The sequence below is a fragment of the Hordeum vulgare genome, chromosome 6H (genome assembly GCF_904849725.1).
Source record: "Hordeum vulgare subsp. vulgare chromosome 6H, MorexV3_pseudomolecules_assembly, whole genome shotgun sequence".
Classification (NCBI taxonomy): Eukaryota; Viridiplantae; Streptophyta; class Magnoliopsida; order Poales; family Poaceae; genus Hordeum; species Hordeum vulgare.
Window position 1 is genome coordinate 145,219,585 of NC_058523.1, and position 72,089 is coordinate 145,291,673.

The following is a 72,089-nucleotide window of genomic DNA, read 5'->3' on the forward strand; positions in this document are numbered from 1 at the left end:
CGATCCCCTCCTCTAGGCCTAGTTCCATCGGAGCCCGACGAGATCTGCCGCGGGAGCTCGTCGCCGGTAGCCCTCCGGTGATCAGCTCGTACTTCTGAGGCCACCAGCAGCTTCAGGCCGTCGCGTAGATGTCGTAGGAGCTAAGTACCATGCGTAACTCCCTCTGTATCGAAGACCCCGATGATGCCCGAACCTTGGCCGCCGCCAAGCTCGTCGCCGGCGTCATCTCCGGCCAGATCAGCCCCAGCCAAGTGCAAAAATGAACCCGCGGGAGAAGTGTCGTTCCTCTGGTGCTCTCCGCGCCGAGTTTGTCCCCCTGTGCGCCGTTTCCGAGCCCCTCCGACGTACTGGTGCTCGCCGGAGGCTCCCCGCCGGCGAGGACGACCTCGCCGCCGGTGGATCTCAGCTGGCCTGAGCCACTGACGTGTGGGGCCAGCTTCTGGGAGTTTAGGATTAAAGAAAATAAATTTAATTAATTTGATAAGTCACTGACATGTGGGTCCAGTGAGATTAATTAGCTAATTAAGTTTAATTTTAATCTAAAAATGACCAGAGACACTGACCAGTGGGTCCCACTGGTCAGGTTTGACTTTCAACGGCCAGTTGGACCTGCTGATGTCATGGTGATGCAGTAAAGGGATTTTCCAGTATAAGAATAATTCCAGAAATGTTTAAAACTTCAAAAATTCATAGAAATTAATCTGTAACTCCAATGAAAATAATTTATATATGAAAAAGTATAAGAAAAATCCAAGGAATATGAATATGCCATTTTCAAACATGTTTTAAAATGTTACAGAACCCAAACATGTAGATTAATGAATAAGTCAATTCTTATAAATACTTTATAAATGGAATATGGAAAATATTTAAATTTGACTATGATTGACATGATCAAATACTGTCCTAATTACCAACCAGCAACCTAACATGTCATTCCATGCATGTTAACATCAAGTTGATCTGAGCATCAGGTCGAATCAATTAAAATGGTATCCGAGAATACCTCGTTTGAAGTGATATTTGAATTGATTCAAATCAACTTCAAACCTAATACATGTTAGTTATAATAGTATATCACCTTGCATTCTCATGCCATGCTCATGCATCATCTTGATGGAATATGCTTGATATTGATTGATGTCATTCCTATCGGTAGGCTCCGCTCCCCCGGATTCCACCGAATATCCGTCTGACGGATATTGTCACTCCTCTGAGCAACAAGGCAAGCAACCATTTTGATCATTCCGATAAATCCCATGTTCTTGCTCCTCCACTTACTTATTGCATTAGGATCAAATGCTTCAAATGCTTTTGCCACGTTAGTTGAACCCACTTCCTTTGCATGACCTATCCTTGTCACAGTAAATAGCTGAACCTTGCAACCTAGCATACCTGGTAGTTGATTGAGCCGTGATGTGCCTTATCCTTCTATGCATGCTATGCTTAGAGTTGTGTATGGTCTGTCATCTGGGAGATGAACAGAATTGTGAGAATGTGTTCGGTAAGCAAAGGTTGTGTGTTGAACCTGATTTTTTAAAGGTACCGGTGAAAGGCTGTGTAGGAGTACATGGCGGGTTGTTTCATTGGAACCGTCCTTAGGAACTGAGTTCCGTGTATGTAATCCAAGACGATATACTACCACACGTTGGGATACTTAATTGACCCTCTCGACTTATTAATCGCTTAGTGCTCGGTCCAGGAGTTGCAAGTAGTTTCTGGTGTTTATAGTCATGCTGGAGGTCGTGCATAGCGCTGATCTGAGAGGTGGGCTGTGATGCGGTAGGCAGTGGCACGGTGTACCAAGTGGCACCCGGATGGTGGGCCTGGGAACCCTGCGCACATCATTTGGGGCCGTGGCGGAAACCTCGGCTGGACTTCCGTGCGGGTTACCCTCAGATAGGCGATAAACCTGGACTAGGTACTAGTGTGGTTAACGGTCGTGGCCGACTCCCTCGCTAGGCTTCCGCTTGAAGGTTGCCGAGGTGCATGACTTGCACATGGCGATAAGTGGCGAGAGCGTGTGTGACGAAGTACACCCCTGCAGGGTTATGATCTATTCGAATAGCCGCGTCCGCGGATATGGACTACTTGGAGACAGATGTCGTTCATAGATAACTTCAATGGCTACTCATAAAATTGTCAAGATAAGCGTGAGTGTCGTGGACGGCAATTCCGTATGGAGACGGAATGATTCCACGATGGTGTATTGATTGTGGTGTAAATGGACTCGTGTGCGAGAAATCAAGTTGTCAAAATTATTTTTAAAATGCAATTTGTCTAGCCACGAGTCAAATGCTGGCTTTCCGCATGAAACCCCACCATACCTTGTTGATACATTGCATGAGCAGTTAGTTATCCTAAAGTCTTGCTGAGTACCTCCGTACTCATGTTTGTTTAATAAATGTTGCAGAGGTTGCTAAGGACCCTAACGGAGGGTTCTTCATAGACATCGACGACGACGAGTAGCTGGCGTCCCGGCTACGATCTGGCCCTATGTTGGGTCTGTAGTATAGTCAGGCCATGTGCCTTCTAGTTGCACCTGTCTGTACTCAGACAGTTTTGAACTCTTCCGCTGGCTTGTAACTGAATGACTGCTATTATGGGTCGTGAGACCCTTACTGTGTAATATTATGTGTGTGGCTCTTTTGAGCCTCTTAAATAAAGCTTGTATGTTTATGGTTATGTTGTGATGCCATCGATGTATCTATATATATCGGTGTGCCATGCGTACGTGTGTCATACTTGATATGTATGGGGTTCGATTACCTAGTCGTGAATTTTAGTAGCACTCCATACAGGGAAATGCCCCTTTGTGATCCAACGAGCCATGGTAGCTCGCTACTGCTCCGGACACATTGGTTGACTGGCATGTGTCCTTCTTAGCTGCTGTGTCTGTCCCCTTTGGGGAAATGTCACGCGATGTAATGGAGTCCTTGTAGCTTGCTACGACTCGTCTACACTCGCTGGTGACCGACACCTGATTTGTTGGGTCATGTATGTCTGTCCTTGTGCGGTACTGCCACTTTGGTTTATGACTAGACTTGTCGATCCGGGTTCTTTGACATTGGAATGCTAGCGGCACTATTGCATACGTGAGTCAAAAGACGCAAACGGTCCCGGCTAAGGTAAGGCTGCAGCCGTGGAGTTAACCGTGCGTGAGACCGCAAAGGAATGCGATATGTTACAGGCTGGATTCCTATGGCTTAGGATCGGGGTCCCGACACTAGGAAGGCCAGAAAATTGTTCTTTCATAACAATATTTAGCAAAGCGACATTAATTTCACAAGATTCCGCACTAGCGGCAGGAGCAATCGTAGTACTAATAAAATCATTATTATTAGTAGTGGAAAATCACATAACTTGGTATTCTCTTGAGCCATCATGACAAAGCAAGCAATCTAGCACACAAGCAAGCAATCAAAAAGGTGAATGGAAAAATGGCGAATAAAAAAACAAATCTTTTTGGTATTATGTGAAAATATTTTTAGAAGTGGGGAGAGGAATACGAGAGGCAAATGGCAAATAAGTAAATGCAAGAGATGAGTTTGTGATGGGCACTTGGTAAGCGTGATCTTGCTATGTATCCTCCCCGGCAACGGTGCGAGACATCCTTCTTGCTACCTCTTGAGCTTGCGTTGGTTTTCCCTTGAAGAGGAAAGGGTGATGCATCGAAGTAGATAAGTATTTCCCTCAGTTTGTTGAGAACCAATGTATCAACCCAGTAGGAGGAACAAGCAAGGTTCCAATAGTAGTACCTACACAAATAATCAAACACTTGCAGCCAACGCTATAAAGGGGTTGTTAATCCGTTCAGAGTTATTTGCAAGGATGAGATGTGATAGAGATAGATATAAAATATTGCGGAAACAAAAGTAAATAAATTGCAGGAGTATATTTTCTGTATTTTTGATTTATAGATATGAAAATATGATATGGAAAATAGACCCGGGGGGCATAGGTTTCACTAGAGGCTTCTCTCATGAAGGAAAATAATACGGTGGGTGAAGAAATTACTGTCGAGCAATTGATAGAAAAGAAAATAATTATGAAAATATCTAAGGCAATGATTATGCATATAGGCATCACATCCATATCAAGTAGACCGAAACGATACTACATCTACTCTATTACTCCACACATCGGCCGAGTCGTGCGTGCATCTTGAGTATTAAGTTCATGAAGAATAGAGTAACACATTAAGTAATATGACATGATGTATAGGGATAAACTAAACCAATATGATGAAAACCCCATCTTTTTACCCTTGATGGAAACAATACAATACGTGCCTCGCTACGCCTACTGTCACTGGGTGAGGGCACCGCAAGATTGAACCCAAAACTAAGCACTTCTCCCATTGCAAGAATTACCAATCTAGTTGGCCAAACCAAACCAATAATTCAAAGAGACTTGCAAAGATATGAAATCATGCATATAAGAATTCAGGAAAGGCTCAAATAATATTCATAGATAATCTGAACATAAACTCACAAGTCATCGGATCTCGACAAACACACCGCAAAAGAGTATTACATCGGATAGAGCTCCATCAAGATCATGAAGAACATGGTATTGAAGATCAAAGAGAGAGAAGAAGGCATCTAGCTAATAGGTATGGACATGTAGGTCTGTGGTGAACTACTCACACATCATCGGAGGGGCAATGGAGTTGATGTAGATGCCCTCCGTGATCAATTCCCTCTCTGGCAGATTAACGGAAAAGGCTCCCATATTGGATCTCCCGGGAACAGAGGCTCCCGACGGCGTAAAAGTATTTTCGTGGCTCCTTTTTGGCGATAAGGGAATATTTGAGAATTTATAGGCCAAGAATTAGCGTTAGGAGACCTGCAGGGGGCCCACAAACCAGGGGTGCGACCACCCCCCAGGGCGCGCCCTGCAGGCTTGTGGCCTCCCGGAAGTGCCTTGCCCCTACTCCAAGTCTAGTGTGTGTCTTCTGGTCCAAGAAAAATCTTTCCGGAGATTTTGTTTCGTTTGGATTCCGTTTAATATTCCTTATGTGCAATATTCAAAAACATGGAAAAACAGAAACTGGCACTAGGCTCTAGATTAATAGGTTAGTCCCAAAAATAATATAAAACAAAATATAAATGCATATAAAACATCCAAATCATATAATATAATAGCATGGAACAATAAAAAAGTATAGATACGTTGGATATGTATCACCCACCTACTGCTGTTCAGCTCACTTCCGCGTGCACATTTCCCGCCTGACTCCACCCCGCTGCCGGTCGAATCCGTCGCAAATCGACACCGCCTTCTCCCGCCTAACGCCCGCCAGTCCTGCTACGACTTCACCGCCCTGTCCCCCTCTGTGTGCCTCATCGTCCCTCCGCCCGCAACCGGCAATTCATTTGCACTCGCTCTGAATTGATTCATTTTCGGCAGTTGCGGTTGTCCTAAATGGCTTCTCCATCAAGGACTACGATGTGGTAGGATCCGTCATTGTCCAATGACCCCTGCCAGAGTTGGGGAGGAGTGTCAAGCTACCCGATGGCCACTAGGCTCGGCCGTTCTTCCGGTCGTCCGAAGCCGCGTGCCGACCATGCCAAACTCCCGTCTTCTTCTCTGCTAACGTGAGGCCATCCCCTCTATCTACCAGTCACTGCCACTCGCACTCCTTGCTACCGAACGGCTCGCCAACCTGCCGCCAAATGATTTCGTCCACCCCGCAAGCAATTTGTTCGTTGAAATTCCCAAATCTAAGAAAGGATGATTTAATTGTTCGGTTTGGGCAGCTAGTTTGACGGTGATTTTCCACATTGTAGATGAGCTCGTGTGGCTTCTCGTTTGTGGATCATTCCTCGTGTGATGAGGAATTTGATTTGAACGAAGAGAGGACATTGCTATACTAGTGGCGATGCACAAGGGGAAGAAGTCGAAGCTTGGTGGTTCTTTGTATGGTCGTGTGTTCATTTAGAGAGAACGGGTTGATGCCCACAAGAGGTTGATGCGCAACTATTTCTGTTCACATCCCGTTTTTCCGAAGAGGTACTTCAGATGTCGGTTCAGGATGTCTAAAGAGTTGTTCATACACATTTGCAATTTTTTGAAGCGGCATGAACGAACCTTTGAGCAGAGGAGGAGTTGTGCAGAGTTGCTTGGACACAACACCGAACAAAAGGTCAGTACCGCATTGCGCATGATGGCCTATGGTGTTCTGGTAGGCTATATTGATGACAACTTGGCAATGGTAGAGTGCACTTATGCCTTCTATGTCAAACAATTTGCAAAGACTATGGTAGAAGTGTTTAGTGCAGAGTACTTGAGATCTCCCAATGCTCAAGACACTCACAGCCTGTTGGAGATGAACAAAGCTCGTGGGTTTTAAAGTATGCTAGGGTCCGTCGATTGCATGCATTTGGAAGTGGAAAAAATTCCCAAGAGCATGGCATGGGCAGTTCAAGGGTCATGGGAAGGATGCCACTATCATTCTTGAGGCTGTTGCAGATCAAGAAACCTGGTTTTGGCATACATATTTTGGGATGTCTCGATCTTGAAATGACATCAATGTGCTCCACCGGTCACCTCTTTTTTCCAAATTAGCAAATGGAGAAGCACCACCGGTGACCATCTAAGAAAATGGTCGCACATATAACCACGTGTCCTATCTTGCGGATGACATCTACTCGAGGTGGAGTACTTTTGTAAAGCCAATTGCAAAACCCCAAGGTAAAAATAAATCACCTTTCACAATGCACAAGCGGCGGCTAGGAAAGATATTGGGAGGGCTTTGGGGATTTTGCAAACGCAATTTGTTATTGTGCGAGGTCCATCTAATTTCCGGGATCAAAAAACACTTTAGTATATATCATGACTGCTTGCCTAATTATGCATAATATGATCATTGAGAATGAGCATGGGTAGGGTTTACATTACACCTTTTATCAGTTGATGGGCATACATGTTATGCCGATGCAAAGAGAGTAGTGAATCAAATGCTTCACGAAGGTATACAGTGAAATTAGAGACTTCGATGCACACGATCAACTTCAGAAGGATTTGGTGGAGGAGTACTTGAAATGGCATGGTGAAAGAGCCGCCTAGTTTCATCATTTCTTTGTTGTATTGTGTAAGAACTTTGTTGTATTTGTGTTGCATTTCATGTGGTGTATTTGATGAATTATGTAATAGTTTGATATCATGGACATGTTAATTTTTAAATTTTAGTTCATAATGTTTTTATGTGAAATTGTGTAGCTGTACAATGGTTGTACAACTGTCGGTAGCAAAATTTACATCCACATTTGCATCACCTACCGGAGTTGCCCTTTTATATCTCCGTTTTGCATCATGTGTTGGAGTTGACATTTTTTTGGAGATGTAAAAAGCACTTTCTGGAGATGTAAATTTTACATCTCCTGCTTTTATATCTCCAAATTTACATCTTCTATTGGAGATGCTCTTATGTTTCCCTCTTGTGGTACACTCCCGGGCTAGCGGAGAAGGGGGCACCTATGTCGTAGGACGAGTTTGGCGTTCCTATTGATGATGACGTTGAACGGAGTGGCTCCAGCGCGGGAGGCGATGCCAAGGACCCATCGGCACGTGAGTCGGACACCAGGGCGACGCCGTCACTGGCCATGGAGACACAGGCACCTACGCCGACCCAGCCAATGAGCGAGACGGGGACCAGCGAGCCTACGAGCTCGGTGACACACGTCCGTCGCTTAGGGATCTCTCTTCCTATTTATAATGATTTGCCTCTTGCACGGACTTTGGTTTGTTAGTACGCAAGTCCACCCACTAGAGGTATAGTCAGTGTAATGAACTTATGGCCTCGAGCCATTATCTTTTTTATGCCAATTAGTGATTGCAAATCACCTCACTTTTTCCCATTGTCCTTGGTCCTTTTTTCCTATCCTCCCCCTCTCTCGGACTCCGCCCTGTCAGTCGGACAACCGGATGTCGGACCAGTAGCTGGGATTGGGAGTAGTCCTCAAAATGGGAAGAACAATACTTAGAATTTTTAGACTTGGGCTTGAGCGAGCTAGCTATGGGACAGCTAGACCATAGATGGTGTGGTCGACTGTGGTGCAGCCGAAGGGCGCTTGGGTGGAAAGCCTGGCGCGGTCGCACTACTAGGGAAAACCCTAGTAGTAGCGCTTGAAATATGCATAGCAGTAGCGCTGGGCCAAGCGCTACTGCTATCGCGCTACAGCTAAACCCTAGTAGTAGCGCTGGTATGGGCAGCGCTACTGGTAAGTAGTGTTAGCAGTAGTGCTTCCCTGTCTAGCGCTACTGATAACTATCTATACCGCTTGTTCATATGGCGCGTTGCTGCTAAGCCCCGCTAGTGGTAAGTATTATCAAGCGTTACTTCTAATATTTCTGCTTTCACAGATTTGCACCCTCTACGTATTTTTGATGTATTTATACACGCTCTATACAATAGTTCCATCACATCATATTAAACATACACTATTCTCACATATCATAGACATACGGTAGTTTCGTCATACCATCATCATCGTCGTCATCATCATCATTCAACACAAATATCATCACATCATCTCGAAAATAGCGATACATAAGTGCGATCATGTCATGTCTCGAATAAGTGCAACTGCATGGTCATGGCACACCAACAAGTTTCATCATCTCTATCTACAACATGATGTAGAAGAGAAGAGCGATCAGCATGAGGAAGAGCGCGACTATGTAGTACCGGTGGTCCCGCCCCTGCTCATGCTGGAGTGTCCACCTCAAGTAATTACTTTCCGCGTCGGCTCTCGTGTCGAACCCTCTATGGCTAGCACCCGAGTACCTGTGCACCTAGGCCTAAGTGGCTAGCCGGTGGTCGTAGACTCCTGGAACCCTCCCAACGTACACGGCGTAGTAGTCCTTCGCCATCTCTGATCTAGGTACCTACATCGTTAGTTGTTGATTTGAACGATAATATGCAACATAATGTACTTAAGAAAACAAAGAGGCATGATTAGCAAAATAAAAACAACCAATAGTAAACATAAATGACGAAGTTCCTCATACCCAAACTAATTAACTAGAGCGATCTACGCTAGTTCAGGACCACGGTTTAGTTACATCACATAGTTTCGCCGTGCATAATTTCAAAGTTTTGCCATAGAAAGACAGTAGTGATAAGGCATGCTAGTTCAGGACCACGATTTAGTTACATCACATTGTCATTGACAATCAGTCCTCCATGTCGGCGTTCCAATCTTCATAGTTAGGGAGGAAGCACCCGAGCTTCGTGAAAGGCTTCAGGTCGAGACGCTAAGCGACTAGTAGTGCTCGGACATCAACCCGCGTGATTGGCCGATGGTAGAACATCCCCGTTGGTTCATGTACTTGCTTCATGATGAATTGGGCTACTTCACACTATACGTGATAAAAATTAGCTCGGATTCGATGATCTGGTGTCTTTCCTATGCTTGTAGCCCAGCTGACAATCTCAGCATCTTCGGTAGTAGCTGACATGCGAAGGCATTGATTATCCCTCCTGTACTCCATCAGGCGATGCATGAGGTAGAATCCATCAGCCGTACTGTTGTGCGGTTGCTGGATGCAGCAGAAGTCGTTCTTATGGCGGAAAACCGGCCCGGTCTTCATCCTGTGCCTTTTCACCTTGATATATCCACCAGTCAGGCTGAAGGTTAACAGGGCACAGTCGAGAACACTCTTCACGTACGTGTAATCCTTTTTCTTGAGGTTCTTCGACGAGTCCAAGTACATAGCATGGGAGTATTCCGGGTACAGAATGGTGAGGACGGCGCCGCCCCCGCTGCGCAAATTAAGTACACCTCAAATTAGCCTCCATGATTGCAAAGGAATGATTAACATGTAAGGAAGGATATGCGCGGATGACTTACAGGCGATGATAAGGCAGGAGAATCGCTTCCTTGTCCTTATTAGCGATCATGAATTCGCTGAGGTACTTGCTCGCATAGTCACGGTGCTCTTTGCAAACTGCCAAGAAGGTCTCGTGCATATAGTATGGGTCCGTGACGCGGATATATTTGATGCTCTCCATCCTAATGAAGTAGCTGAGATACAACGCATACATGCGGATGAACTGGAAGTCCAGCTTGGTCATGTGGAACATGTCATAGATTCAGTCAAATCGCAAGAGGAACTGATTCGCGAGCCAGGTATCGACGTACAACTTCCCACCCGGCACCTGAGCCGCGTAAAGCGGGTATCCTGGATCTTTCACGACCAGAAGGCTTTTCTCTCTAGCCAGCACATCTTCATGGAGTGTCTTTAGATCATTCTTCAGTATGTGATCTAGCGCTTTGGCAGGTAGGATCGGCTCACCAGCGACATGGAAACGCTCCTTACCTTCGACAGGTATTCTGTCTACCACCCGGGGTTTCAGAGGCGGCTGGCTGCTTGAAGCACCTATGGTGCCTTTAGGGCCTTTCCTAGCCGGCCTTTTCCTTTGCTTCTTGGCGGGTGGCGGTAGTGAGCTAAACAGTGGACGGGCCTCGGGGGGTTGCTGGGTAGAGGCGGCATCCGGAGGCGTCTCTTGCGAGGATAGCTTGAAGAGAGACTTTTTGCATTCCGCCTTAGGAAGTTCCGGCTCCGGCAAATCTGTAAGTGCATCTAGTGCCCTTAGTGATTCTGGTGGATTGAAGACTTATAGGTTAAGTATCTAATGTGTTCATGAGTGTACACATGATCTATAAGTCGCTGAGGAGTTTGAGTTATACGATGAATATCGACCCCTAAAAATGTATATCTTCGGCTGAAGAAATTGGTCTGATGTTAAAGATTTGGATCACGAAGAAATTGCGATGAAATTGATATTCCTCATGAAGTTATTGAAGATGAGGAATTCGGTGTGTCCTGAAGAAAATCAGTTCGAAGACTTTGAAGCGTGAAGATTTATTCTCTCTGTTTTAGTTTCTTCACTCTTGAGTCATAGGAATACCGTACTGTTAAAGGGGGTCGAGGTAACACTTCGGAATAAATTTCTTCATGATGCTCAACCCAAGCCTAATCCTACCAAAAGCCTCAAGTGAGGAATATGAGAGACATGAGGACTCTCACAGTTGAGGGTCCCGACCGTTACCGCAATTTGCGCCACATCACTGATCTTATCCACACCAATGGTCATAATATTTAAGGGCATTTATGTCAAGTCATGTCGGGATGCTCCCAGGCTATAAATAGCCGCCCCCCACAACCATTAGCTGGTTGGCTGCTCCGAGAAAAACTTACACTTGTCATTGAGAGCAACCCAAATTCCTCAAAGTCTTCGAGAGTAAATCATCAGTGAAGAAATACCCCAAACACCAAACCACAAACCAATACCAAGTGATTGAGCATCACTGAAGAATTTGTTCTTGTGTGGAACTGAGGCCTTTTACCTTTAAGGACTATGCATCCTCCAGACGGTTAGGCGTCATGGTATAGAGCAATCCAACAGTCAATTGTGGATCGCCGAGTGACGAAGTTTGTGAGGGTTTGAAAGTCTGCCCTGAAGACTTACCACGAGTGTTGGGCGAGGACTGTGTGTCCTTAGCTCAAGGAGAATACGGTAGGGATTGTGTGTCCCGGGACTGTGTGTCCTTTGGTTTCAATACCAAGCCGCTCCAAACCAGACGTACAACTATCACAACAGTTGGAACTGGGTCATCAATCACTGTCTTCACTGTGATACGTGTTATATTTCTTCAACTCTTTAAATTCCTCAATAATGTATGTTGAAGATTTTCATTGTCACTATTTGAAGAATTTGCTGAAGACTTTCTCTGAATTTCCTCAACCTCAAATTCTTCACACGAGTTAATCCTCACCTGCTTACTCTGTGTCTGCGTACTGTGCAATCTATTTTTCATATTCCTCATCTCGAAAACTGTTGTAGTGATACTTTGCACCCTTGATCCTTTGTTGTTTCCACTGCAAGTTACTCATTAGTGAGGAAACTCCTCAAAAGGAATTTCCTCAGCGATGAAATTCTAAAAATCTCCTATTCACCCCCCTCTAGTCGATATAACGCACTTTCCATTGGTATCAGAGCAAGATACTCCCTTGTTCTGTGTGATTTTTGTTTAACCACCTGGAGTTTTAGTTATGTCAACTGCAGGCATGATCAAGGTTACTGCAGGATGTCCTACTTTCGAAGGGAAGGACTAGTTGGAAATATGCCCTAGAGGCAATAATAAATTAGTTATTATTATATTTCTTAGTTCAAGATCGTTTATTTTCCATGCTATAATTGTACTGATTGGAAACACAATACTTGTGTGGATACATAGACAAAACACTGTCCCTAGTAAGCCTCTAGTTGACTAGCTCGTTGATCAAAGATGGTCAAGGTTTCCTGGCCATAGGCAAGTGTTGTCACTTGATAACGGGATCACATCATTAGGAGAATCATGTGATGGACTAGACCCAAACTAATAGACGTAGCATGTTGATCGTGTCATTTTGTTGCTACTGTTTTCTGCGTGTCAAGTATTTATTCCTATGACCATGAGATCATATAACTCACTGACACCGGAGGAATGCTTTGTGTGTATCAAACGTCGCAACGTAACTAGGTGACTATAAAGATGCTCTACAGGTATCTCCGAAGGTGTTAGTTGAGTTAGTATGGATCAAGACTGGGATTTGTCACTCCGTGTGAACGGAGAGGTATCTCGGGGCCCACTCGGTAATACAACATCACACACAAGCCTTGAAAGCAATGTAACTTAGTGTAAGTTGCGGGATCTTGTATTTCGGAACGAGTAAAGAGACTTGCCAGTAAACGAGATTGAAATAGGTATACGGATACTGACGATCGAATCTCGGGCAAGTAACATACCGAAGGACAAAGGGAATGACATACGGGATTATATGAATCCTTGGCACAGAGGTTCAAATGATAAGATCTTCGTAGAATATGTAGGATCCAATATGGGCATCCAGGTCCCGCTATTGGATATTGACCGAGGAGTCTCTCGGGTCATGTCTACATAGTTCTCGAACCCGCAGGGTCTGCACACTTAAGGTTCGACGTAGTTTTATGCGTATTAGAGTTATATGGTTGGTTACCGAATGTTGTTCGGAGTCCCGGATGAGATCACGGACGTCACGAGGGTTTCCGGAATGGTCCGGAAACGAAGATTGATATATAGGATGACCTCATTTGATTACCGGAAGGTTTTCGGAGTTACCGGGAATGTACCGGGAATGACGAATGGGTTCCGGGAGTTCACCGGGGGGGGGCAACCCACCCCGCGGAAGCCCATAGGCCTTTGGGGAGACACAACAGCCCTTAGTGGGCTGGTGGGACAGCCCACAAGTGCCCTATGCGCCAAGGAGAAGAAAAACAAGAGAGAAAGAAAAAAAAAGGAGGAGGTGCGAAGGAAGGGGGACTCCCTCCCACCAAACCTAGTCCAACTCGGTTTGGGGGGCGGGGAGAGTCCTCCCCCTTGGACTCGGCCGACCCCCTTGGGGCTCCTTGAGCCCCAAGGCAAGTCCCCCTCCCTCCCACCTATATATACGGAGGTTTTAGGGCTGATTTGAGACGGCTTTTCCACGGCAGCCCGACCACATACCTCCACGGTTTTTCCTCTAGATCGCGTTTCTGCGGAGCTCGCGCGAAGCCCTGCTGAGACAAGGTCATCACCAACCTCCGGAGCGCCGTCACGCTGCCGGAGAACTCTTCTACCTCTCCGTCTCTCTTGCTGGATCAAGAAGGCCGAGATCATTGTCGAGCTGTACGCTTACGAGAGACTGGTTTCATCGTTACGAGTAACCCCCTTTGCTCAAAGATGACTGGCAAGTGACGGTTTCTCCAACTTTAGTTGAATCGGATTTGACCGAGGAGGTCCTTGGATGAGGTTAAATAGCAACTCATATATCTCCGTTGTGGTGTTTGCGTAAGTAAGATGCGATCCTACTAGATGCCCTTGGTCACCACGTAAAACATGCAACAACAAAATTAGAGGACGTCTAACTTGTTTTTGCAGGGTATGCTTGTGATGTGATATGGCCAACGATTTTATGTGATATATTGGATGTATGAGATGATCATATTGTAATAGATAATATCGACTTGCACGTCGATGGTACGGCAACCGGCAGGAGCCATAGGGTTGTCTTTATAACTAACGTTTGTGCTTGCAGATGCGTTTACTATTTTGCTAGGACGTAGCTTTAGTAGTAATAGCATGAGTAGCACGACAACCCCGATGGCGACACGTTGATGGAGATCATGATGATGGAGATCATGGTGTGACGCCGGTGACAAGAAGATCGTGCCGGTGCTTTGGTGATGGAGATCAAGAATCACGTGATGATGGCCATATCATGTCACTTATGAATTGCATGTGATGTTAATCCTTTTATGCACCTTATTTTGCTTAGAACGACGGTAGCATTATGAGGTGATCTCTCACTAAAATTTCAAGACGAAATTGTGTTCTCCCCGACTTTGCACCGTTGCTACAGTTCGTCGTTTCGAGACACCACGTGATGATCGGGTGTGATAGACTCAACGTTCACATACAACGGGTGCAAAACAGTTGCGCACGCGGAACACTCGGGTTAAGCTTGACGAGCCTAGCATGTGCAGACATGGCCTCGGAACACATGAGACCGAAAGGTCGAGCATGAATCGTATAGTTGATATGATTAGCATAAAGATGCTTACCACTGAAACTATTCTCGACTCACGTGATGATCGGACTTGAGATAGTGGATTTGGATCATGTACCACTCAAATGACTAGAGAGATGTACTTTTTGAGTGGGAGTTCTTAAGTAATATGATTAATTGAACTAATTGTCATGAACATAGTCTAATGGTCTTTGCGAATTATGATGTAGCTTGCGCTATAGCTCTACTGTTTTTATATGTTCCTAGAGAAAATTTAGTTAAAAGTTGATAGTAGCAAACTTTGCAGACTGAGTCTGTAAAACCGAGGATTGTCCTCGTTGCTGCACAGAAGTCTTATGTCCTTGATGCACCACTCGGCGTGCTGCACCTCGAGCGTCGTCTGTGGATGCTGTGAACATCCGACATACACGTTTCTGATGACTACACGATAGTTCAGTACAAAATTACTTAATGGCTTAGAAGCAAGGCGCCGAAAACGTTGTAAAACGTCACAGAACATAAGTGATGTTCTAAAGAGATGAAATTGTGATTTCATGCTTGTGCCCTTGTTAAGAGGTACGAGGCCTCCGACAAGATTCTTTGTCCACAAAGTAAAGGAGAAAGGCTCAATCATTGAGCATGTGCTCAGATTGTCTGAGTACGACAATCGCTTGAATCAAGTGGGAGTTAATCTTCCAGATGAGATAGTGATAGTTCTCCAAAGTCACTGCCACCAAGCTGTGAGAGCTTCGTGATGAACTATAACATATCAAGGATACATACAATGATCCTTGAGCAATTCGTGATGTTTGACACTGCGAAAGTAGAAATCAAGAAGGAGCATCAATAGTTGATGGTTTGTAAAACCACTAAGTTTCAAGAAAGGCAAGGGCTAGAAGGGATACTTCGTGAAACGGCAAAACAGTTGCTGCACTAATGAAGAGACCCAAGATTAAACCCAAACCCGAGACTAAGTGCTTCTGTAATGAGGGGAACAGTCACTGAGGCGGAGCAACTCTAGATACTTGGTAGATAAGAAGGCTGGCGAGAGTCGAAAGAAGTGTATTTGATATACATGGTGTTGATGTGTACTTTACTAGTACTCCTAGTAGCATGAGGGTATTGGATACCGGTTCGGTTGCTAAGTGATTAGTAAAACAAAATGAAAGCTACGACATAAACGGAGACTAGCTAAAGGCGAGGTGACGATACGTGTTGGAAGTGTTTCCAAGGTTGATATGATCAAACGTCGCACGCTCCCTCTACCATCGGGATTGGTGTTAAACCTAAATAATTGTTATTTGGTGCTTGCGTTAAGCATGAACATGATTGGATCGTGTTTATTGCAATATGATTATTCATTTAAAGAGAATAATGGTTACTCTATTTTCTTGAATAATCACCTTCAATGGTTTATTGAATCTCGATCGTAATGTTACACATGTTCATGATATTGGAGCCAAAAGATACGAGTTGATGATGATAGTACCACTTACTTGTGGCACTGCCGCGTGAGTCATGTTAGTATAAATTGCATGAAGAGACTCCATGCTGATGGATCTTTGTACTCACCTGATTTCGAATCACTAGTGACATGCAAATCATACCACATGAGCAAGGCCTTGTTTTCATTGAGATGAAATAAGATAGTAACTTGTTGGAAGTGATACATTTTGATGTATGTAGTCCAATGGGTGCTGAGGCACGCAGTGGATATCATTATGTTCTTACTTCACTGACGATTTGAGTAGATACAGGAGTATTTACTTAATGAATCACAAGTCTGAAATGTTGAAAAGTTCAATTCCGTTTCAGAGTGAAGTTCGTCGTAACAAGAGGATAAACTGTCTACGATATGATCATGGAAATGAATATCTGAGTTACGAGTTTTGGTACACAGTTAAGAAAATGTGAAAATTGTTTCGCAGTTCATGCCACCTGGAACATCATAGTGTGATGATGTGCTGAACGTCATAGCCACGCACTATTTGGTATGGTGCATACTATGATGTCTCTTATCGAATTACCACTATCGTTTATGGGTTATGCATTAGAGACAACCGCACTCACTTTAAATAGGGCACCGCGTATTTCCGTTGAGGTGACACAGTATAGACTGAGGTTTAGAGAAATCTAAACTGTTGTTTCTTGAAAGTTTGGGTTTTCGACACTTATGTGAAAAAGTTTCAGTCTGATAAGCTCGAACCCAAAGCGGATAAATACATCTTCATAGGATATCCAAAACAGTTGGGTACATCTCCTATCTCAGATCCGAAAGCAAAGTGTTTGTTTCTAGAAACGGATCCTTTCTCAAGGAAAGGTTTCTCTCGAAAGAATTGAGTGGGAGGGTAGTAGAACTTGATGAGGTTATTGAACCATCACTTCAACCAGTGTGTAGCAGGGCGCAGGAAGTTGTTCATGTGACGCCTACACCAAATTGAAGTGGAAGTTGATGATGATGATCATTAAGCTTCAAATCAAGTTACTACAAACCTCGTAGGTCGACAAGGTCGCGTACTGCTGCAGAGTAGTACGGTAACCCTGTCTTGGAGGTCATGTTGTTGAGCAACAGTGAACCTACGAGTTATGGAGAAAGCGATGGTGGGCCCAGATTCCGACAAATGGCTGGAAGCCATGAAATCCGAGAGAGGATCCATGTGTGAAAACAAATTGTAGACTTTGGTAGAACTACTTGATGGTCATAGGACTATTGAGTAAGATGGATCTTTAAAAGAAGACAGACGATGATGGTGATAAGTCACTATTAAGAAAAGCTCGACTTGTCGCAAAGATGTTTTCGACAAGATCAAACAGTTGACTATGATGAGACTTTCTCACTCGTAGCGATGCTAAAGGTCTGTTAGAATTATGTTAGTTGTTGATGCATTATTTATGAAATATTGCACGTAGGATGTCAAAACATTGTTTTCTCGACGGTTTCCTTGAGCAAACATTGTATGTGATACAACCAGAAGGTCTTGTCGATCCTAAAGATACTAGAAAGTATGCAAGCTCCATTGATCCTTCAATGGACTGGTGCAAGCATCTCGGAGTTGGAATATACACTTTGATGAGATGATCAAAGATTTTGGGTTTGTACAAGGTTTATGAGAAACTTGTATTTCCAAAGAAGTGAGTGGGAGCACTATAGAATTTCTGATAAGTATATGTGATTGACATATTGTGGATCAGAAGTAATGTAGAATTTCTGTAAAGCATACAAGGTTGTTTGAAAGGAGTTTTCAAAGGAATACCTGGATTGAGCTACTTGAACGTTGAGCATCAAAGATCTATGGAGATAGATAGAAAGCGCTTAATGGAAGTTTCAACAAGATGCATGCCTTGACAAGTTTTTGAAGGAGTTCAAAATAGATCAGCAAAGAAGGAGTTCTTGGTTGCGTTGTGAGGTGTGAATTTGAGTAAGACTCAAAACCCGACCCCGGAAGAATAAAGAGAATAGACGAAGGTCGTCTTCTATGCCTTAGCTGTAGAATCTAAAGTATGCCATGTTGTGTACCGCACCTGATGTGTGCCTTGACTCAAAGTATGTTGAGAGGTACAGAGAGTGATCCATGATTGAATCACTAGCAGCGGTCAAAATTTATCCTTAGTAACTAATGGACTAAGGAATTTTTCTCGATTATGGAGGTGGTTAAAGAGTTCGTCGTAAAGGGTTACGTCGATGCAAGCTTTGACACTAACCGAATAACTATGAGTAGTGAAACGGATTCGTATAGTAGAGTAGATATTTGGAGCATTTCCGAATAGCACGTAGTAGCAGCATCTATAAGATGACATAAAGATTTGTAAAGAACGCACGGATCTGAAAGTTTCAGAACCGTTGACTAAAACCTCTCTCACGAGCAAGACGTGATCAGACCCCATAACTATATGGGTGTTGGATTCGTTGAAATCACATGGTGATGTGAACTAGATTATTGACTCTAGTGCAAGTGGGAGACTGTTGGAAATATGCCCTAGAGGCAATAATAAATTAGTTATTATTATATTTCTTAGTTCAAGATAATCGTTTATTATCCATGCTATAATTGTATTGATTGGAAACACAATACTTGTGTGGATACATAGACAAAACACTTTCCCTAGTAAGCCTCTAGTTGACTAGCTCATTGATCAAAGATGGTCAAGGTTTCCTGGCCATAGGCAAGTGTTGTCACTTGATAACGGGATCACATCATTAGGAGAATCATGTGATGGACTAGACCCAAACTAATAGACGTAGCATGTTGATCGTGTCATTTTGTTGCTACTGTTTTCTGCGTGTCAAGTATTTATTCCTATGACCATGAGATCATATAACTCACTGACACCAGAGGAATGCTTTGTGTGTATCAAACGTCGCAACGTAACTGGGTGACTATAAAGATGCTCTACAGGTATCTCCGAAGGTGTTAGTTGAGTTAGTATGGATCAAGACTGGATTTGTCACTCCGTGTGAACGGAGAGGTATCTCGGGGCCCACTCGGTAATACAACATCACACACAAGCCTTGCAAGCAATGTAACTTAGTGTAAGTTGCGGGATCTTGTATTACGGAATGAGTAAAGAGACTTGCCAGTAAACGAGATTGAAATAGGTATACGGATACTGACGATCGAATCTCGGGCAAGTAACATACCGAAGGACAAAGGGAATGACATACAGGATTATATGAATCCTTGGCACTAAGGTTCAAACGATAAGATCTTCGTAGAATATGTAGGATCCAATATGGGTATCCAGGTCCCGCTATTGGATATTGACCGAGGAGTCTCTCGGGTCATGTCTACATAGTTCTCGAACCCGCAGGGTCTGCACACTTAAGGTTCGACGTTGTTTTATGCGTATTAGAGTTATATGGTTGGTTACCGAATGTTGTTCGGAGTCCCGGATGAGATCACGGACGTCACGAGGGTTTCCGGAATGGTCCGGAAACGAAGATTGATATATAGGATGACCTCATTTGATTACCGGAAGGTTTTCGGAGTTACCGGGAATGTACCGGGAATGACGAATGGGTTCCGGGAGTTCACCGGGGGGGGGGGGGGCAACCCACCCCGGGGAAGCCCATAGGCCTTTGGGGAGACACACCAGCCCTTAGTGGGCTGGTGGGACAGCCCACAAGTGCCCTATGCGCCAAGGAGAAGAAAATCAAGAGAGAAAGAAAAAAAAAAGGAGGAGGTGGGAAGGAAGGGGGACTTCCTCCCACCAAACCTAGTCCAACTCGGTTTGGGGGGGGAGAGTCCTCCCCCTTGGACTCGGCCGACCCCCTTGGGGCTCCTTGAGCCCCAAGGCAAGGCCCCCTCCCTCCCACCTATATATACGGAGGTTTTAGGGCTGATTTGAGACGACTTTTCCACGGCAGCCCGACCACATACCTCCACGGTTTTTCCTCTAGATCGCGTTTCTGCGGAGCTCGGGCGGAGCCCTGCTGAGACAAGGTCATCACCAACCTCTGGAGCGCCGTCATGCTGCCGGAGAACTCTTCTACCTCTCCGTCTCTCTTGCTGGATCAAGAAGGCCGAGATCATCGTCGAGCTGTACGTGTGCTGAACGCGGAGGTGCCGTCCGTTCGGTACTAGATCGTGGGACTGATCGCGGGATTGTTCGTGGGGCGGATCGAGGGACGTGAGGACGTTCCACTACATCAACCGCGTTCACTAATGCTTCTGCTGTACGATCTATAAGGGTACGTAGATCACTCATCCCCTCTCGTAGATGGACATCACCATGATAGGTCTTCGTGCGCGTAGGAAATTTTTTGTTTCCCATGCGACGTTCCCCAACAGGACTTACCCTTCTCGAAGACCAAGATGCAGATGCATCTACAAGCTATTGACAATGATCTCTGATATATTGTGGAACATGGTGTTCCCCTAATCACTGCTACTGTCTCTGCCGCTGATGTGAAGAAATTCAAGCAACTTGATTCTCAAGCGAAGAATATCATTTGTGGCCATCTGAGCAAAGGTAAGTATGGCAGAGTGAGTGCTTTGGGCTCAGCAAAACTAATCTGGGAAAGGCTATCCGAAGTCAATGAAGGTTATCAACTCAGCGTGACTCTCGTGTTGATGTTCTTCGCAATCTCTTCAATTGCTTCAAGAGGCTTGACAATGAAAGCTGCCAAGATACCTTTGATTGCCTCACTGACATATAAAATGAACTGCAAGCACTGGGAGCTCGAGACATTACTAACCATGATGTTGTGAAGAATCTGCTAAGATCCTTGGATTCATCATTTGATACACTGGTTCTGATGATTCAAGAAAGACCAGACTACAAGATGCTTGATCCTGCTGATATTCTCGAAAGACTCAATACTCATGAATTCCAATAGGAAGAAAAGAGAGATCTATATGGACCAAGCTATTCTAGACCTCGTGCACTCAAGGCCAAAGCAATTTCCTCATCTAAAGAAGAAGACTCGGATTGCAGCATTGGTGATCCTGAAGAACTTGGACAGGAACTTGCAATGCTCGTGAGGAAATTCCAGAAGTTTACAAAACGTGGCCAGTTTGGTAAATCTTCAAGAAGAGATATGAGGAAATCAGAATCTTCATCTGAGGACTACAGGAAAAGAACCTGCCACAAATGCAAGAAATCAGGTCACTATATTGTTGATTGTCCTCGTTGGGTGAAGGAATCAAAGAAGAAGAAATACAAGGATGAAAGTTCTGATGAATCGAAGAAAAAGAAGAAACCTTCAAAATCCCCATCCTCAAAGTCCTCATCGCACAAGAAGACTAGTTTCAGAAAGGCTCGGGCACTTATTGGCAAAGAAATGGATTCTGAGGCAAAATCAGAGGAATGTGATGACGAGGAGGGATCTGAAGAAGACTCGGAATCTAGACATGCTAGTCTTGCACTAGCTACCACATTCGTCAGCAAGTCAATCTTCAATCTTGAAGAAAACGACAACTCCATCCACACTGATGACTATGCTGATGACTTCGCTCCAACCTATTGCTTCATGGAAAAAGGTTCAAAGGTACTGAATGATACTTCCTCCTCTGATTCAAGTGACTGTGAACCTGATGATTATAAGAAACCAAGTTACAGTAAACTTGCCATCATTGCAACTAAACAACAAACTGCCCTTGAAAAGCTTCAGAAACTGCTAGACAGAAGCAATGACCAATTGAATGATGAAATGAATCTTACCCAAATCCTCACTGAAGATATGAAAAGTCTTCAGTCCAGATTTGATAATCTTCAAGATCGTCAAGGCACACTCCTTGCTGATCATGAGAAACTTACCTATGAATTCCTTCAAAGGAAACTTGATTTTGAGAAGCTGAGGATGTCTCGTGATGTTCTTCGAATGGAAAATGATTCATTACTCGCTCAACAGATCAGTGCCGCTCATGTTAAATTCATTCCTCCATGTCTTAAATGCATCGAACGTGAAACTGCCAATTCTTCACCAGAATCATCAAATGCTTCTATTTCTACAAATTCTTCAACTGCTTATGTGGTATCAAATTCCTCACTTGAGGAAACCACAAATGTTACTGATGAAAATGCAGGACTGAAGGAATTGTATGTGACAGGCATGTCCAAAAGTCTCAAAGGGCACCAAACCCTTTGCGATGTGCTCAAAAAGCAGATTTTGAACAGGAACCCAAGGAAAGAAGGAATTGCCTTTGAAAGGAAACTGATGCCGATGGATCATACAGGAAACCTGAGCAGTACCCCAAAACCTCATGGGTTGCTTCTAAAGGGCCTCCTGTTGATCCATCCAATCTAACAGGCTTTGCATGTGAATTATCATATTCCTCAGATGAGTCATTTGACTCCAACTATAAACTGTTCAAAAATCAATCTGGTGAAGTATTTGCTTGATATGTTGGAACTAACTACGGGAATGGACCACCCCTGAGGAAAATCTGGGTCCCCAAAAGTTGCCTTGAAAATCTTCAGGTGAATGTCCTCATGACACCACCTCTGAAGAATCTGAACCCCAAATCAAATTCCTCAGGAGGACCAATGTCTTCAAGAGGATCAAAATCCTCAACTGGTCAAAACTATGCTCGTACCCGTGCTAATGCTTCAAGGGATATTAATATGAGCATTACGCCTCAAATCATTATATTCAAAAGTCCTCAAAGAACTTCTCTGCCTATTCATTTGAGTACTCTAACCCCCTACTGTAAAGAGAAGTGCATTAGCTTCAATGCCCCCTTTCTCATATCGTGCTCGCACGATGATGAATTCTTTACCACCCCTTCAAATGTGGGTGATGAAGAAATTGAACTAATCACTTCTGCAGGTCAGGTCTCCAAATGAAAATCATCATCTAAATAATTTTCTAGAGACCTGAGGAAAATGCTTTATAGGACGCAAGCTAACATTAATGAAATGAAAACATTTCACATGTCCTCAAAATTACTGTTTATGATGAAATTCCTAGCTGATGAAATTGATATCATATTCTTCAAGTCTGAAGCATATGAGATGGTAAGCTGTACTAATTCATGTGCAGGATGACAAACCCAATAGTACTAAGTGGGTTCTTGATAGTGGCTACACCCACCACATGACTGGTGACAAAAGCTTGCTGATGTATATGCCAGTGACTCCATCACCACTCAAGCAAATCACTTATGCTGACAAAGGTAAAAGCAAGGTATTGGGACTTGGCAAAGTGGCTATTTCCAAGGACACACACATGGACAAAGTGATGCTTGTTGAATCCCTTGGTTTTAACGTCATGTCAGTCTCAATGCTTTGTGATCTTGATATGGTTGTTATCTTTGGAAAATATAGATGTGTTGTCATCATGGAATCTGACAGATCCAAAGTCTTCGAAGGTGTTAGAAGAGGGGATTTGTACGTTGTTGATTTCTCTACAGGTTCTCAACCAGCCACTTGCTTATTAGCAAAAAACCTTAGAAGGTTGGCTATGGCATCGAAGACTTGGTCATGCAGGCATGAGGAACTTGCACACATTGGCGAAGAAGAAGCATGTCATTGGCATCGAATCGGTCAAATTCCTCAAGGACCACCTCTGCGGTGCTTGTGAGTCTGGAAAAATGACGAGATCCAGACACCCCTCGAAGACTATCATGACTACTACTCATCAATTTGAATTGCTTCACATGGATTTATTTGGACCTACTCATTATGCCACTCTAACAAATTCAGCATCACTATACGGCTTTGTTATAGTAGATGATTACTCTAGATACACTTGGGTGCATATCATTCTGTACAAAACTGAAGTGCAGGAAGTCTTCAAATGATTTTCCTCAAGGGCCTCGACGAACTTCGGCGTCAAGATCAAACACATCAGGAGTGATAATGGAATAGAATTGAAAAACACTGGTCTTGATGAACTTGGTATTACTCACGAATTGTCTGCTCCCTATACTCCTTAGCATAATGGCGTCGTCGAAAGAAAGAACAGGACTATGGTTGAGATGGTATGAACCATGCTTGAAGAATATCAGACTCCTCGTCGTTTCTGGCGTGAAGCAATCAACACTGCTTGCCATATCATCAACAGGGTATATCCTCACCAATTCATCAAGAAAACTTCATATGAACTCCTCACTGACAAGAAACCCAATGTAAGTTATTTCAAAGTCTTCGGTGCAAAATGCTGGATTACAGATCCTCACCATAGCTCAAAGTTTGCACCGAAAGCACATGAGGGTTTTATGCTCGGTTATGGAAAAGACTCGCACACCTACAGAGTCTTCAACAACTATCACAACAAGGTTGTTGACACTATAGATGTGCGGTTCGATGAAACTAATGGCTTGCAAAGAGAGCAATTGCCTCCTGATCCGGATTAATTGTCTCATGAGGAAGCAATCAAGCTCAAAGCTACTGAAGACATTATTACTACCGACGAAATTATAGAAGAAATCACTCCCAGCACTAATGAAAATCAAGAAGATGCTCGTGAGGAAATTGCTGCAAAACAAATTCTTCAATCCAGACAAAATCCTCAACCAACTCATCCTAGGATTACAAATGAAGTAGAACTTGACAAAATCCTCGATCACATCAATGCGCCAGGTCCTCTCACTCGCTCAAAAGCTTCACACTTAGTTAACTTTTGCGGGCATTCTTCCTTTGTGTCTATCACAGAACCTTCAAAAGTTGTTGAGGCTTTCATGGAACCTGAGTGGATTCAAGCCATGCAAGAACTCTTCTATTCAAGCTAAATGATGTCTGGCAGCTCATCAAGCGATCAGATCCTCGCAAGCACAATATCATCGGCACCAAGTGGATTTTCCAAAACAAGCAAGATGAGGATGGTCAAGTGGTGAGGAATAAGGCATGACTAGTAGCCCACGGCTACACACATGTTGAAGGGATTGATTTCAGTGATACTTTTGCACTTGTTGCTAGACTTGAAGCTATTCGAATACTACTTGCTTATGTTAATCATCATAACATTATCTTATATCAAATGGATGTGAAAAGTGCATTCCTCAATGGTAAGCTTGAGGAAGAAGTATATGTTGCTTAGCCCCCAGGTTTTGAGGATCCAAATAATCCAGACAAAGTCTTCAGACTCAAAAAGGCAGTCTATGGCCTCAAGCAAGCCCCTCGGGCGTGGTATGATACATTGAAGGAATTCCTCATGAATAAAGGCTTCAAACCTGGTTCACTCGATCCAACTCTTTTCACAAAATCCTATGACAATTAACTATTTTTGTGTCAAATATATGTTGATGACATCATATTTGGTTGTACTGACAAACGTTACAGTGTTGAATTTGCTTACATGATGAGTGAAGAATATCATATGTCTATGATGGGGGAGCTGAAATTCTTCTTAGGTCTTCAAATTCGTCAACAACACAATGGGATCTTCATATCACAGGAGAAATACCTCAAGGATGTTCTGAGGAAATTCGACATGCATGAATGCAAAGGCGCAAAGACTCCCATGCCTACCAACGGCCACCTCTGCACTAACGAAAATGGTAAAGATTTCGATCAACAGGTATATCGCTCAATGATTGGCTATTTACTGTATTTGTGTGCATCTAGGCTAGATATAATTCTTAGTGTTTGCATGTGTGCACGTTTTCAAGAAAAACCGAAGGATCACACAATAAGGTTGTGAAGCATATTCTTCGATACTTAGCTCACACACCAACACTAGGATTATGGTATCCCAAGGGCTCAAATCTTCATCTTGTGGGATATTTTGATTCTGACTATGCTGGTGACCGTGTGGATCGCAAGTCAAGTTCTGGTACTTGTCATTCCTCGGAATATCAATAGTGTGTTGGTCCTCAAAGAAGCAGAACTGCGTCTCTCTCACCACTGTCGAAACTAAGTACATTGCTGCTGGATCATGCTGTGCTCAATTGTTATGGATGAAGCAAACCCTCAAGGACTACGACATCAACATGAAGAATGTGCCTCTCTACTGTGACAATGAGAGTGCAATCAAGATTTCATACAACCTAGTAGAACACTCGAAGACTAAGCACATCCAGATTCGTCATCATTTTCTTCGGGACCATGTCCTCAAGGGCAATATCCTCATCGACCATGTGAAGACTCACGATCAACTAGCATATATCTTCACTAAGCCCTTGGATGAGAAAAGGCTTTGCAAGTTGAGGTGTGAGCTAAATATCTTAGAATCTTCAAATGTTTTGTAAAACATGCACACATCCTAACACTTATGCAAAATTGATGACTTAGATGTGCAACACACGTAGAATCGATTTTCTTCAATCAATGAAGAATATCACTCTTAGTGTGAGGAAATTAATGAAGAATCTGGTTCTTAGGGCCCTACGACAATTGTACGCGGTGCCTGTAATCATCATTCTTATATGGTGGGTCATGCCACCACCCAACTTTGAAAATCTTCAAGCTGCTTTTTCTTCAAAGTTGAAATTCATTGACCTGATGCTTTATCACAAAATCCTCAAGTTTTCAAAATCTTCAAAACACTTGATGATTTTCATTTGCCTAGGAATATATATATATATATATATATATATATATATATATATATATATATATATATATAGACTGAGATTTCAAAGTCCTCAACAGCATTCACTTATAGCTATTTCTTCAATTAGATATTTCATCTAAGTGAATGTGATCGGACCCTACTCCCCTCTATGCTATACTTAACCCAGTCTATTCAATTCTTCATATCTGTTCTACTTGAAACTTTGTTCAAAATCCTCACTGTGTCCTTGTCAGCTGAGGACTTTGCAACGAAATCCTCAAATCTTCAACATGAATTTTTAAATCGTTACACAGTAACTGAACCCCACTTCCCACAATCACATAAGCACGATCTCCACCGCTTTAAATTCAGGCTACACGTGTCGTGCGGAGACGAATGGGCAAGGGCAGTTTGGTCCGAAAGTTTCGGCCGGACAGTTTTCACTTGAGCTATAAATACGTCCTTACACCCTCTGTCAAAACACATCGTTCTCTCGTCCTTCTCTCCGCCTCAAGCACAAACCTAGCGCCACCGCTAGCAATCTCATCGCCGGCGAGGAACAGCTTCACTGCCTGGACCTCTCCGTCGCCGAACTCACGCCGGAAGCGGAACATCTACATCTGTCGCCGCCATAGCTGTCTTTTGCCGCCAAGTTAGGGCGCAGCGGACTTGAACCGAAGAGCATCTCACGGTTACTACCTTTGTTCTTCGTGCTCTCCATATAGATGTCCCTTTAGATCTACCATTTTACCTTATATTCGAGAAATCTGTTTTTCCTAGGTGTCTATCAGCTTCGCACAGTCTATTCCTCAAACACTTGATGAATTTCACTAACCCACTAAAATTCTTCATGTGATTCCTCAATTGTGCAAATTTTCGAATTTGCACAACTGTGGAACCCAAGATCAGAGTGCTTATACAAATTCCTCAACCCACTTGTAAAATTCCTCAACTTTTAAAAATTTCAATCTCTTCAAATCTTAGAACGCATATGACCTCTTCAAATTCCTCGCACCTATACTCTGTTCACAGGTACAAAATGTCAGCTGATGAATCTCTAGGTTCTCATCAACTTAACTCATTTGCAGCGTTTCCCAAAGAAACTTTGCTACTGTCATCAGGATCCTCAAGAGTGCAAATTCCGCAGCAAAAGCCTCAGCTGAAGAAAATGGAAGATGACAGAAAGCAAAAGGGTGGAAAGAAACTGAAACAGAACGCTGCAATTGATATCCCTGAGGATATATACCTTGACTATTGTACGCGAGATGAGCAAGAACCTATGGCGAAAAGGAAAATCAGGCTTCAAAGGATAGAACACAGGTGGACTAAGGAGTGGAAGGAATATCGCTTCGTCACTCCCAAGTATGCGAAGAAATTCGCCCTCAAGCCACCTTGCAAAAGGCCTCCACTCAGTGATCATCAACTAGCACACCCTTCAAGCATCAAAACTGTTTATCATTATCCTGAGGAGAAAGACAAACACTTGTATAAACTTCAGAAGAAAGTAGAAGCTGCGCTGAGGGAATTCAATGAGGAATCTGCTACTGCCACTAGAGCCACCTCTACTGCTGATGAAGCCTCTAGTACATCTATTCCTCAAGTCAAGTCCGTGCCACAGAAACCAAAGGCTTCAAAGCCTAAAGAGCAATTGCCTCAGAAGGCTGCTCCAGCTCCAAAACCCTCAGCAACCACACAGGCTTCAAAGCTTGAACTCAAGAAGATTGTCAAGCACGAGCCTACTCACTCCAGCTCCTCTGTACCTTCTACCACAAGCTCAGAGACAAAGTCTTCTCCTACACCTCTGAAGACTAAAATGACTGCTGGAAGGGGCGTCAGGCCCAGCCCAAGCAAAGTCATCAATGTCCCTTCTGTGTCAGAAGGAAGTGATGATTTTGATGATGAAACTCTTCAAGCCATCATCAGGAACAAGCAGGAACGAGTTGCACATGCTTCAGGCAGCTCAATTCCTCTTGGCAGGGATCCAAAGGTTCTGCTGGACTACATCAATGTCTGGTATGATGACCCAAACACACCCATTGATAATTTGAAACTTCCCCCAGGTATCAGTCATATGGTGGCCACATTCATCAGTGAGGCCAAATGGAAAGAGACGCAAGCCAAGCAAGCAAAGGCTGCAAAACTGAAGAAGGAGAAATTCCTCAGGCAGAATCTCCTTAGCCTAACGCCAGAAGATCTTGTGTCCACCCATGCTGAACTGAAGATTTTGACCGATAAGTACTCAAAACTACTTGACCGTCAAAGTATCAAGTCAAATTTCATCAAGTTTGCTACTAATGTTATTGATGAATACAACAAGTAAGTTGCTCCTCCAGCAAAACAAAAGCAGCCTGAGCCCAGCTATTCTATTCAGCTCACTGAGGAAGATGAAGAACAAGAACCTCCTGCTAAGGAAATGCCTCAAGAAAGCCGTGTTGATGAACCGGTAATTGAGGAAATACCTAAGGACATTCCAGCTCATGAATCTGTGCCAGCTGATGAATCTGCTCCAGCTGAAGAAAATGCTTCAGCTGAGGAAACTGCCAGGACTAATATTGCACCAGCTCCTGAAGAGAAAATTCCTTCACCTCAATCCTCAAAGGTGAAGAAAATGGTTTCGTCTGCATGAGACGTGAAGAAAACCAAGGCTGCTGAGAAAGAAGTGAAGAAAAGAAAAGCTTCTTTAACCCCAGAATCATCAGAGGCCAAGCGCCACAAAACACTTGATGAAACTGCTCCACTGGATGTTGTGCCTCTGAAGGTAGCTCCATCATATACTATGATTCCCTTTGGAATTGACTATGTCATTCCTAAAGAAGATGAGGAGATTCCAATTGATGAGGAAATGAAAGATGTTGATTCTGAAGAAACCATGGACGAGGAAATTCAAATTGATGATATCCCTCAGTCCTTCATTCCTCTCAAGACGCCTGATGAACCTGCTCAAGGATCACCTACAATAGCTGCAGATTTTGCCTCCTCCTCTAAGCAAATTCCTCAAGCTGAGGAAAACCCAGAAGAAAATCCTCAGCCCGAGGAAAACCCTCAACCTACCTGAGGAAAATCCTCAACCAGAAGACAATCCTCAACCTCAGGTACAGGCTGAAGAAAATGCTCCTGCACCCAATACTGAAATTGCTATTGTGATGGTCAGCACTGAGACTGCAATGATAGTATCTCCTCAAGAGAAGCAGCATAATCTTCAGCCAATGCAAAATCAGCCTTTTTCAAAGAGGCCAAAGTTTCAGAAGGAAGCATTCTATGAAGAACGGATGTATTTCATCGGCGACAATCCATATGACAAGCTTCGCATCAGGCACAGGAAGTTTTGGACAAGGACTCAGCTCAACTACTATGCCTCTGTGATCTGTGGAAGAAACAAAATATTTCAGCACAGGCATATTCCTCATGTTGAGTTGGAAGAAACCCCTTGCTTTGCCCCAGTCCTCAATGTTCTTCATGAAGTCGTACTGCTGCCTCTTTGCAATGATATCTGTGTCTGGAACAGTGATATCATTCTTCAATTTTATGCTGCTTTGCACATCTCTGGAGACCCAAAGGATATCAACACTTGGGTGTTGGACTGTATGACTCAGCACACACATTACAAAGCTCCTGCTACTGAGCTGTTGTGAGTGCTTCTGGTTTCAATTCCCTCAAAACAAGCTGTGATGATGTATGATGAACGGGAGTTGCCAAACATAATGATGGGAGTCCTCATGAAGACTTTGGCCAAGGATCAACCTCCAAGAACGACTTTTCTGGTTCAAGACTTGAAGTATGAACCTAAGACTGTCTACAAGATTCTGTGCACTGTCATCGCTCCAATCAAGGGCCATGATGATGAAGAAGATGTTGTAGGCATCATGAAGAATATCCTCTTCAACATCATCCATGGCATCCCAATAAACCTTCACGACTTCTTCCTGAGGACTCTGGCTGACAATGCTATGTCACCCTTTGACCTGAAGATTTATGCTCCATGGATCATGAGATTCATCAGATGCGGGTCAGGCATCAACTATCATGCTGATTTCAACAACCACATTGGATATATGCCTCCTATCAGAGTCAAAAGAAGACTTTTGAGCCTGTTGAAGGAAACGGAAAATCTAGCATCGATGAAAGTCGGCCCCTTGATGGCCAGTTTCATGAACCAGATGCATATTCTTCATGGGATGATACTGAAACTCAGGAGCCACCTAGCCCAGTTGCCCCAAGGGTGATGACTAACAGAGAACTAATCCTCAGTCTTCATCGGAAGGTCGATCGCAATCACAAATGGGTAAAACGTCAATTCAGTGCCATTGTGAAAACCCTCAATGAGACTCAGAATGCAGTGAAGAAAAATAACTACTATCTTCATGAGGTTTTTGATCGCACCTGGGCCACTCTGGCTCATCTGAAGACTCAAGAAGAACTTGATGAATTGGAGTTTACTCAGGACTTCGACTGGTCGTGGCCTCCCAAGAGGAAATTCAAGCCAATTCCAGTTCCAGACCTTGCGGACAGTTCATTTTCTTCATTCCACACTGTAGAATCTGATGAAGAACCAGAAGGCACTGCCACTGGCCCAAGGAGGAAGCCCGTCCCCAAGAATCCTCACACGTCTTCTTCATCAGCCAAGAAGTGAAAGTCTTCACGGGGCGTTAGTCCTCAATTTTGTCCCTTTTCTTCACTTGATGACAAAGGGGGAGAAATCTGAGAGTTAGTCTTCAAGCGGGATATATTTTGGGGCTTATGAACTTTATTAAGTTACAAACTCTTGGCTCTTCTGAAGTTATTTATGTAATGAGTTGTAACTTAAGCCCGATGGTACTCTGACGCTTTTGAATGTTTTTCTTCGCATGCTTATTCCTCAAAATTTTAATGCACGCATGCTGTAATTCGTCAGATACCATTTGTCATCATGCATTCCAAAATTCCTCATGTTATATGTCAAATGTATGCATGATTTGCAAGATACAGGGGGAGATCTCCATGATGTAAATCATCAATGTGCATTTGCTGTGAAAAGCAAATTCCTCAAAGTATGCACATCTTCAGGGGGAGTCTCTGAGTATCTTTATTTCAAATTCCTCAACTGAGTATTTACACTTCATATTTTTATCCCCGTTGAAAACTTAACCTAATTGTCATCAACCACCAAAAAGGGGGAGATGTAAGTGCATCTAGTGCCCTTAGTGATTTTGGTGGTTTGAGGACTTATAGGTTAAGTATCTAATGTGTCCATGAGTGTACACATGATCTATAAGTCACTGAGGACTTTGATTTATACGATGAATATCGACTCCTAAAAATGTATATCTTCGGCTGAAGAAATTGGTCTGATGCTGAAGATTTGGATCGCGAATAAATTGCGATGAAATTTATATTCCTCATGAAGATATTGAAGATAAGGAATTCGGTGTGTCCTGAAGAAAATCAGTTCGAAGACTTTGAAGCGTGAAGATTTATTCTCTCTGTTTTAGTTTCTTCACTCTTGAGTCATAGGAACACCATAGTGTTAATGGGGGTCGAGGTAACACTTAGGAATGAATTTAATCATGATGCTCAACCCAAGACTAATCCTACCAAAAGCCTCAAGTGAGGAATATGAGAGACATGAGGACTCTCACAGTTGAGGGTCCCGACGGTTACCGCAATTTGCGCCACATCACTGATCTTATCCACACCAACGATCATAATATTTAAGGGCATTTATGTCAAGTCATGTCGGGATGCTGCGAGGCTATAAAGAGCCGCCCCCACAACCATTAGCTGGTTGGCTGCTCCGCAAAAATCTAACACTTGTCATTGAGAGCAAGCCAAATTCCTCAGAGTCTTCGAGAGTAAATCTCAGTGAGGAAATACCCCAAACACCAAACCACAAACCAATACTAAGTGATTGAGCATCACTGAAGAATTTGTTCCTGTGTGGAACTGAAGCCTTTTACCTTTAAGGACTGTGCATCCTCCACACGGTTAGGCGTCATGGTATAGAGCAATCCAACAGTCAATTGTGGATCGCCGAGTGACCAAGTTTGTGAGGGTTTGAAAGTCTGCCCTGAAGACTTACCACGAGTGTTGGGCGAGGACTGTGTGTCCTTAGCTCAAGGAGAATACGGTAGGGATTGTGTGTCCTGGGACTGTGTGTCCTTTGGTTTCAATACCAAGCCGCTCCAAACCAGACGTACAACTATCACAACAGTTGGAACTGGGTCATCAACCATTGTCTTCACTGTGATACGTGTTATATTTCTTCAACTCTTTAAATTCCTCAATAATGTATGTTGAAGATTTTCATTGTCACTATTTGAAGAATTTGCTGAAGACTTTCTCTGAATTTCCTCAACCTCAAATTCTTCACACGAGTTAATCCTCACCTGCTTACTCTGTGCCTGCGTACTATGCAAACTGTTTTTCATATTCCTCATCTTGAAAACTACTGTAGTGATACTTTGCACCTCTGATCCTTTGATGTTTCCGCTGCAAGTTACTCATTAGTGAGGAATTTCCTCAAAAGGAATTTCCTCAGTGATGAAATTCTAAAAATCTCCTATTCACCCCTAGTCGATATAACGCACTTTCAAAATCAGGCAGCATCAAGTCATCATCTCCATGCTCATAGCCTGAATCTTTAGCGTCTTGAGCCATCAATCCATCATAGGTGGTATTGAAATACTTGTTCGGGTCCTCATCGTCATACTCCATGTCATCATCAACATTTGCTTCTTCGACAGCGGGGGCGACATGATCTGGCAGTAATGGAGGCTCTCCCTCGTGCCGTACGCTACCATCGTCCGCCAAGACAGGTGCACGTAATTTGGTAGGTGGGGTGGTGTTCATACCTTCTTGAGAAGGTAGCGTTGGTGTGATACTGGGCTCCTCGAGACGAAGAAGAGACTTCGGCCAAGGCAAGAACCAATTCTTGCATGCGCCAATCATCTTAGGGGTCTCGTCGTCATCGACTCGTATCAGAGGAGGCAAATCCTCGAAGCCCGCTAAGACACTGGCCATGTTAACCTTGAAGACGCCATCGGGCATCTCTCGGTTGTGGAACATTCGGTCCTTTGGCTTCACGATGGTTGCCTTTCCCACAGCCACCTTCTTGCCCTTGATGTCGTAGAGTAGGGTGCACGGGGTGTCGTCGACCTACGAAGGAGACATTTCTGCAACATCAAACATCTGAAAGGCACCTGAAACAGAAGACTATAGACATGCTGGTGAAAAGGGTATGACGCGTAATTATCATGAGGGCGTCGAGCTTAGCTAGCGACGAAGGCCCGCCAAGCATGCCAGAGACGGAGGTCGGGCTGCTATGAACAGGAACGGGACCTTTTGCGGTTGCTTGGGCAGGTGTTAGTGCTGTGGTGTTCGCCGAGTTCCTCCCGACAAAGCTGGGAAGGGGAAAGTCCTCCGGCTGTGCATTTGGATTGCTCTTCGACCAATTGAAAATTGCCGGAATCAAGTTGGCCACCGCGTCAGTGACCAACCCACTGACTACCCCAACAAACTCTTCTTTGGTCTTAGCCTTGGTCTTATTGACCGCAATCGCGACCTTCTCGTCGATGCTCTCCTGAGTGACGACCAACCGTCTCTTCCTTATTTCCTCTGGCTCCTTGGGGTAGCACGTCTTCCACAAGGCGCCATATCCGATGCCGTGCACACATCCATTGGACGGTGGCTTGTCCATAGGGACCTTTTTTAGTATGTTCAGGGCCCGGTTGAATGGGGTGTCCCACTTGGGCCTCACCGACGACTCTGACGACTCGTCGCTTTTGGCTGCCTTTTGGTGCTGCTCTTTCTGCAAAAGGAACGTCGATGGTTTACTAATGTGACAAAACTTGCAGTCAAATTGATTGGAAGCTAATATGATAATGTGGTAATATAACAATTACCAGAAGTCTGATGAACTCCCTCGTGTTCGGGTCTGTGTAAAAGATCTTTCTGACTTTGTCCCACTTGTACCGAGCCCTGATCCAGTCATGCTCCAGGGGGTCGGCAAACTCCGCCAAGGGGTCCGGGATCCCGAGACTTTCACGTTCAGCATCCTCCTTGGCCCATATGTGCCTCTTCCCCTCGTAACCATGGCATCCGAGGCAGTGGGGAGGCGTGTTCCTCGCATCGAGCGCCTTCATTTTCTCCGACTTTGCCTTGACTTCTTCTTTATTGGAATTCTCCTAGAATTTTTCAAAGTCCTGTGCCGTTATTGTCGGATTATCAACATGAATCTTGGACCATGGTTCATTCTTCGCAATCGCTTTTTCAACCCGAACTTTCCAGGAGGACAAGCCATTGGTGAACATCACCATCGCCTTCTCGTTTATCTTTGTCATGGTGACGTCGTCCCACGGCTCTTTATATTTGCCTTCATCCTAATCGGGGAACATGAACCTATTGTGCAACTTCTTTAGGAGCATGTGCTCCATATGTGGTATCTGCTTCAACTTCTCTTCGTTGATGTTGGCGGTTTCCGTGAGGATGCATCCAAGTTGATTGCCCTGGCACTTGCGCGCTTCCTCTGGCGTCGTTGCCTCTAACTTCTTGGGGTGCATCTCCGTGACCACAATTTTTCCAATGCCAAGCTCGTTTGGTCTTCATGTCCTCTTCTTCTTCGGTGCTTTACCGGCTACGACAGCAATGTTGCCGGTCTCGGGGGTGTTGTCGGTGCCGATGCCAGTGCCGGGGTCGGGGTTGGGACCACTGCCGCCACCATACAACCCCATCTCGTGTTCGTCCAGGTAATCTAAAGAGTGATTTGCTGCCTCGATGGGGTCTATGGGGCGAGCAGAACCACCCACGACTTCAGCATCGGTAGACATGTTTCCTACGCAACAATTGTAAATAAAAGAATATAATGAAGAGAAAAAAGGGGCCTATATTTGGTCGGAATGTTGATTCATTCCCCTTCCAGCAAATCCCGGGTACTCCATATATCCTAGTTTCTAGCACAAGTCATGCCGAAAATTTTGGCACGACCTTTGCTAAAAAGTGGACATATGGAGCGCCTGAAATTTGCCGGAACATAAATGAATCAACACTCCGGCAAAACATAGGCCACTCGAACATTCCGGCAAAACATCAATGACAAGAAGGGACATTCCGACATTAGAGGATCAGCACCTACTATTCTACTATGATTCATCTTTTTTTGCTGGTACAATTATGTAAATGGAAATTCACATAGACTAGCAGAAGACTTACGAATAGTTACACTATTGAAACAATAATGAACAATGTTAATTAATCATATCCATAAATAAAAGATGCTCCCCAAAGCTATTCACTGTGATATCTAATCGATTCATCCAGTCCATTTGATTATGAAATAAGTATAACTATTTTTCATTTGAACAATTTTTTATGTCAGTTGCGCTTCTACAAACATCTTTGATGTTACTAGAGAACAAAAGGTAAGAAATCTTCTCATGGAACACTCCAAGTTCTGGTGGAAGGAACAAAATGTTTCTTTGGCAAGCATTTGAGAAATGCTCCTATAAAAGTTGTTATTTGAGAAACTTCATGAACCTTTCGGACAACATTTTCGGCACAAAGGGAGTACATAGCTATAATGTCGTAAAACTACAACACAATGCTTGACGAAGCATATGATCATACATGAAAATTGTTGGTTCACCAAATAACTAAAGATTTTCTGCAGTTCTTTCATTAGCCAAACAGACAAAGTTGTATTAAAAATCTACATAGTAGCAATGTCATCTCACTTCAACAATAGTGTTCATGTACTAGCAATGGGATGCAATGTACTAGCAAAGGGATGCAATGTACTAGCAAAGGCTCAGGTAGGGGAACTAGAGATGTATACCTGTCGACGGAGAGAAGATGGCACGGCGGCGGTGGCCCGGCGGGACCCGCTGAGGGAGGGAGGCGGCATGGGGGGAAGGGGCAGTGGGGGCGTTGGTGGAGGGGGTGGTGGGGGGCGCCGGTGGTGGGGATGGTGGGGGCGCAGGTGGAGGGGACGGTGGGGGCTGCCAGTGGAGGGCGTCGGTGGATGGGACGGTGGGGGCGTCGGTGGACGGCACCGGTGGAGGGGGCGGTGGGGGTGCCGGTGGAGGAGAGCTGCGTGCGAGATCTGCCGCGGGATGGAGACGACACGGGGTTTTGGTGAAAAAAACTTTGCACGCGCGGTGGGGGGTTAACTCAAAATAGCGGTAGCGCTAGTTTTGAACCAGTGCTATAGCTAACTTAGCTATAGCGCTTGTTTACAAACCAGCGCTACTGCTATCATTTCGAATTATTATTTTTTAAATTCTAAAATACAAGTAGCAGTAGCGTTGGTTTAGGAGCCAGCGCTATAGCTAACTTAGCTCTAGCGCTGGTTCCCTAAACCAGCGCTACTGCTATCTTTTCCATCTTATTATTATTATTTTCCTTTTCTAGTTTTTTGTTTTCTTTTTTTCATTATTTTTCTTTTATTTTCTGTTTAATTTTCTTTTTCTTTTGTACTTATTTCTCCCTTTTGTTTTTGTTTTTTTTGTTTTTCTCCCGACGACGGCGTCTCCCTCTCCCCCAATGCGCGAATATCACCGGAACCATGCATGTGGTGGTAACATATCAGTTGACCGATAATGGTTACTTAAGTGCGTACACAAAATAGATACATATATATAAATGTAGGTTTCCGATCAGCTGCATCGACGACGTCTCACATTGAGCTTCTTCCCTTTCTTTTTCGTTGTCGAGTAATTGAGCCCCTCCTTGTGACTTTTCCAGGGCCATGGAGTACGATCTTTCTTACATAACGTAGTCTTGATTCTTCTTTTCACGTATGCTTCATCGTCATCGTCATCTTCCCTCATCGGGTTGCCGTATTGGTCGTAGTCTTCCTCGTTGGCGAATCCATCCATTCCGATGATGCTCCTTTTGGATCTCCTCACGACAACACGGCTGGGATTGGTTGGGTCGGTTATGAAGAAGCATTGTGTCACGTGCTTAGCGTGTACCCATGGCTCATTTTTGGCGATGATGTTAACGTTCACGGGAGTGCTCTTCGCATCGGGTATAGACATGGTGGTGAAATACTTGTTTTCTCTTACGACGTCCTTGGCCCATCTGACACGGAACATCATTGCATCGTGCATTCCAGCATAGTCAAGCTCCCAGATCTCTTCGACCCTTCCGTATAATCTTTCAGTTGTGTCGTTGGCGTCGGTCACGCATTGAATTGTCACCCCGGAGTTCTAGTAATCACTTTCCATGTCTTTGGCCTCCATGAAGAACGTGTACCCATTGATATCGTAGGACTGATAGATCGCGAGATTGGGCGTAGGGCCATGTGCTAAGGCACGTATGAGCAATCCGTCCGAACTGCCCTCTTCCGGGGGATTTTCAAGAACTTTCTCTTTGAACCAACGCAAGAAAGTAGCGTTGTGCTCTACAGTAACTTCGTCGTCCGTCTTGAGCATCCCCTTATCACGGTACTTCTTTGTGATGATTTCTTTGTGTTGTGCCACATAATCATCTACCACATCTAGGTGTTGTAGAACTACTAAGTTAGCCCTGTCAAAGTCATTCCGGCGATCCGAGTAGTCCACGTGCAATTCCCTCTGGCCGTTGTTGTGACCATCTCCTTCAAGCTTCCCGTCATGCTTATTGATGGGCAAACCAACAACAGGGTCTTCGACGCTTATATAATTCTCGCAAAAGGAGACGCACTCATGCGTCAGATATCCCTGGACGATGCTCCCTTCGGGGCGGGACTTGTTACGACCGAATCCTTTGATGACCCCATTCATCCTCTCGAACGGCATCATGCTGTGAAGGAATGTCGGCCCGAGGTCGATGATGTTGTCCATGATGTGGACGCACAGATGCACCATGACGTCGAAGAATGCGGGCGGGAAGTACATCTCAAGCTCACATAGTATGACAACGATCTCTTCCTGTAGCCTTCGGAGCTACTTCACACTTATGGACTTTTGAGAGATAACGTTGAAGAAGTTGCAGAGACCAGTAAGCGTGTCACGGACGTGCTTGTCCATTATCCCTCTAATGGCAACCGGGAGTATCTGCGTGATCATCAAGTGACAGTCACGAGACTCATCCCGTTGAAACTTTTCTTCTTGGGGTCTAGAAATGTGCTTATCTTCTCAGAGTAACCGGAACTGACTTTGATTCCCATAAGGCACTTGATGAATTGATCGATCTCCTTCGCACTTAAGGTGAAGCAAGAAGGGGGCAAGAATTTGCCTCCTTCTTATTAACTTTTATTCCCATTCCCCTCCTCTATCTCCGTCTCCTCCATCAACTTTTTACGGTGGAGGTCTTTCCTAATCTTCAAATCTTCCAAGTCTTCCTTGCCTTCGGCCGATCCTTGGTCTTCTCCGGCATGTTCATCAGTGTGCCAAGCAAGTTCTCAAGGACATTATTCATGATATACATTTTATCAAGGCAATGAGGCGTGTCGTGATTGGGCCAGTACTCCAAGTCATAGAAAACAGACCTCATTTTCCATACCTTCAGCAGCGGCTCTGGCACCTTTTTGATCTTTCCCGATGCGGGGCATTATTCCCAGTTTCTGAACAGCTCGTCGATTTTGGTGCTGCTTGTCTTACGTGGAGGTCCTCGAAGCTCAGCCAACCCATTGAGTAGATCTCCACGCTTTCACCATGGATCATCCTTCTCGAGCCATCTACGATGCCCCATGTACATGACTTTCCCAGACCTGCCATCTTTCATTGACGTAAGCTGCTGAGACGTTGTATCATCCATGCACCTCGTGCATCCGCAGTATCCGTGGCACACCTGGCCTGAGGTGTACCCGTAACCGAGATAGTCGTGCGCCATCATCATTACCGTGGCTCTCATATGGAAATACTCTCCTTTGCTGGCGTCCCATGTCCATGCCGGTGATTTCCATAACGTGTCTAGATCCTCTTGCAGATGCCCCATATACAGGTTAATACTATTTCCCGATTGTTTCGACCCTTGAATCAGCATGCACAAGTGTATGTACTTTATCTTCATGCACTTCCATGGGGGAGGTTGTACATCCATACAAACACGGGCCATGTGTTGTGGTTGGTGTTCTGGTTTCCAAACGGATTCATGCCATCGGTACTCGGACCAAGCACGATGTTCCTTGGATCTTCTTTAGCAAATCCATATACGGTCTTGAATGCTCTCCGTTGGCTACCATCTACGAGGTGTCTCAACCTCGGATCATCTCCATCGTCGGGCTTCTTCCTCTCCACGTGCCAGCGCATGAGCTTTGCTTCCTTAGGATCTACGAAATACCGCTGCACACAGGGAGTGATCGGAAAGTACCATACAACTTTCTGAGGAGCTTTCTTTCCTGCCTTCTTGTATAGATAAGCATTGCACACCGGACAGTTGGGTTTTTCCACGTGCTCCCCCCGATAAATGATGCAATCGTTGATGCATGCGTGGTACCTAATGTGCGGCAAATCAAAAGCGCAAAAGATTTTCTTGGCCTTCTCGACACTACTAGGACACAGGTTCCTAGCGGGAAGAACTTCATTATGTAGATACTTCAAATGCTCATCGAGGCTTTTGTCTGTCCATTTGTTTTTGGCCTTCGTATTTAGAAGTTCGAGCTTGAAACTCAAGCGGGTCACCTCGGGATCGCAACCATCATACAATGGAGTCCTCGAGTCCACTTCAAGTTGAGCCAGCTTGGCCTCCTCTCTAGAAGCAGCTCTCTTACTAGTCGTACTCTTGCGGAGCTCTTGAACATGAGGGTCTTGCACGACTGCACTTAGTAGCATCAAAGACTGCAGCGTGACCACCGCCCCTTCTTCGCCATGTCTGGACTCTTCTTCGCCGTGTATGGAATCTTCTCCGCCGCCATCATTTCTGGACTCTTCCCCGCCGCCATGTCTGGCACCATCGTCTTCGTGTCGACCAGTTATCTCTTCGTCTAACCCCATGTCATTATTCCCTGCCATTTGGACGTCCTCATCATCATCATCTTCTTCACTTATCCACTGAGTATAGCCATCCATGAAACCATTCATCAGCATGTGCTCCTTCAAAGTGCCACGATCAATAGGGTCCAAAAGGACTCCTTCCTTGCATCTTGCACACAGACATCTAATCCTACTCCGATTATTTGCATACATCTCCATCACCGCGGATTGCATGTATGGCTCCACCTTCCATCCACTCACCATCATGACCGACTGCACGGTAGAACAAGCAAAAGGGTTATAAAATAAATAATGCATGCATTCTTCAAAGTCATATAAAATTTTGGCCTGACCTTGCCTAAAAATAGGACATATTGAGTTTGCTCGAAATTCACCGAAACGGAAATAAATCAACATTTCGGCAAAACATAAGCAACTCGAGGGCATGTCACACTTGCACAAATCTCTCCATATATATATCCCAAACACACATATTCTCATTCACACACATATTCCCATTCTTTAAATGAACAACTTTTTTTACTCACCTATATATCTCCCGAGAGAGACCGATCGAGAGAGATGATGAGAGAGACCAATCGAAAGAGCACGCGTTGATGGCTAAATAGCTAGCTAGATCTAGTTGTTGGGGAGGAGAGGTGAATCTAGCTATCTAAGTAATGGAGAGGGAGTTATGGTGGAGGGGGCATTAATGGGGAGAGGAAGAGAGGTAGGACAAGGAGATATGTACGAGAGGCCATTTATGAAGGAGAGTTATGGTGGAGGGGGGCATTAATGAGGAGAGAAGAGAGGTAGGAGGAAGAGAGAAGAAGAGCAACAATGGTGTGGAGAGTGGAGAGGGGAAAGGAGGGGGAGAGAGATCAAAGTGGGGGAGAGGAGGGGGAGGGGGTAAAAAGGTGGCACCAGCCGCAACTAGCAGTAGCGCTGCATACCAGAAAGCACTGCTTCTATGCTATTAGTAGTAGCGCTTGTCACATGCGAGCACTACTACTAAGTGGGGCCCACTAGCAGCAACAGTGCTGCAAAACAAAGCGCTACCGCTAAACACTTAGCAGTAGCGCTGGATTTGGGGCAACGCTGCTACTACAGCTACCGTCGGTGGCATCGTCTGGTCCCACATAGTAGTAGCGCATTTTTGATAAGCAGCGCTACTGCTAAGGTGTTAGCAGTAGCGCTTAACTGGATCAGCGCTACTGCTAATTAGCAACAGCGTTTTATTTTTTCCAGCGCTACTACTGAGGTTCTGCCTATAAGCATTTCCCTAGTAGTGATCGACGTATCCGAGCCCGATGCTTTTCTTTGGCAGTCTTTCGTGTTGGCGCCTTCGGCCTTTAGATCTTGCCAAACGGATAGCTCGGAGCCAGACTATGGCTAGAGATAAAGAGAGTGTTTCCGTGATGCAAGCACATTTGGACAGACCTCGAAAAAGAAACAACACGGGCTATCTGACAAGTCCCCAACCCGGCCGAGATGGACACAGGTGGAAACATGGATAAAGTGCTCGAGAGAGATGATAAGGTAGTCCTCGAGCGTCGCTCGAGGCACTTGCTCCTTTCATTAAACCAAAATTGGTCATACATACATACATACATACATACACTGGGTCAGCTCTAAAACAGGCGGAAGAGCTCCGCGTTCCACACGTGCTCTGTTTCCTCGCAGGAGTTGTCCGTCTTGCGCTTCTGGAGCTTTTGCGCGTCGATGAGATAGTACGCATTATTGTGCAGCACTTTGCTGATGATGAAGGGGCCCTCCCATGGGGAGGTCATCTTATGCTGGTCGGCTAGCCGCTGGACCAGCCGAAGCACCGAATCGCCCTCGTGGAAAGCAAGGGGATGAATCTTCTTGTTGTGGTACCGCCACAGGCTCTTTTGGTAGATGGCTAATCAGCTCAGGTCAGCTCGTGTGCTTCATCGAGCAGATCTATCTCTTCTTCACGCACCTCCTTACCTTCCACCTCCGTGTACATCGTGACACAAGGCGAGTCGAACTCGATGTTCGTTAGGATGATTGCCTCGGCCGCGTGCACGAGGAAGAAGGGAGTGAAGCCGGTTGAGTGGCTGGGCATGGTCTTGAGGCTCCATAGCACAGCCGGAAGCTCATCGGTCCAGCAGTCGGCCGAGCGCTCTAGTGGCTCGATGATTTGGGGTTTGATGCCGGACAGGATCACGCACTTGGCCCTCTCTGCATGGATGTTTGACTACGGGTGAGGAACCGATGCAAGGTTGAGCCGGATTCCCTGGGAAGTACAAAAATGAGCCAACGCACCCTTGGAAAAGTTGGTGATGTTATCATTGATGATGTTCTGCGGGCGCCGTGGTGAACAGTGATGTCGTTCATGAATGTGACGGTCCTCCGACCGTCCAGCTTCTTGATCGCCTTGGCCTCGATCCACTTGGTGAATTTGTTGATGGCTTCCAACACATGTGTTATGCCGCCCTGACTGGTCTTGAATGTCCCCACCATGCCGAGGCCCCACACGGCAAAGGGATACATTATGTGGATGGTCTTGGGAGCCGCAATCGGCTGGTGGCTTTTGCTACTAAAGCACTTGCAACTATTGCACTTGTCGACCAGGTCCTTGGCATCCTCCAAGGTAGTCGTCGAGTAGAAATTAAGGCGGGATGCCTTGGCCACGAGGGCAAGTGAGGCGGCACGGTGACCGCACTCGCCCTCATGGATATCCTTGAGGATCTCGCACCCTTTGTCTGGCTCAACGCATCGCTGGAACACGCCAGTCATAATGTGATTAACGAGCTCACACATGATGATGGTGTAGGCGGGAGCCTGACGTTGCACTTGTCGAAACCATGAATTCATTAGGGGGAGCTCGCTGTTTGTGACAAACGCAAGGATGGGCTGGATAAGGAAGGCGCCTCCACCACCATTAGAATTGGCGCGAGCTAGGGTCCGGCAGCCCCAGGGATGGAGTTGGCTGCCGCCGGGACGAAGCCGGTGCTACCTCTTGATCTTGCATTGGTCTTTCCCTTGAAGAGGAAAGGGTGATGCAACACAGTAGCAGTAAGTATTTCCCTGAGTTTGAGAACCAAGGTATCAATACAGTAGGAGTATCAAGGTGTGGAACACTTGTACCTGCGCAAAAACAAACAAACATGCACCCAACGCTATAAAGGGGTTGTCAATCCCTTCACGATTATTTGCAAGGTGAGATCTGAAGGTGGAAAGTGCAACAAAGTAAAAGTGTAGATCTGAAAATATGATGTGAACTAGACCCGGGGGCCATAGTGTTCACTAGAGGCTTCTCTCATGATAGCAAGTATTACGGTGGGTGAACGAATTACTGCCAAGCAATTGATAGAATTGCGCAAAGTCATGATGATATCTAAGGCAATGATCATACATATAGGCATCACGTCCGAGACAAGTAGACCGATACTATTACTCCACACATCGACCGCTATCCAGCATGCATCTAGTGTATTAAGTTCATAACAAATGGAGTAACGCCTTAAGCAGGATGACATGATGTAGAGGGATAAATTCATGCAATATGATATAAACCCCATCTTTTTACCCTTGATGGCCACAACACGATGCGTACCTTGCTACCCCTTCTGTCACTAGGTGAGGACACCACACGGTATGAACCCAAAACCAAGCACTTCTCCCATTGCAAGAATTACAGATCAAGTTGGCCAAACGAAACCCACAACTCAAAGAGAATTAAAAGGATATGAAATCATGCATATAAGAGATCAGAGGAAACTAAAATAATATTCATAGATAATTTGATCATAAATCCACAATTCATCGGATCTCGAGAAACACACCGCAAAAGCAAGTTATATCGGATAGATCTCCATGAAGATCATGCACAACTTTGTATTGAAGATCCAAGAGAGAAAAGAAGCCATCTAGCTACTAGCTATGGACCCGAAGGTCTGTGCTGAACTACTCACGCATCATCGGAGAGGCAATGGTGTTGATGAAGAAGCCCTTTGTGTCCGAATCCCCCCTCTGGCAGGGCACCAAAATGGTCCCCAGATGGGATCTTGCGGAGACAGAAGCTTGCGGCGGCGGAAAAGTTTTTTCGTTGCTCTCTCTATTCGTTTTGGATTTTTAGAAGATTTATAGGCGGAAGAAGTAGGGCAGAGGAGCCATAGGGATCCCACAAGCCTGCTAGGCCCGCCCAACCCCTAGGCCAGGCCTAGGGGGCTTGTGACCTCCCCCGAGGTCCCGTGTCTTCGTTCTAAAGTCTCCTGCGTATCTTTTGTTACGGAAAAAATCATTCCGCAGGTTTTATTCCGTTTGGACTACGTTTAATATTCTCCTCTGAAAAAGGTCAAACACACGGAAAAAACAAAAACTCGCACTTGGCACTGAGTTAATAGGTTAGCCCAAAAAAGATATAAAATAGCATATTCATGCATACAAAACATCCAAAGTTGACATGATAATAGCATGGAACCATCAAAAATTATAGATATGTTGGATACGTATCAAGCATCCCCAAGCTTAACTTTTGGTCGTCCTCGAGTAGGGAAGTGATAAAGACTGAATTTTTGATGTGCAATGCTACCTAACATATTTTTCTTTGTAACTTCTTTCTTGTGGCAAGAATGTTCAGATCTGTAAGATTCAAAACAATACTTTACTATTGATATGAAAACAGTAATACTTCAAGCAAACTAGCAAAGTAATCATGAACTTTTGAAATAACAAGGCCAAAGAAAGTTATCCCTACAAATTCTAGTCTGTCTATGTTCCATCATCCCCACACAACGAATTTAAATCATGCACAACCCCGGTATTGGACAAGTAATTGTTTTCGCACTCTTACTTTCTCAAACTTTTTCAACCCTCACGCAATACATGAGCGTGAGCCATGGATATAGCACTATAGCTGGAATAGAGTGTGGTGGAGGTTGTGAGGCAAAAAGGAGGAGATGGTCACATTGACTTAGCGTATTAATGGGCTATGGATATTACCATCAATAGATATCAATGTGAATGAGTAGGGATTACCACGCAACGGATGCACTTAGAGCTATAAGTGTGTGAAACCTCAAAAGGAGAACTAGTGGGCGTGCACCCAACTTGCTTGCTCACGAAGACCTAGGGCAATTTTGAGGAAGCCCATCATTGGAATATACAAGCCAAGTTATATAATGAAAATTCTCACTAGTATATGGAAGTGTCAAAACAAGAGACTCTCTATCATGAAGAACATGGTGCTATTTTGAAGCACAAGTGTGGAAAAAGATAGTAGCATTGTCCCTTCTCTCTTTTTCTCTCACTTTTTCTGTTTGGGCTCTTTGGCCTCTTTTCATTTTTTTGGTGGGCATCTTTGGCCTCTTTTTTTACCTCACATGGGACAATGCTCAAATAATGATGATCATCACACTTTTATTTACTCACAACTCAATAGTTAGAGCAATGATGACTCTATAGGAAATGCCTCCGGAAGTGTACCGGGATGTGCAACGATCTAGCTTAGCGTATGACGTTGAAACATCTCGCTAGCTATCTTACGATCATGCAATGGCAATATGTAAGTGACGGCACAAGTCATGAGATGGAACGGTGGGAGTTGCATGGCAATATATCTCGGAATGGCTATGAAAATTCCATAATAGGTAGGTATGGTGGCTGTTTTGAGAAAGGTATATGGTGCGTTTGTGTACCGGCGAAAGTTGCACGGCACTAGAGAGGCTAGCAATGGTGGAAGGTGAAAGTGCATCTATACCATGGACTCACATTAGTCATGAAGAACTCATATACTTATTGCGAAAGTTTTATTAGTAATCAAAACAAAGTGCTAAACGCATACTCCTAGGGGAAGGGTTGGTAGGTGTTAACCATTGTGCGATCCCGACCGCCACACAAAGGATGACAATCAATAAATCAATTATGCTCCGACTTCCTAACATAGCGGTTCACCATACGTGCATGCTACGGGAATCACTAACTTCAACACAAGTATTTCTAGATTCACAACACCCTACTAACATAACTCTAATATTACCAAATCCATATCTCAAAACTTAATTGTTAGGAATCAAAATTCTCTTACTAATCAATGCACTTGAATATGGAAGTTTTTATTATATCCTCTTTGGATGCCTATCATCTTTAGGACTACTTTCATAGCACACGCCAATTACCAAGTTACTGAGAGAGAGCACTCTCAAAAAGAAGATTGAGAGTTTTTATTTCTTCAAAATATGACACCGTCGTGCTCTAGAAAGATTTAAGTGAAGCACTAGAGCAAAATTATCTAGCTCAAAAGATATAAGTGAAGCTCAATGAGTATTCTAGAAAATTCACGATGAGTGCATGTCCCTCTCAAAAAGGTGTGCAGCAAGGATGACTGTGACAAAACAAAAAGAAAAGACTCCTATAATACACGACGCTCCAAGCAAAACACATATCATGTGGTGAATAAAAATATAGCTCCAAGTAACGTTACCGATGGATTGAAGACGAAAGAGGGGATGCCTTCCCGGGGCCTCCCCAAGCTTAGGCTTTTATGGTGTCCTTGAATTTGGCTTGGGATGCCTTGGGCATCCCCAAGCTTAAGCTCTTTCCACTCTTTATCCCATTGTCCATGATAACATCTCCCAAAACTTGAAAACTTCACAACACAAAACTTAAACAGAAACTCGTGATATCATTAGTATAAGAAAACAAACTACCAACTCTTTAGGTACTTTAGTAAACTTGATTTCTATTTAGATTGATGTTAGATTACTGTATTCTCACTTTTCCATGGCTAGTACCCCAGATACTATCCATAGTTTCATCAAAATAAGAAATCAACACAAAAAAAACAGAATCTGTCAAAAACAGACCAGTCTGTAGCAATCTGTATACTTCGTATACTTCTGGTATCCCAAAAATTCTGAACAATTATGAGAATTAGGGAAATTTGCATATCAACCAGAAGTAAAAAAGAATCAACTCAAAAGCTCTTTATGGATTGGAATTCAAAATAATTTTGTGAGCACAAAGTTTTTGTCTTTTTTCAGCATGATCAAACAATCATCACAAAAACTAATCATAAAGGTTCTACTTGGAAAAAACACAAAAAGAAACATAAAAACACAATCATAACAGAATTATGATGGTGTGGACACAACAAAACAGAAAGCAAAACGCAAAGATAAATTCATTGGGTTGCCTCCCAACAAGCGCTATTGTTTAACGCCCTTAGCTAGGCATTGATAATTCAGTGATGCTCACACAAAAGACAAGAATTGAAGCACAACGAGAGCATCATAAGGCATGTGAAAATCACATCTAAGTCAAACATACTTCCTATGCATAGGCATTATATAGGAAAACATATTATCAAGACAAGCAACAACTACCATATGCAAGGAAGAAGAAAGAGATAATATCAATCTCAACATAACGAGAGGTAATTTAGTAACATGAAAGTTTCTACCACAATATTTTCCTCTCTCATAACAATTACATGTGGGATCATAATGAAATTCAATAGTATAACTATCACATAGGATATCCTTTTCATGATCCACATGCATGCAAAGTTGACGCTCTTCAAAAATAGTGGGATTATCATCAACTAAAGTCATGACTTCTCCAAACCCACTTTCAATATTATTGCAAAGATCATTATCAATATCATATTCATCATGAGGCTTAAACAAATTTTCAAGATCATAAGGAAAATCATTACCCCAATCATGATTGTTGCAACAAGTAGTGGACAAAGCAAAACTAGCATCCCCAAGCTTAGGGTTTTGCATATTTTTAGCATGATTGACACTAATAGGATATATAGTGAAACCATTGCAATCATGCTTTTCATTCAAGGAGCCCTCGTGAATCACTTCATAAATTTCTTCATCACGATTTTCAGATTCACGCATCTCAAGCAAAACTCCATAGAGAAAGTTAAGTGCACTCAACTCACTAGCAAATTGTTCATCATAATTGGATCTCTTAAAGAGATTAGCAAGTGGATGAGGATCCATATCAATAGATTTTCAGCTAGCGAAGATGCAAGCATATTGAAGGCACATAGCACACAAGCAAAGGAAAGGCAAGCGAAAGAAAAGGGCGAACGAAAAAGGCAAATATTTTTGTAAATTTTGTTTTTTCAGAAGTGGGGAGAGGAAAACGAGAGGCAAAAGGCAAAAAAAAGTAAATGCAAGAGATGAGTTTGCGATAGTTACTTGGATATGCTTCACTTAGAATACTCCCCGGCAACGGCGCCAGAAATTGGCATGTTGACGGGAGACTATTCTTGACTTGATACTCCCCGGCAACGGCGCCAGAAATTCTTCTTGCTACCTCTTGAGCTTGCTTTTGTTTTTCACTTGAAGAGGAAAGGGTGATGCAGCACAGTAGCAGTAAGTATTTCCCTCAGTTTGAGAACCAAGGTATCAATCCAGTAGGAGTATCAAGGTGAGGCGCCAATGTACCTGCGCAAAAACAAACAAACTTGCACCCAATGCTGTAGCGACCCGACTCAAGACGAGTCAAGCCTCTGTGTTTCTGTGCCATCCCTGGATCAGTATGCTGGCACACACAGTACATCAATGTATATATCAAAGTGCAATCACATGTAAACAGCGTAAAACTGATATATACCTTAATTATCTCAGTGGAAGCGGTCAAGGGAGTGGAGTCCCAATAAACACCAACGGCAAGTTGAGTGTAGACCGTAACCCTGAATCCTACTCTTACTCGTCGAAGAAAAATATCTGCAACATAAGACATTGCAGCCGTGTAGGTCAGCATATCGAATATGCTGCCAGTCACATAAGAGAGGGGTGAAAAGTAATCATCTATACTATATGCATATATGGCAGGTGGTGTTGTAAGTTTTTAGCGTAAAGCAAATTTTCTCCTACAACAAGAGAGGGGCTAAAAGCAAAATGATTACTACGTTGTTTGTTGTTAACGAGATGGTTCCGCCAACCAATTCTCGTACCCGAGTTGTCAATAATTCCCACATCAATATTATTATTTGTGTTGAGAATTTCAGATAACTTCAGTTCCTTTGGCTCAAGTTGTCCATGACCGTGGACACGGCTAATCGATTAGGTTTGAGTACTCTGCAGAGTTTTGCACACGTTCCCCACAAGATTTGATCGCCTCCGTGTATGTCCTCGCACTTTAGGGTGTTTGAAGACCGGATGATCAAAACATGGTCTTTCAACGGGTCTCTTTGAATTCCTGACGGTGCCCATCCATTCCCACCGTTCATCTACATCTGCTAGCACCGCCTGTCCAGAGTCGCCGCGTTGTCCAACCAAGCCAGAGCCCATAATGACTTGTGGTTGTGCAGGTAAGCCTTGGGTCTTGAAAATATCTTTGAGCCTGGGTGAAGCTTTCCGCAGGATGTCATGGCCGTCCCCAGCATCCCGGGTCATCCACTGGGTTCTCCAGGGAGCCGATCAACCGTCCTTCACCCAGAGTTGCATTGCGTCAGAGGTCTTGAAAATCTTGTCTTAACCAGTCTTGATTATTTAATCAACCTCGCATCACTCGTGTTATGCACTCAACCGAAAACCCGTCTACTCAAGCATAGCAATATGAAATTTGTCGTCCCGAGGCCAAGTATCGGGGTTGTTGTGTGCCTACCACATGATACTACAATCTATACTAAAATTTCCAAGTACCTACTCAGCATGCAATTGGGCATAGGATGGTAGAACTACGATGCATAAAACATAGGTGATAGTATGATCAAAGTGACTTGCCTGGTGATGTTGACGAAGAAGAATTTCTCGAGAAAATAACTTGATAGACTACTCGTCACTCTCCGATGAAACCTATATAACAAACATATCATTCACATAAGCACTCATACTAGCAATCATTCTAGCAGTCAAAACAAAAGAGAGAGCGAATAGGAATCCGAAATAAACTTCAAATAAGACTAGGGAGTCTTCTACTACGTCAAACACTAAATGATTTTTGTCTAACTGAAAATAATAACAAGGAACTAAGATATAAGTTTAACTAAGATAAAATAACATATATTTCACAAAACCTTTTGAAAGTATTCCCAAACGGGATTCGAAACAGTGCGGAAAACAAGTGCAAGTTACTAAGGAACTAGAATTGATTTCATGAAAACAAATAAAAATAAAATAAAAACTTGTTGCAAGGCTACGGTTTAACTAACATAAAAAACAATAATGTTTCTGAAATAATAAAGAAAATATTTTAAAACAAAGATAGAAAAAGAATTAGCCGAAATCCTAAAAGAGGTGAAATAGAAATTGTTTCACATGAAACAGTGAGCTAAAATACTCAGACAATTCTGAAATTTTTACCATTGATACATAAGATCACTAGTGATCCGTACCAAAAGGAATCAAATTAAAAGCTATTTTTAAACTCCTGGAATAGGCAAAACAAGGTTTAAACTAAATCTGATCTTACTTATATTTCCAAATTTCAAACATAGACAAATTATATGTTTTTAAAAACTACAGGAAATTTGTGAGCTACTGGAAAAAGAATCACTATCATTGGACTTCGGGATCAAAAGTTGTGGCCAAAACAAAACAGAAACTTTCTGTTTTTGCAATTTAGACAGAAAAACTGAAGTTGACTAGCTAACAAATAGGGGGTAGACGTGGCGTGCTACGATAGGCTGCGGGGTGTGTTTGTTGCAAGGTTAGGAACAAACGGCCTAGCTCTAACCGAAGCTACTGGCTAAAAGATTAAGCGAATTAAAAACCGCCGGTTTTCTACTCTAAACCGAAGGATTACACTGGGATCTAATCTAGACCATCTAATAGAGATCCAAAGGCTACAAAAGAAAAAAAAAGAAACAACAAAGAAGAGGAGAGAGTCCTTACCGTGGCTGGAGCTGCTCCCGTGGCTGATGGTGGACGAGGTGGGAAGGAGGTGCTCCGGTGGGGAGGGGATCCGGCGGGAGGTGGGGAAGGGGGGGCGAAGGTGGGGGCTCCAGGGAGGGGGGTGGTGGCGAAGTGGAGGGGTGGCTGTAGGGGGGCGAGGTGGTGGAAAAGCTACTGGTTAACTGCTGCTCGCTGGTTTCCAGGGAGGGGGAGGCGAGGTGGAGGGTGCAACGAGGTGGGGCGGCAGGTGGGGCGGTGGAGGAGGTGTAGGGAGGTGGCGAGGTGGAGGTGCTGCTGGAGAAAAGCTCCTGGTCGGGGTGAGGTGGAGGAGTTCCTATGAGTTTTCCGATGACGACTCCGGCGAGGGGTGCGCGAGCTAGAGGCGAGGAGAGGCGGCGGTTTCAACGGGAATGGAATGAGGAGGACGTGGGGCTTCTTATAGAGGCGACGTGAGGCGCTGGGAAGGGATGTGCTTCGCGAATCCCGGAGGTGGGGATCTCCCTCTCCATTGATGGAAGGTTTCCTGTCACGTGAAGAAGAGATGGAGGTAGGAGATGATGTAGGTTGGGCCAAATAGGAAAGTGTCTTAATTGGGCCAGCTCCTATTTCCTAATAAAAGTGATTCTATTCCTATTTTCAAAACTAGGAAACTAAAACGTTAAAAAGGAAATCAAATCAATTCAGAATAAAGAGTTTTTATATACTAAAATTATTAGAAAAATAAAATATAGATGATGGGCATTTTTCCACGGCAAAAATAAAAACTTCAGAAAAAATTATTTTCAGAAAATTGCCTAAAAGATTTATTTTCTTTTGCAAATAATTTTCAAATGACCCTCTAAGTTTTAGGGTGCAAATAACATTCAAAATTCCCGTGGATTCGAGGGTCATGTTCCTCCGCTCTAGAATGTATTTCCCGGCATTTTGTTGCACGAAGAAAACGAATGGAAATGCAAAAGAATTCAATGCAAATATCTCCGTTCAAATTCCTTATAGTTGAAGAATTCATGTCATCTTCTCTCTTTGCTTTTAAAACATTGAATTTGAATTCACCGGAGAAGGGGAAAGTCAATTTATTCCCTCTCATTCGAAAGTTTCGAAAAGTTTAAAATTTCACACAAGTTTCAGTCACTCAGCAAACAAACAAACAATCAATCTAACAATTATATTAACATTCCAAAATTTATAATTTTGGGATGTTACAAACTACCACACTTAAAATGAATCTCGTCCTCGAGATTCGAAGAGGCTAGAAAGAAAGGTTAGGGTTTGGGGGTCTTCTAGCAATTCCAATCTCCGGCAAGGTGGGATGCTACCACACTTAAAATGAGAGATACTCGTCCCTTTAGATTTTAACAATCCTCTGGGGTTTTGGCAACTGACATCGCACAGTCTTCATATTAAATCCTTTGGTGATGCTCTCCCGTTATATTCATAACGTTTTCCATCAAAATCGAGGGTTCCTCTGTTGATATAAGCTTCTTCCTTTACTGGGTCTTCTTAACTGACAGTCTCGTGGTCAATTCTAAATAACATTTCGATGATTCTCATGGTGGTCTACCATTTGTGGTTATCCTGCAGAGAGAAGGGTCTTGGCTTCATTCTCACCGTAAAATTTCCTACGCGTGACAACAAGTGCCATGTACCCGGGCTTTTCTTATACCATTCTAAGGCTTAAACAAAAGCTTCAAAGACCGTCGTCTCTCTATATGGGTAAGTCTCTCAGATTTACCATTCCGAATAGCAAGATAAATGATAAGAGTAAGTCGTCATGGTGATCAATCCATTCCTCACCCAAATCATTTCTCGGTATAAGGTTTAGCGAATCTCGCATTCTAACACTTGGGCATCTTCAGAAGCGTTGCAGAATTTCTCTTGTCCACGAACGAAGTTCGGGTAATCCATTGGTTCTGCAAGCTGAACGAAACATCTATCGTATCTTCACAACTCTCAGGTTTTCGTATGCTCCTAAGAAAACGTTTGCTGATCCATCATAGCTTCTTCCATAAATCATATGCATTTCATAATCAATCCTTTATAACATTCCTTAATTTCTCCTCAAAAAACTCCAATTCAAAAGTACTCTATTACAAATGCTGCCATCCACATGGTTCGGTATGGTCGAGCATTTCTGCCAACTTTATTCATCTGTCTCTCTTGGAGGTACTTTAGTTCCACTCGAACTTTCCGAGGTGCTCCTTGAAATCATCCATATTTTGCTTCATCATGGTGGTCATGAGCTTCATCTCCATCATCTCCGCACGTACTTCACTCAGGTATTCCTGGGTATGACGGAGTCTTGCTTCAAGTATTTCTCCAATCTGACGTATGGCTTCCATGGCAGCTTCACGAACAACATCAAAGAAGGTTGCTCGTGGTACACGTGAAATGAAAAAGTATCGCCCCATAGTCTTTGGACAAACTCCTTCTCAAGGGATCCTGTGGGTTTACCGATTACTACCACACTTAAATGAATTATACTCATGCCTGCATAGACCATATTTTCTCATATCCTCATAATTGTTCAGAGATCTTTGCTCGTAGAGAAAACAACGCATACAGTTTCAACATAGGCAATCATGAGACAATAAATTCCATTAATTCATGATGTTATTACAATCTCGGGGACTTCTGTTACAAAATTTCACTCCATGATCTCAATGAAAAACAAGAGTGCTTCGGATCACACTTATTGCCATGGTCAAAACTCAACTACTCCATTCTAGCTTTCTTCCTTTGTGGACAATCGCTGGCAAAGTCTCCTGCTTCCTTGCAACAAAAGCAAATGAGTTCTGACAAGTCTCGAGGCGTCTTAGTGTTTGCCTTTGCTCCTTGGGTTCCCGGCTTCCTTCCTGAGCACATGTATTTGTGGTGGCCAAATTTCATACACTTGTAACATCTGACATGACTCAGGTCTATGTCTACAGAGATTTGGTTCTTCCAAGGGTACTTGTTCTTCTTTCCAGACTCCTTTATTTTGGCCAGTTCTTCTATTTCAAATGGATCAAACTCCACTTCTTCCGTCGGGAAGTTTCCCAGATACTCTTGGCTTCTCTTCGTGCAGTCCTGTGAATAATGTCCTTCTTCTCCACATGAGTAGCATGCATTGGAGAAAAATCTGGTCAGACCTTGTCCATCAGGGTCTTCAATATTTTCGTTCATCACCGGTTCCTCTAGAATCTTCTTCTTGAGTGCATCTTTCTTCTGCTTGACAACTTGTAGCACCCTGGGGTAAATGTGACACTGAGCTGGGTAGTGGGTGGTTCCTTCACACAAGAAACAAGTCACCTGACTACTTGGGCATTCCTCAGCTGGGTGATTTTCTTCACAATGAGTGCATACATCCTTGTGTTCTTCCTGGGTGTGTCCTATTTCTCCACAGATCTTGCATGCACAAGTCTTCTCCTTCGGATTGTCATAGCACTTCTGAATAAGTCGGGATCTTAACAAAGTCTTCTTGAATTCGTCCCAAGTTTCTGCTCCACTAAATCCTTGTATGGCATGATGCATTTTCCACCAGATTGCAGCACTTTGTGTAAAGTACTGAAGAGCGTGTTCCACTTCATACTTCCTTGAGATCAAGTTGCTCCTGAAGTGGTTCTCCATGTTCTGAATCCATATCTCAGCTTCCAGCCGGGTCATTGGTCCAGAGACTACAAGTCCAGCTTCATACTCCATCTGGTAGGGTTGAGGTTTTGGGGATGAGACGGGTAAGAGAGGGAGATACAAACAATATTTTTGAGAATAGGTTTTATTTGTGGCCGTCGGAAAACACATACGAATGACGGCTCACAAATCATTGTATCTAACGTGGGTACATAAAAGGGGTTTGGACTTCTAATGGTCATATAATTATTAGAACACTTCAGGGTCTTCGAGTTCTCCGGGTCTTGAGAGTCTTCAATGGGTGCAGCTTCAATGCTTCAATTGCATGATGAAATCCTCTTTACTTTGAAGTAGAACTCCGTTGATTCTTCATGAGGTCAAAGGGGTAAGGGGATTGTCTAACTATTTGAGGTGAGAGGGAACATTTGATGAAATCAGAAGAGATGAGAAGTAAAAGGTGTTGTTGAAAATAAAAAAATTTGAGAGATCCTTTCCTAAGAAATTTCCAGTTTCTAGGGTCACGTCCTATAGTCAACATGTGCTCTGATACCATCTCTGTAGCGACCCGACTCAAGACGAGTCAAGCCTCTGTGTTTCTGTGCCATCCCTGGATCAGTATGCTGGCACACACAGTACATCAATGTATATATCAAAGTGTGATCACATGTAAATAGCGTAAAACTGATATATACCTTAATTATCTCAGTGGAAGCGGTCAAGGGAGTGGAGTCCCAATAAACACCAATGGCAAGTTGAGTGTAGACCGTAACCCTGAATCCTACTCTTACTCGTCGAAGAAAAATATCTGCAACATAAGACGTTGCAGCCGTGTAGGTCAGCATATTAAATATGCCGGCCAGTCACATAAGAGAGGGGTGAAAAGTAATCATCTATACTATATGCATATATGGCAGGTGGTGTTGTAAGTTTTTAGCGTAAAGCAAATTTTCTCCTACAACAAGAGAGGGGCTAAAAGCAAAATGATTACTACGTTGTTTGTTGTTAACGAGATGGTTCCGCCAACCAATTCTCGTACCCGAGTTGTCAATAATTCCCACATCAATATTATTATTTGTGTTGAGAATTTCAGATAACTTCAGTTCCTTTGGCTCAAGTTGTCCATGACCGTGGACACGGCTAATCGATTAGGTTTGAGTACTCTGCAGAGTTTTGCACACGTTCCCCACAAGATTTGATCGCCTCCGTGTATGTCCTCGCACTTCAGGGTGTTTGAAGACCGGATGATCAAAACATGGTCGTTCAACGGGTCTCTCTGAATCCCTATCGGTGCCCATCCATTCCTACCGTTCATCTACATCTGCTAGCACCGCCTGTCCAGAGTCGCCGCGTTGTCCAACCAAGCCAGAGCCCATAATGACTTGTGGCTGTGCAGGTAAGCCTTGGGTCTTGAAAATATCCGTCCGTCTCTTTGAGCCTGGGTGAAGCTTTCCGCAGGATGTCATGGCCGTCCCCAGCATCCCGGGTCATCCACTGGGTTCTCCAGGGAGCCGATCAACCGTCCTTCACCCAGAGTTGCATTGCGTCCGAGGTCTTGAAAATCTTGTCTTAACCAGTCTTGATTATTTAATCAACCTCGCATCACTCGTGTTATGCACTCAACCGAAAACCCGTCTACTCAAGCATAGCAATATGAAATTTGTCGTCCCGAGGCCAAGTATCGGGGTTGTTGTGTGCCTACCACATGATACTACAATCTATACTAAAATTTCCAAGTACCTACTCAGCATGCAATTGGGCATAGGATGGTAGAACTACGATGCATAAAACATAGGTGATAGTATGATCAAAGTGACTTGCCTGGTGATGTTGACGAAGAAGAATTTCTCGAGAAAATAACTTGATAGACTACTCGTCACTCTCCGATGAAACCTATATAACAAACATATCATTCACATAAGCACTCATACTAGCAATCATTCTAGCAGTCAAAACAAAAGAGAGAGCGAATAGGAATCCGAAAGAAACTTCAAATAAGACTAGGGAGTCTTCTACTACGTCAAACACTAATGATTTTTGTCTAACTGAAAATAATAACAAGGAACTAAGATATAAGTTTAACTAAGATAAAATAACGTATTTTTCACAAAACCTTTTGAAAGTATTCCCAAACGGGATTCGAAACAGTGCGGAAAACAAGTGCAAGTTACTAAGGAACTAGAATTGATTTCATGAAAACAAATAAAAATAAAATAAAAACTTGTTGCAAGGCTACGGTTTAACTAACATAAAAAAACAATAATGTTTCTGAAATAATAAAGAAAATATTTTAAAACAAGATAGAAAAAGAATTAGCCGAAATCCTAAAAGAGGTGAAACAGAAATTGTTTCACATGAAACAGTGAGCTAAAATACTCAAACAATTCTGCAATTTTTACCACTGATACATATGATCACTAGTGATCAGTACCAAAAGGAATCAAATTAAAAGCTATTTTTAAACTCCTGGAATAGGCAAAACAAGGTTTAAACTAAATCTGATCTTACTTATATTTTCAAATTTCAAACATAGACAAATTATATGTTTTTAAAAACTAAAGGAAATTTGTGAGCTACTGGAAAAAGAATCACTATCATTGGACTTCCGGATCAAAAGTTGTGGCCAAAACAAAACAGAAACTTTCTGTTTTTGCAATTTAGACAGAAAAACTGAAGTTGACTAGCTAACAAATAGGGGGTAGACGTGGCGTGCTACGATAGGCTGCGGGGTGTGTTTGTTGCAAGGTTAGGAACAAACGGCCTAGCTCTAACCGAAGCTACTGGCTAAAAGATTAAGCGAATTAAAAACCGCCGGTTTTCTACTCTAAACCGAAGGGTTACACTGGGATCTAATCTAGACCATCTAATACAGATCCAAAGGCTACAAAAGAAAAAAAAGAAACAACAGAGAAGAGGAGAGAGTCCTTACGGTGGCTGGAGCTGCTCTCGTGGCTGATGGTGGCCGAGGTGGGAAGGAGGTGCTCCGGTGGGGAGGGGATCCGGCGGGAGGTGGGGAAGGGGGGCGAAGGTGGGGGCTCCAGGGAGGGGGGTGGTGGCGAAGTGGAGGGGTGGCTGTAGGGGTGCGAGGTGGTGGAAAAGCTACTGGTTAACTGCTGCTCGCTGGTTTCCAGGGAGGGGGAGGCGAGGTGGAGGGTGCAGCGAGGTGGGGCGACAGGGGGGCGGTGGAGGAGGTGCAGGGAGGTGGCGAGGTGGAGGTCCTGCTGGAGAAAAGCTCCTGGTCGGGGTGAGGTGGAGGAGTTCCTGTGAGTTTTCCGGTGACGACTACGGCGTGGGGTGCGCGAGCTAGAGGCGAGGAGAGGCGGCGGTTTCAACGGGAATGGAACGAGGAGGACGTGGGGCTTCTTATAGAGGCGACGGGAGGCGCTGGGAAGGGATCTGCTTCGCGAATCCCGGAGGTGGGGATCTCCCTCTCCATGGATGGAAGGTTTCCTGTCACGTGAAGAAGAGATGGAGGTAGGAGATGATGTAGGTTGGGCCAAATAGGAAAGTGTCTTAATTGGGCCAGCTCCTATTTCCTAATAAAAGTGATTCTATTCCTATTTTCAAAACTAGGAAACTAAAACGTTAAAAAGGAAATCAAATCAATTCAGAATAGAGAGTTTTTATATACTAAAATTATCAGAAAAATAAAATATAGATGATGGGCATTTTTCCACGGCAAAAATAAAAACTTCAGAAGAAATTATTTTCACAAAATTGCCTAAAAGATTTATTTTCTTTTGCAAATAATTTTCAAATGACCCTCTAAGTTTTAGGGTGCAAATAACATTCAAAATGGCCGTGGGTTCGAGGGTCATGTTCCTCCGCTCTAGAATGTATTTCACGGCATTTTGTTGCACGAAGAAAACGAATGGAAATGCAAAAGAATTCAATGCAAATATCTCCGTTCAAATTCCTTATAGTTGAAGAAGTCATGTCATCTTCTCTCTTTGCTTTTAAAAGATTGAATTTGAATTCACCGGAGAAGGGGAAAGTCATTTTATTCCCTCTCATTCAAAAGTTTCGAGAAGTTTCAAATTTCACACAAGTTTCAGTTACTCAGCAAACAAACAAACAATCAATCTAATAATTATATTAACATTCCAAAATTTATAATTTTGGGATGTTACAAACGCTATAAAGGGGTTGTCAATCCCTTCACGATTATTTACAAGGTGAGATATGAAGATGGAAAGTGCAACAAAGTAAAAGTGTAGATCTGAAAATATGATGTGAAATAGAGCCGGGGGACATAGTGTTCACTAGAGGCTTCTCTCATGATAGCAAGTATTACGGTGGGTGAACGAATTACTGTCGAGCAATTGATAGAATCGCGCAAAGTCATGATGATATCTAAGGCAGTGATCATACATATAGGCATCACGTCCGAGACAAGTAGACCGATACTGTCTGCATCTACTACTATCACTCCACACATCGACCGCTATCCAGCATGCATCTAGTGTATTAAGTTCATAACAAACGGAGTAACACCTTAAGCAAGATGACATGATGTAGAGGGATAAATTCATGCAATATGATATAAACCCCATCTTTTTACCCTTGATGGCAACAACATGATGCGTGCCTCGCTACCCCTTCTGTCACTAGGTGAGGACGCCGCACCCAGAACCAAGCACTTCTCCCATTGCAAGAATTATAGATCAAGTTGGCCAAACGAAACCCACAACTCGAAGAGAATTACAAGGATACGAAATCATGCATATAAGAGATCAGAGGAAACTCAAATAATATTCATATATAATCCGATCATAAATCCACAATTCATCAGATCTTGACAATCACACCGAAAAGAAAGTTACATCGGATAGATCTTCATGAAGATCATGGAGAACTTTGTATTGAAGATCCAAGAGACAGAAGAAGCCATCTAGCTACTAGCTATGGACCCGAAGGTCTCTGGTGAACTACTCACGCATCATCGGAGAGGCAATGGTGTTGATGAAGAAGCCCTCCGTGTCCGAATCCCCCCTCAGGCAGGGCACCAGAACGGTCCCCAGATGGGATCTTGCGGAGACATAAGCTTGCGGCGGCGGAAAAGTATTTTCGTGGCTCTCTTTGGTGGTTTTGGTTTTTTAGAGAATTTATAGGCGCAAGAAGTAGGGCAGAGGAGCCACGGGGAGCCCACAATCCCGAGGTCCCGTGCCTTGGTTCTCAAGTCTCCTGCGTATCTTCTGTTATGGAAAAAATCATTCCGCAGGTTTTATTTCGTTTGGACTCCGTTTAATATTCTCCTCTGAAAAAGGTCAAAAACACAGAAAAACAGAAACTGGCACTTGGCACTGAGTTAATAGGTTAGTCCCAAAAAAGATATAAAATAGCATATTCATGCATACAAAACATCCAAAGTTGACATGATAATAGCATGGAACCATAAAAAATTATAGATACGTTGGAGACGTATCAGCCGTCAACCCCTAGGGAATGGAGGGAGCCCCCCGGGCCAGAGGCAGCACCCGTCAACTTTGGCCGGGATGAAGATGGACCCTGATTTGGGTGAGGGCTTGATGGAGGGCTTGAACAACCGCTCGAGGGAGACGCTGCCTGGGATTGCCTGCTTGGTGGAGCAAATCTTGGCCAATGTGTCGGCTGTCTCGTTATCCATGCAGGGGACATGGTGGAACTCGCAACCCTCAAAGTCGTTGATGTTGAGCTTTCGTTCGTTTTCCCTTGAAGAGGAAAGGGTGATGCACCAAAGTAGATAAGTATTTCCCTCAGTTTGTTGAGAACCAAGGTATGAATCCAGTAGGAGGAACAAGCAAGGCCCCAATCATAGTACCCACACAAACAATCAAACACTTGCACCCAACGCTAAAATGGGGTCATCAATCCCTTTAGAGTTATTTGCAAGGATGAGATCTGATAGAGATAGATATAGAAGATTGCAGAAACAAGAGTAAATAAATTGCAGCAAGATATCTTTGGTATTTTTGGTTTATGGATCCGGAAGTATAATATGTAAAATAGTCCCGGGGGGATAGGTTTCACTAGAAGCTTCTCTCATAAAGGAAACTAATATGGTGGTTGAACAAATTACTATCGAGCAATTGGTAGAAAAGTGAATAATTATGAAGCTATCCAAGGCAATGGTTATGCATATAGGCATCACATCCGTGTCAAGTAGAATGAAACGAATTTGCATCTACTACTATTACTCCACACATCAACCGACTCGTGCCTGCATCTAGAGTATCAAGTTAATGAAGAACAGAGTAACACATTAAGTAAGATGACATTATGTAGAGGGATAAACTCCATCAATATGATGAAAACCCTATCTTTTTATCCTCGATGGAAACAATACAATATGTGCCTCGCTACCCCTACTATGTCACTGGGTGAGCACACCGCAAGATTAAACCCAAAACTAATCACTTCTCCCATTGCAAGAATTACCAATCTAATTGGCCAAACCAAACCAATAACTCGAAGAGACTTGCTAAGATATGAAATCATGCATATAAGAATTCATAAGAGATTCAAATAATATTCGTAGCTAATATGAACATAAACTCATAATTCATCGGGTCTCAACAAACACACCGCAAAAGAGTATTACATCGAATAGGTCTCCATGAAGATCATGAAGAACATCGTATTGAAGATCAAAGAGAGAGAAGAAGCCATCTAGCTACTAGTTATGGACCCGTAGGTCTATGGTGAACTACTCATGCATCATCGGAGGGGCAATGGAGTTGATGTAGATGCCCTCCGTGATCAATTCCATCTCCGGTAGATTATCGGAAAAGGCTCCCAAATTGGATCTCACAGGAACAGAGGCTCTCAACGGCGGAAAAATATTTTCGTGGCTCTTTTTAGCGATGGGGGAATATTTGGGAACTTATAGGCCGAAGAATAGGGTTAGGAGACTTGCACGAGACCCACAAGCCAAGCCCCCCCCCCACCCCCAAGGCGCGCCCTACAGGCTTGTGGCCTCCCGGCAGGTGCCTTGCCCCCTACTCAAGTCTTCTGGGTTTCTTCTCGTTGAAGAAAAATCATTCCGAAGATGATATTCCGTTTGGACTTTGTTTAATATTCCTTATCTCCAAAACTCAAAAACATGGAAAAATAGAAACTCGCACTAGGCTCTAGATTAATAGGTTAGTCCCAAAAATAATATAAAATAGCATATTAATACATATAAAACATCCAAAACAGATAATATAATAGCATGGAACAATAAAAAATTATAGATACCTTGGAGACGTATCAAGCATCCCCAAGCTTAATTCCTGCTCGTCCTCGAGTAGGTAAATGATGAAAACAGAATTTTTGATGTGGAATGCTACCTAACTTATTTATCTATGTAATATTCTCTACCGTGGTATGAATATTCAGATCCGTAAGATTAAAAAAAAGTCTAATATTGACATAATAACAATAGTACTTCAAGCATACTAATAAGGCAATTGCTTCCTTTCGAAATAACATGGTCTTAGAAAGTTATACCTACAAAATTATATGGTCCAGCTATAATCCATCTTCACCACACAAAGTATCTAAATCATGCACAACTCCGATAAAAATCAAGCAATTGTTTCACACTTTTTTATGTTCTCAAACCTGTTCAACTCGCACGCAATACATGAGCGTGAGCCATGGATATAGCACTATAAGTGGAATAGAGTATGGTGGAGGTTGCAAAAAAAGGAGAAGATAGTATCACATCAACTAGGCATATCAACGGGCTATAGAGATGCCCATCAATAGATATCAATGTGAGCGAGTAGGGATTGCCATGCAACAAATGCACTAGAGCTATAAGTGTATGAAAGCTCAAAAAGGAAACTAAGTGGTTGTGCGAAAGATGTAATTCCACTAGTTATATGAAAGTGAAAAATAGGAGACTCTCTATGAAGAACACGGTGCTATTTTGAAGCACAAGTGTGGAAAAAGATAGTAGCATTGTCCCTTCTCTCTTTGTCTCATTTTTTCCTTTTGTTTCTTTTTTTGGTGGGATTCTTTGTCCTCTTTTATCTTTTTATGGGCTTCGATGGCCTATTATTTTTTGTAAAGGCCGGAGACTCATCCCAACTTATGAGGGAATCATAGCTTCCATCATCCTTTTCTCACACGGGACAATGCTCTAATAATGCAAATCATCAGACTTTTATTTACTTACAACTCAAATATTACAACTCGATATGTAGAACAAAATATGACTCTATAAGCACTATGGAAGTGGTGGTGTGTGTCATAAAAATGAGACGGTGGTGTTGCATGGCAATATATCTTGAAATGGCTATGAAAATGCCATAATAGGTAGATATGCTAGTTTTTTTGGGGAAAATATATGGTGGTTGTTTTGCGAAAGGTGGGTTTAATGTACCAGCGAGAGTTGCACAGTACTAGAGAGACTAGCAAAGGTTTAAGGGTGAGAGTGCGTATAATCCATGAACTCAACATTAGTCATAGAGAACTCATATACTTATTGCAAAAGCCAATTAGTTATCGAAGGAAAGTATTAGACGCATGCTCCTAGGGGAATGGTTGGTAGGAGTTAACCATTGCGCGATCCCGACCTCCACACAAATGTTGACAATCGTTAAACAAATCATGCTCCGACTTCATCACATAACGGTTCACCATACGTGCATGCTACGGGAATCACAAACTTCTCATCATATTCAATGCACTTAATGTAAAAGTTTTTATTATATCACTTTTGGATGCCCATTATATTAGGACTAAATTCATAACCTAAAAAAATTACCATGATGTTTAAAGAACTCTCAAAATAATACAAGTGAGGTACGAGAGTTTAATAATTTCTATAAAACACAACACCGTCATGCTCTAAAAGATATAAGTGAAGAACTAGAGAAACATTGCCTAGCTCAAAAGATATAAGTGAAGCACAAAGAGTATTCTAATAAATTCATGATTCAACGTGACTCTCTCAAAAGATGCGTGCAGCAAGGATGATTGTGGGAAACTAAAATTTAAAGACTCATATCATACAAGATGCTCCAAGCAAAACACATATCATGTGGTGATAAAAATATAGCCTCAAGTAAATTTACCGATGGATTGAAGACGAAAGAGGGGATGCCTTCCGAGGCATCCCCAAGCTTAGGCTTGAAAACTTCACAACACAAAACTCAACAGAAAAGTCATGAGATCCGATAGTTTAAGAAAAACAAATCACCACTTTAGGTACTGTTGTGAACTCATTCTTTATTTATATTGATGTAATATTTACTCTATTCCAACTTCTCCATGGTCCATACACCCCGATATAACCCATAGATTCATCAAAATAGCAAATAACACAAAGAAAACAGAATCTGTCAAAAACAGAACAGTCTGTAGAAATCTATTTACTTCAAATACTTTTGTAACTCCAAAAATTCTGACACATTAGGAAAATGTGGGAATTTGTAAATCAATCTTCTGTAAAAAAAATTAGATCGAAAGCATGTTCCAGTGAATTTACAAAATTCGTGGATTGAGAGCGAAAGTTTCTATTTTTCAGCAAAATCAACTTGCAAACACCGTAGACCATCCCAAGGGTCTTAGTTGGCTCAAACATTAACTGAAACAAGAAAACACAATTTTTACAGAGGTAGTAATGTGTGCAGGACTCAAAAACAAAAGCATAAACATAAAATTGGGTTGCGTCCCAACAAGCGCTATTGTTTAATACCCCTAGCTAGGCATAATGCAATAGATCTAGGTATTGTCATCTTTGGTATGCAACTCCTCAAGTGCACACTTTTGAACCCTAGGAGATCCTTTGGTTTTATCAATAATCATACTCCTAGGTGAGAAATCCATAATTTCACTTGTAGTAATAAGTTCCCTAATAAATCTAGGGTGTACGCTTATCATCTTAAGATCTTCATCACCTTTTCTAAAGGATTCACCCTTATTTTTAGAAATATAAACAAACTTGGCAGTCTTAGGAGGAGGAGTGGTTTGAATAGAGGCAAAGGCGGAACACATGTTGGTAATAATGTCCTCAAGCTTTCCAATTCTAGAAGAATCTTGATCCAATTTTTCGTTAACTATGGGGTCCTTTTCCCTTATGGTATTTAAAGTAACTCCTACCTTAGATCCATATTGAGTAATATGATTAAGAATATTTTTGTCCAAGTTTTCAATGAGCTCAAAGGTAGCAACTTTATTTTCAATAGCATCAAGCCTTTGCATCACATGTTCCAAAGTTAAGATTGTTTCCTTAACCATGAGTGGAGGTGAACCTACTAGATTTGTCATAGCATTATAAGAATTGAAGGTATGGCAACCCAAGAAGTTCCCTCCCATAATGGTATCCAAAACATATCTATTCGAAGGAGAGACACCCACATAAAAATTGCGAAGGAGAACGATAGTAGATTGCCTCTGAATAGATCAATTTTGAGCATTGCAAATTCTATACCAAGCATCTTTTAAGTTTTCTCCCCCCCTTTGCTTAAAATTAAGAACCTCATTCCAATGAATACTAGTGATATTAACAAGGCCAGCCATGAGTTTAAGCGATCTAACACCTAAACAAATGAGAAGTAAATGAAAAGACGGACGGAAAAAGGGCGAATAAAAAGGAAAGTCTTTTTGGTATTTTCCGAAAATTGTTTTAGAAGTGGGGGAGAGGAAAACGAGAGGAAAATGGCAAACAAAGTAAATGCAAGAGATGAGTTTGTGATGGGTACTTGGTAGACTTGATCTTGCTATGTTCCTCCCTAGTAACGGCGCCAGAAATCCTTCTTTCGACTTCTTGAGCTTGCGTTGGTTTTCCCTTGAAGAGGAAAGGGTGATGCAGCAAAGTAGATAAGTATTTACCTCAGTTTGTTGATAACCAACGTATCAATCCAGTAGGAGGAACAAGCAAGGCCCCAATCATAGTACCTACACAAACAATCAAACACTTGCACCCAACGCTAAAAAGGGGTTGTCAATCCCTTTAGAGTTATTTCCAAGGATGAGATCTGATAGAGATAGATATAAAAGATTGCGGAAACAAAAGTAAATAAATTGCAGCAAGATAATTTTGGTATTTTTGGTTTATGGATCAGAAAGTATAATATGGAAAATAGAACCGGGGGCCATAGGTTTCACTAGAGGCTTCTCTCATAAAGGAAAATAATAATATGTGTGAACAAATTACTGTCGAGCAATTGATAGAAAAGCGAATAATTATTAAGATATCCAAGGCAGTGATTATGCATATAGGCATCATGTCGTGTCAACTAGACCGAAATGAGTCTGCATCTACTACTATTACTCCACACATTGACCGACTCCTGCGTGCATCTAGAGTATTAAGTTCATGAAGAACAGAGTATAGCATTAAGTAAGATAACATGATGTAGAGGGATAAACTCAAGCAATATGATGAAAACCCCATCTTTTTTATCCTCGATGGCAATAATATAACACGTGCTTTGCTACCCCTACTATGTCACTGGGTGAGGACACCGCAAGATTGAACCCAAAATTAAGCACTTCTCCCATTACAAAAATTACCAATCTAATTGGCCAAACCAAACCAATAACTCGAAGAGACTTGCTAAGATATGAAATCATGCATATAAGAATTCAGAAGAGATTGAAATAATATTCATAAATAATCTGAACGTAAACTCACAATTCATCGGATCTCGTCAAACACACCGCAAAAGAGTATTACATTGAATAGATCTCCATGAAGATCATCAAGAACATGGTATTGAATATCAAAGAGAGAGAAGAAGCCATCTAGCTACTAGCTATGGAGCCGTAGGTCTGTGGTGAACTACTCACGCATCATCGGAGGGGCAATCCAGTTGATGTAGATGCCCTCCGTGATCAATTTCCTCCCCGGCAGATTACCGGAAAAGGCTCCCAGATTGTATCTCACAGGAACAGAGGCTCCCAGCAGTGGAAAAGTATTTTCGTGGCTCTTTTTAGTGATGGGGGGATATTTGGGAATTTATAGGCCGAAGAACAGGGTCAGGAGACCTGCAGGGGACCCATAAGCTAGGGGCGCGCCCTACAGGCTTGTGGCTTCCCGACAGGTGTCCTGCCCCCTACTCCAAGTCTTCTGGGTTTCTTCTGGTCCAAGAAAAATCATTCTGGAGATTTTATTGTGTTTGGACTCCGTTTAATATTCCATATGTGCAAAACTCAAAAACATTGAAAAAAACAGAAACTGGCACTAGGCTCTTGATTAATAGGTTAGTCCCAAAAATAATATAAAACAACATATTAATGCATATAAAACATACAAAACAGATGATATAATAGCATGGAACAATAAAAAATTATAGATACATTGGAGATGTATCACTTGCCATGTTGCGTCCCTAGCGTCCCATTCGACAGAGACCTACTACACCAACAGGTCCGAGTCGCCAAAGAAAAGGATGCGTCAGATGTCGATCTTCTTGGAGAGCCGGAGGCTATGGAAGAGGTTCTCTTATTCGGCCACATTTTTGGAGGTGGCGAAGTGGATCTCCAGTGCATACTTGAGCTAGCCTCCCTCGGGGAGTACAGAATGATGTCGGCTCCCAAGACGGTGCGCATCTTCGATCCGTCAAAGTGCATGCGCCAATGCATTGAGTCAGGAGGCGGCCACAAGTACTAGGTCTCCATCCAATTAATGAGGAAGTCGGATAATGCCTGGGACTTAATGGACGTGCGGGGCTCGTAGAGGATGTCATGGCCTGCCAAGTCAATGGCCCACTTCTTGATCCGATCGGTGGCATCCCAACTTCCCATGATCTCAGAGAGAGATGTCGTTCTCACCATGGTGATGGTGTGCTCCAAGAAGTATTGCTTCAGCTTCTTGGCGGCGAAGTGCATGCCGTAGCACATCTTTTGGTAGTGGGGGTAGCTCGTCTTTGAGTTGGAGAGCACCTCACTCAAGTAGTAGACGGAGCGCTGCATCGGTTGCACCTTTCCCTCCTCATGCCGCTGCACCACGAGCATTACGCTAACCACGCGCATGGTGGATGCAATGTATGCGAACATGGGCACCTTCTCAGCCGACACAGCCAGGACGGGTGTGATGGAGAGCATGCGCTTGAGGTCACGAAAAGCTTCATCTGTCTGGTCGGTCAACTTGAACGAGGTCGTGTTCTTCATGAGCTGGTACATGGGCAACGCCCTCTGACCCAGTCGACTAACGAACTAACTGAGCAAGGCCATGCAGCCAGTGAACTTTTGGACCTCATGGAGCACGGCTGGCTTGAACATGAGCTCAATGCATTTGTTCTTCTCTGGGTTGGCCTCGATCCCACATGCAGAGACGAAGAAACCGAGGAGTTGCCTGGCTGGCATGCCAAAAATGCACTTCTCTGGGTTGAGCTTGACCTTGTATTCACGCGGGTTGGCGAAGGTTTCTCAGAGGTCATCAAAGAGGTTGAAGTGCTTCTTAGTCTTGATGACAATGTCATCCACATACACGTGCATATTCCTACCAATCTGGGGTAGGAGGCACTTATGCATGCAGCAGTGGAAGGTGGCACTGGTGTTCTTCAAGCCAAACTACATGGTGATATAGCAGTAGGACCTCAAGGGGTGATGTAGGAGGTCTTCAACTAGTCTACCGGGTCCAACTTGATCTAGTGGTAGCTAGAGTAGGCGTCCAGGAAGGACAGCAAGTCACAGCTGGCTGTTGAGTCGATCAATTGATCGATCCAGGGTAGAGCAAAAGGATCCTTGGGGCACGCCTTGCTCAGGTTGGTGTAGTCCATACACATGCGCCAACTTTCGTTCTTCTTCACGACGAGGACTGGATTAGCCAGCCACTCGGGGTGGAAACTTCCATGATGAAGCTGGCTATGAGCAGTCGAACAATGTATTCACCAATGGTTCTTTCCTTTTCCTAGGAGAAGTGGCGGAGCGGTTGCTTGACAGACATGGAATCTAGACGCACGTGGAGTTTGTGCTTGGTGTAGTTCCCTGGAACACCGGGCATGTCTTTGGGAGACCATGCAAAGATGTCCCAGTTCTCATGGAGGAAGTCGACGGGTTCACCTTCTTATGTTTTGTCGAGGCAGGAGTCGATGGTGATGCACTTCTTGGGGTTGGCCGGGTCGAGGGGGCCTGCTTGGTGTCCTTGGATAGCATGAACACAGCCTCGCTAGACGACTGGCTAGGTGGAGCCTGCACCGTGGGCTCGGCGTTAGTGAGGGACAGGAGCCAGTTGAGCTGGCGTCTCTGTTCAGCGATGACGAGGGACTTAGCCAGTCGGCTGCCGACTTGTGTGCACTCGGTGGACTTCTTGTAGTCGATGTCGATGGTGATGATGCCCTTAGCACATAACATCTTCATCTTGAAGTAGGCATAATAGTGTGGCATCCCGGCTCAGAGGAACCGGAACACCCCGTATTCCATCCCAAAGATCAAGTCTTTAGGGATACGACACTTCTTAGCTTAAAACAAATCAGCTCTTTACTACAAACAATTGCGGTACAAGGGTTTCATCAGCACGGTGATACTACACTTGCTAAGGTAGCTCTATGCTAGCAATGGAACAACTCGTAGTAGCAAAACAATGACGACGATGATGGACTCCACTCGATTGGGACTCTGGCTAGGACACGTCCTAGAGTGCAAACTCGGGATCCTCGACAAGCAATCAATCACGACACCTACAATCTAGCATGACATGACATGTGAGCACTTTGAATGTACTCGCAAGCCCACAAAAGCCAAAGCAATCAAGACAAACAACAACATGGCATTTACAAGACAGTTAATGATGAGCATGGTACTACTAGAACCATATGGGATGAGCATGGAATGTACATGTTACTCATGATATGCACATGTTAATACTAGCATGAGAAGGGGGTCGATGTTTGGGGCCTCATGGACCAACTTACTCTACTTGGAGGTTACTTATTTGTAACCACCATATATAACCACCTTACTTACCACCGTGATCATCACACGATCACTTCATGATCAACCATCATCAATAATACAATTGTGGCCACCACAATATCATCTCATAATAATACCATCGTGATCATCTTGTGACCATGTAAATATCAACCAACTCCTTTCCTCGTTGAACTCGGGTTGTTTAATATTCAGGTTATTCTTACTGTTAACCCATAGTGTGACCAACTATGTACTGCATCCATATCCGAGGATGCAACTATCGATAGATTATACCATCTACAAAGGTTAATACACTGTACCCACACCACATAACCCATGGCCTCATGCTCCCAATCGGGTGGACCAACGACATTCCGATAAAACCAATCTATTGCATGACACTCTCCTGGCCACTCTCACCAACTTCCCTTTGGGCTATGCCATGGGTGGCCCCGATGTAAACTCGTGACATCCGCCACCTTTCTGGTAGCCACCTTTTTGGCTTCTACCGTCGTGGCTAAACAAACTCGTCCCAAATGGGACATCGGTACCGTACAACTATGGGCACGCAAGGTTTACAGTCACCTACCTGATCAGGGTACCGCACGCACATAACCTTCCCATGTTGGATGCACCAAGGACAGGCATGACAATAGACTGAATTAGGGCATCCCATCCAGGCTTCGGTGGCACCATGACTCAGCCAACAAATTTGTTCAAGTTCGATTAATGTCAGGTTTAACTTGAACATAATAACATGATGTATATAAGCATGAAATCAACATGAACATGGATGGGTGATACGTGTCCAACGTATCTATAATTTTTTGTGGTTCCATGCTACTATCTTGTCATCTTTGGATGTTTTGTATGCATGAATGTGATATTTTATATATATTTTGGGACTAACCTATTAACTCAGTGCCAAGTGCCAGTTCCTATTTTTTCCGTGTTTTTGACCTTTTTTAGTGGAGAATATCAAACAGAGTCCAAACGGAATAAAACCTCCGAAAATATTTTTTCTGGAACACAAGACACGCGGGAGACTTGAGAACCAAGGCAGGGGACCTCAGAGGAGGTCACAAGCCACCCAGGCCTGGCCTAGGGGGGCGGGCCTAGCAGGCTTGTGGGCCCTGTGTGGCTCCCCTGCCCTAGTTCTTCCGCCTATAAATCCCCAAAAAATCTGAAACCACAAAAAAGAGCCACGAAAATACTTTTCCGCCACCGCAAGCTTCTGTCTCCACAAGATCCCATCTGGGGCACGTTCTGGTGCCCTGCCGGAGGGGGATTCGGACACGAAGGGCTTCTTCATCAACACCATTGCCTCTCTGATGATGCGTGAGTAGTTCACCATAGACCTTCGGGGCCATAGCTAGTAGCTATATGGCTTCTTCTCTCTCTTGGATCTTCAATACAAAGTTCTCCATGATCGTCATGGAGATCTATCCGATGTAATCCTCTTTTGAGGTGTGTTTGTCGAGATCTGATGAATTGTGGATTTATGATCACATTATCTATGAATCTTATTTGAGTTTCTTCTGATCTCTTATATGCATGATTTCATATCCTTGTAATTCTCTTTGATTTGTGGGTTTTGTTTGGCCAACTTGATCTATAATTCTTGCAATGGGAGAAGTGCTTGGTTTTGGGTTCATACTGTGCGGTGACCTCACCTAATGACAGAAGGGATAGCGAGGCACGTATCGTGTTGTTGCCATCAAGGGTAAAAAGATGGGGTTTATATCTATTGCATGAATTTATCCCTCTACATCATGTCATCTTGCTTAAGGCGTTACTCCGTTTGTCATGAACTTAATACACTAGATGCATGATGGATAGCGGTCCATGTGTGGAGGAATAGTAGTAGATGCAGAAAGTATCGGTCTACTTGTCTCGGACATGATGCCTATATGTATGATCATTGCCTTAGATATCGTCATGACTTTGCGCGGTTCTATCAATTGCTCGACAATAATTCGTTCACCCACCGTAATACTTGCTATCATGAGAGAAGTCTCTAGCGAACACTATGGCCCCCGGGTCTACTTCACATCATATTTTCAGCCTTACTCTTTTACTTTGTTGCACTTTCCGCCTTCAGATCGCACCTTGTAGTTAACCGTGAAGGGATTGACACCCCCTTTGTAGCGTTGGGTGCAAGTTTGCTGTTTTTGCACAAGTACTTTGGAGACTTGCCTTGATACTCCTACTGGATTGATACCTTGGTTCTGAAACTGAGGGAAATACTTACTGCTACTGGGTTGCGTCACCCTTTCCTCTTCAAGGGAAAAACCAACGCAAGCTCAAGAGGTAGCAAGAAGAATTTGTGGCACCGTTGCCCGGGAGTATCAAGTCAAGATTAGTCTTCCTCCAACGTGTCAATTTCTGGCACCGAGGACTATTCTAAGTGAAGCTTATCCAAGTAACTGTTGCAAACTCATCTCTTGC